Here is a 72,089-nt window from a genome sequence, read left to right on the forward strand (position 1 = left end):
ATCAAGTAGATTTCTACTGTTGAAATATGTTGTTTAGGACATGATTCTGCACAATATATGTCAAATTCAGTGTAATCCCTTCACAAGTTCAAAAGATATAGCCATTCGTTCAAAAAGTGCTTATCTCACCGAGTTGAAGCATTTTTGATTAGGAGTGGAAATAACTAATGAATTTCATCAAGCTGGTTTCTGCTGTTGAAATATGTTGTTTAGGATATGATTCTGCACAATATATGTCAAAGTCAGTGTGATCCCATTACAGGTTCAAAGGATATAGCCATTCGTTCAAAAAGGACTTATCTCACCGAGTTGAAGCATTTTTGATTAGGAGTGGAAATAACTAATGAATTTCATCAAGCTGGTTTCTGCTGTTGAAATATGTTGTTTAGGATATGATTCTGCACAATATATGTCAAAGTCAGTGTGATCCCATTACAGGTTCAAAGGATATAGCCATTCGTTCAAAAAGGACTTATCTCACCGAGTTGAGGCGTTTTTGATTAGGAGTGGAAATAACTTTTGAATTTCATCAAGCTGGTTTCTGCTGTTGAAATATGTTGTTTAGAACATGATTCTGCACAATATATGTCCAATTCAGTGTAATCCCTTCATAGGTTCAAAAGAAATCGCCAGTCATTCCAAAAGAACTTATGTCACCGAGTTGAGGCGTTTTTGATTCTGAGTGGAAATAACCAATGAATTTCATCAAGCTGGTTTCTGCTGTTGAAATATGTTGTTTAGGACAAGATTCTGCACAATATATGTCAACTTCAGTGAAATCCCATCACAGGTTCAAAAAATATAGCCATTCGTTCAAAAATTGCTTATCTCACCAAGTTGAAGAGTTTTTGATTAGTATTGGAAATAACTTTTGAATTTCATCACGCTGGTTTCTGCTCTTGAAATTTGGTGTTTAGGACATGATTCTGGACAATATATGTCAAATTCAGTGTAATACCTTCACAAGTTCAAAAGATATCGCCATTCGTTCAAAAAGTACTTATCTCACTGAGTTGAAGCGTTTTTGATTAGGAGTGGAAATAACTTTTGAATTTCATCAAGCTGGTTTCTGCTGTTGAAATATGTTCTTTAGGACATGATTCTGCACACTATATGTCAAATTCAGTGAAATCCCATCACAGGTTCAAAAGATATAGCCATTCGTTCAAAAATTGCTTATCTCACCAAGTTGAAGAGTTTTTGATTAGGAGCGGAAATAACTATTGAATTTCATCAAGCTATTTTCTGCTGTTGAAATATGTTGTTTAGGACATGATTCTGCACAATATACGTCAAATTCTTGTGAGCCCATTACAGGTTGAAAGGATATAGCCATCCGTTCAAAACGTGCTTATGAGACCGAGTTGAAGTGTTTTTGAATAGGAGTGGAAATAACTAATGGATATTATCAAGCTGGTTTCTGCTGTTGAAATATGTTGTTTATGACATAATTCTGCACAATATATGTCAAATTAAGTGTAATCCCTTCACAAGTTCAAAAGATATAGCCATTCGTTCAAAAAGTACTTATCTCACCGAGTTGAAGCGTTTTTGATTAGGAGTGGAAATAACTTTTGAATTTCGTCACGCTGGTTTCTGCTGTTGAAATATGTTGTTTAGGACATGATTCTGCAGAAAATATTTCAAATTCAGTGTAATCCAGCAACAAGATCAAAGGATATAGCCATTCTTGCAAATAATGCTTATCTCACCGAGTTGAAGCGTTTTTGTTTAGGAGTGGAAATAACTAATGAATTTCATCAAGCTGGTTACTGCTGTTGAAATATGTTTTTTGGGATATGATTCTACACAATATATGTCAAATTCAGTGTGATCCCATTAAAGGTTGAAAGGATATAGCCATTCTTTCAAAAAGGACTTATCTCACCGAGTTGAAGCGTTTTTGATTAGGAGTGGAAATAACTAATGAATTTCATCAAGCTGGTTTCTGCTGTTGAAATATGTTGTTTATGACATAATTCTGCACAATATATGTCAAATTAAGTGTAATCCCTTCACAAGTTCAAAAGATATAGCCATTCGTTCAAAAAGTACTTATATCACCGAGTTGAAGCGTTTTTGATTAGGAGTGGAAATAACTTTTGAATTTCGTCACGCTGGTTTCTGCTGTTGAAATATGTTGTTTAGGACATGATTCTGCACAATTTTTGTCAAATTCAGTGTAATCCCTTCATAGGTTCAAAAGATATCGCCAGTCGTTCAAAAAGTACTTATCTCACCGAGTTGATGCGTTTGTGGATTCGGAGTGGAAATAATCAATGAATTTCATCAAGCTGGTTTCTGCTGTTGAAATATGTTTTTAAGGATATGATTCTGCAAAATATAGGTCAAATTTAGTGTAATCACATTACAGGTTCAAAAGACATAGCCATTCGTTCAAAAACTGCTTATCTTATCGGGTTGAAGCGTTTTTGATTGAGAGTGGAAATAACTAATGGATTTAATCAAGCTGGTTTCTGCTGTTGAAATATGTTGTTTAGGACATGATTCTGCAAAACACATGTCAAATTAAGTGTAATCCAGCGATAAGATCAAAAGATATAGCCATTCATGAAAAAAGTGCTTATCTCACCGAGTTGAGACGTGTCTGATTAGGAGTGGAAATAACTAATGAATTTCATCAAGCTGGTTCCCGCTGTTGAAATATGTTGTTTAGAACAAGATTCTGCACAAAATATGTCAAATTCAGTATAATCCAGTGACAAGTTCAAAAGATATAGCCATTCGATCAAAAAGTGCTTATCTCACTGAGTTGAAGCATTTTTGATTTGGAGTGGAAATAACTAATGAATTTCATCAAGCTGGTTTCTGCTGTTGAAAATGTTGTTTAGGACAAGATTCTGCACAATATATGTCAACTTCAGTGAAATCCCATCACATGTTCAAAAAATATAGCCATTCGTTCAAAAATTGCTTATCTCACCAAGTTGAAGAGTTTTTGATTAGTATTGGAAATAACTTTTGAATTTCATCACGCTGGTTTCTGCTCTTGAAATTTGTTGTTTAGGACATGATTCTGGACAATATATTTCAAATTCAGTGTAATCCCTTCACAAGTTCAAAAGATATCGCCATTCGTTCAAAAAGTACTTATTTCACCGAGTTGAAGCGTTTTTGATTAGGAGTGGAAATAACTTTTGAATTTCATCAAGCTGGTTTCTGCTGTTGAAATATGTTCTTTAGGACATGATTCTGCACACTATATATCAAATTCAGTGAAATCCCATCACAGGTTCAAAAGATATAGCCATTCGTTCAAAAATTGCTTATCTCACCAAGTTGAAGAGTTTTTGATTAGGAGCGGAAGTAACTATTGATTTTCATCAAGCTGGTTTCTGCTGTTGAAATATGTTGTTTAGGACATGATTCTGCACAATATACGTCAAATTCTTGTGAGCCCATTACAGGTTGAAAGGATATAGCCATCCGTTCAAAACGTGCTTATGAGACCGAGTTGAAGCGTTTTTGATTAGGAGTTGAAATAACTTTTGAATTTCATCACGCTGGTTTCTGCTGTTGAAATTTGTTGTTTAGGACATGATTCTGCACAATATATGTCAAATTCAGTGTAATCCCTTCATAGGTTCAAAAGATATCGCCAGTCGTTCAAAAAGTACTTATCTCACCGAGTTGATGCGTTTTTGGATTCGGAGTGGAAATAATCAATGAATTTCATCAAGCTGGTTTCTGCTGTTGAAATATGTGTTTTAGGATATGATTCTGCACAATATATGTCAAATTCAGTGTAATCCCTTCACAAGTTCAAAACATATAGCCATTCGTTCAAAAAGTGCTTATCTCACCGAGTTGAAGCATTTTTGATTAGGAGTGGAAATAACTAATGAATTTCATCAAGCTGGTTTCTGCTGCTGAAATATGTTGTTTAGGATATGATTCTGCACAATATATGTCAAATTTAGTGAAATCCCATTACAGGTTCAAAGGATATAGCCATTCGTTCAAAAAGGACTTATCTCACCGAGTTGAAGCGTTTTTGATTAGGAGTGGAAATAACTAATGAATTTCATCAAGCTGGTTTCTGCTGTTGAAATATGTTGTTTAGGACATGATTCTGCACAATATATGCCAAATTCAGTGTAATCCCTTCACAAGTTCAAAAGACATAGCCATTCGTTCAAAAACTGCTTATCTTATCGGGTTGAAGCGTTTTTGATTGAGAGTGGAAATAACTAATGGATTTAATCAAGCTGGTTTCTGCTGTTGAAATATGTTGTTCAGGACATGATTCTGAAGAACACATGTCAAAATTCAGTGTAATCCAGCGACAAGATCAAAAGATATAGCCATTCGTGCAAAAAGTGCTTATCTCACCGAGTTGAAGCAATTTTGATTAGGAGTGGCAATAACTAATGAATTTCATCAAGTAGATTTCTACTGTTGAAATATGTTGTTTAGGACAGGATTCTGCACAATATATGTCAAATTCAGTGTAATCCCTTCACAAGTTCAAAAGATATAGCCATTCGTTCAAAAAGTGCTTATCTCACCGAGTTGAAGCATTTTTGTTTAGGAGTGGAAATAACTAATGAATTTCATCAAGCTGGTTTCTGCTGCTGAAATATGTTGTTTAGGATATGATTCTGCACAATATATGTCAAAGTCAGTGTGATCCCATTACAAGTTCAAAGGATATAGCCATTCGTTCAAAAGGGTCTTATCTCACCGAGTTGAAGCGTTTTTGATTAGGAGTGGAAATAACTAATGAATTTCATCAAGCTGGTTTCTGCTGTTGAAATATGTTGTTTAGGACATGATTCTGCACAATATATGTCAAATTCAGTGTAATCCCTTCACAAGTTCAAAAGATATAGCCATTCGTTCAAAAAGTGCTTATCTCACCGAGTTGAAGCGTTTTTGATTAGGAGTGGAAATAACTTTTGAATTTCATCAAGCTGGTTTCTGCTGTTGAAATATGTTATTTAGAACATGATTCTGCACAATTTATGTCCAATTCAGTGTAATCCCTTCATAGGTTAAAAAGAAATCGCCAGTCGTTCCAAAAGAACTTATCTCACCGAGTTGAGGCGTTTTTGATTCGGAGTGGAAATAACCAATGAATTTCATCAAGCTGGTTTCTGCTGTTGAAATATGTTGTTAGGTCAAGATTCTGCACAATATATGTCATATCCTTCTAAAGTCCAAAAGATATAGCCATTCGTTCAAAAAGTGCTTAACTCACCGAGTTGAGACGTTTCTGATTAGGAGTGGAAATAACTAATGAATTTCATCAAGCTGGTTTCTGCTGTTGAAATATGTTGTTTAGGACATGATTCTGCACAAAATATGTCAAATTCAGTATAATCCAGCGACAAGTTCAAAAGATATTGCCATTCGATCAAAAAGTGCTTATCTCACCGAGTTGAAGCATTTTTGAATCGGAGTGGAAATAACTATTGAATTTCATCAAGCTGGTTTCTGCTGTTGATATATGTTGTTTAGGACATGATTCTGCACAATATATGTCAAATTCTTGTGAGCCCATTACAGGTTGAAAGGATATAGCCATCCGTTCAAAACGTGCTTATGACACAAAGTTGAAGCGTTTTTGATTAGGAGTGGAAATAACTAATGGATATTATCAAGCTGGTTTCTGCTGTTGAAATATGTTGTTTATGACATAATTCTGCACAATATATGTCAAATTAAGTGTAATCCCTTCACAAGTTCAAAAGATATAGCCATTCGTTCAAAAAGTACTTATCTCACCGAGTTGAAGCGTTTTTGATTAGGAGTGGAAATAACTTTTGAATTTCATCACGCTGGTTTCTGCTGTTGAAATATGTTGTTTAGGACATGATTCTGCACAATATATGTCAAATTCAGTGTAATCCCTTCATAGGTTCAAAAGATATCGCCATTCGTTCAAAAAGTACTTATCTCACCGAGTTGAAGCGTTTTTGATTAGGAGTGGAAATAACTAATGAATTTCTACAAGCTGGTTTCTGCTGTTGAAATATGTTGTTTAGGACATGACTCTGCACAATATATGTCAAATTCAGTGTAATCCCTTCACAAGTTCAAAAGATATAGCCATTTGTTCAAAAAGTACTTATCTCACCGAGTTGAAGAGTTTTTGATTAGGAGTGGAAATAACTTTTGAATTTCATCAAGCTGGTATCTGCTGTTGAAATATGTTGTTTAGAACATGTTTCTGCACAATATATGTCAAATTCAGTGTAATCCCTTCATAGGTTCAAAAGATATCGCCAGTCGTTCCAAAAGAACTTATCTCACCGAGTTGAGTCGTTTTTGATTCGGAGTGGAAAAAACCAATGAATTTCATCAAGATGGTTTCTGCTGTTGAAATATGTTGTTTAGAACATGTTTTTGCACAATATATGTCAAATTCAGTGTAATCCCTTCACAAGATCAAAAGATATAGCCATTCGTGCAAAAAGTGCTTATCTCACCGAGTTGAAGCAATTTTGATTAGGAGTGGCAATAACTAATGAATTGCATCAAGTAGATTTCTACTGTTGAAATATGTTGTTTAGGACATGATTCTTCACAATATATGTCAAATTCAGTGTAATCCCTTCACAAGTTCAAAAGATATAGCCATTCGTTCAAAAAGTGCTTATCTCACCGAGTTGAAGCATTTTTGATTAGGAGTGGAAATAACTAATGAATTTCATCAAGCTGGTTTCTGCTGTTGAAATATGTTGTTTAGGATATGATTCTGCACAATATATGTCAAAGTCAGTGTGATCCCATTACAGGTTCAAAGGATATAGCCATTCGTTCAAAAAGGCCTTATCTCACCGAGTTGAAGCGTTTTTGATTAGGAGTGGAAATAACTTTTGAATTTCATCAAGCTGGTTTCTGCTGTTGAAATATGTTGCTTAGAACATGATTCTGCACAATATATGTCCAATTCAGTGTAATCCCTTCATTGGTTCAAAAGAAATCGCCAGTCATTCCAAAAGAACTTATGTCACCGAGTTGAGGCGTTTTTGATTCTGAGTGGAAATAACCAATGAATTTCATCAAGCTGGTTTCTGCTGTTGAAATATGTTGTTTAGGATATGATTTTGAACAATATATGTCAAATTTAGTGTAATCCCATCACAGGTTCAAAAAATATAGCCATTCGTTCAAAAATTGCTTATCTCACCAAGTTGAAGAGTTTTTGATTAGTATTGGAAATAACTTTTGAATTTCATCACGCTGGTTTCTGCTCTTGAAATTTGTTGTTTAGGACATGATTCTGGACAATATATGTCAAATTCAGTGTAATACCTTCACAAGTTCAAAAGATATCGCCATTCGTTCAAAAAGTACTTATCTCACTGAGTTGAAGCGTTTTTGATTAGGAGTGGAAATAACTTTTGAATTTCATCAAGCTGGTTTCTGCTGTTGAAATATGTTCTTTAGGACATGATTCTGCACACTATATGTCAAATTCAGTGAAATCCCATCACAGGTTCAAAAGATATAGCCATTCGTTAAAAAAATTGCTTATCTCACCAAGTTGAAGAGTTTTTGATTAGGAGCGGAAATAACTATTGAATTTCATCAAGCTGGTTTCTGCTGTTGAAATATGTTGTTTAGGACATGATTCTGCACAATATACGTCAAATTCTTGTGAGCCCATTACAGGTTGAAAGGATATAGCCATCCGTTCAACACGTGCTTATGAGACCGAGTTGAAGTGTTTTTGAATAGGAGTGGAAATAACTAATGGATATTATCAAGCTGGTTTCTGCTGTTGAAATATGTTGTTTATGACATAATTCTGCACAATATATGTCAAATTAAGTGTAATCCCTTCACAAGTTCAAAAGATATAGCCATTCGTTCAAAAAGTACTTATCTCACCGAGTTGAAGTGTTTTTGATTAGGAGTGGATATAACTTTTGAATTTCGTCACGCTGGTTTCTGCTGTTGAAATATGTTGTTTAGGACATGATTCTGCAGAAAATATTTCAAATTCAGTGTAATCCAGCAACAAGATCAAAGGATATAGCCATTCTTGCAAATAATGCTTATCTCACCGAGTTGAAGCGTTTTTGTTTAGGAGTGGAAATAACTAATGAATTTCATCAAGCTGGTTACTGCTGTTGAAATATGTTTTTTGGGATATGATTCTACACAATATATGTCAAATTCAGTGTGATCCCATTAAAGGTTGAAAGGATATAGCCATTCTTTCAAAAAGGACTTATCTCACCGAGTTGAAGCGTTTTTGATTAGGAGTGGAAATAACTAATGAATTTCATCAAGCTGGTTTCTGCTGTTGAAATATGTTGTTTATGACATAATTCTGCACAATATATGTCAAATTAAGTGTAATCCCTTCACAAGTTCAAAAGATATAGCCATTCGTTCAAAAAGTACTTATATCACCGAGTTGAAGCGTTTTTGATTAGGAGTGGAAATAACTTTTGAATTTCGTCACGCTGGTTTCTGCTGTTGAAATATGTTGTTTAGGACATGATTCTGCACAATTTTTGTCAAATTCAGTGTAATCCCTTCATAGGTTCAAAAGATATCGCCAGTCGTTCAAAAAGTACTTATCTCACCGAGTTGATGCGTTTGTGGATTTGGAGTGGAAATAATCAATGAATTTCATCAAGCTGGTTTCTGCTGTTGAAATATGTTTTTAAGGATATGATTCTGCACAATATAGGTCAAATTTAGTGTAATCACATTACAGGTTCAAAAGACATAGCCATTCGTTCAAAAACTGCTTATCTCACCGAGTTGAGACGTGTCTGATTAGGAGTGGAAATGACTAATGAATTTCATCAAGCTCGTTCCCGCTGTTGAAATATGTTGTTTAGAACAAGATTCTGCACAAAATATGTCAAATTCAGTATAATCCAGTGACAAGTTCAAAAGATATAGCCATTCGATCAAAAAGTGCTTATCTCACTGAGTTGAAGCATTTTTGATTTGGAGTGGAAATAACTAATGAATTTCATCAAGCTGGTTTCTGCTGTTGAAAATGTTGTTTAGGACAAGATTCTGCACAATATATGTCAACTTCAGTGAATTCCCATCACAGGTTCAAAAAATATAGCCATTCGTTCAAAAATTGCTTATCTCACCAAGTTGAAGAGTTTTTGATTAGTATTGGAAATAACTTTTGAATTTCATCACGCTGGTTTCTGCTCTTGAAATTTGTTGTTTAGGACATGATTCTGGACAATATATTTCAAATTCAGTGTAATCCCTTCACAAGTTCAAAAGATATCGCCATTCGTTCAAAAAGTACTTATCTCACCGAGTTGAAGCGTTTTTGATTAGGAGTGGAAATAACTTTTGAATTTCATCAAGCTGGTTTCTGCTGTTGAAATATGTTCTTTAGGACATGATTCTGCACACTATATATCAAATTCAGTGAAATCCCATCACAGGTTCAAAAGATATAGCCATTCGTTCAAAAATTGCTTATCTCACCAAGTTGAAGAGTTTTTGATTAGGAGCGGAAGTAACTATTGATTTTCATCAAGCTGGTTTCTGCTGTTGAAATATGTTGTTTAGGACATGATTCTGCACAATATACGTCAAATTCTTGTGAGCCCATTACAGGTTGAAAGGATATAGCCATCCGTTCAAAACGTGCTTATGAGACCGAGTTGAAGCGTTTTTGATTAGGAGTTGAAATAACTTTTGAATTTCATCACGCTGGTTTCTGCTGTTGAAATTTGTTGTTTAGGACATGATTCTGCACAATATATGTCAAATTCAGTGTAATCCCTTCATAGGTTCAAAAGATATCGCCAGTCGTTCAAAAAGTACTTATCTCACCGAGTTGATGCGTTTTTGGATTCGGAGTGGAAATAATCAATGAATTTCATCAAGCTGGTTTCTGCTGTTGAAATATGTTTTTTAGGATATGATTCTGCACAATATATGTCAAATTCAGTGTAATCCCTTCACAAGTTCAAAACATATAGCCATTCGTTCAAAAAGTGCTTATCTCACCGAGTTGAAGCATTTTTGATTAGGAGTGGAAATAACTAATGAATTTCATCAAGCTGGTTTCTGCTGCTGAAATATGTTGTTTAGGATATGATTCTGCACAATATATGTCAAATTTAGTGAAATCCCATTACAGGTTCAAAGGATATAGCCATTCGTTCAAAAAGGACTTATCTCACCGAGTTGAAGCGTTTTTGATTAGGAGTGGAAATAACTAATGAATTTCATCAAGCTGGTTTCTGCTGTTGAAATATGTTGTTTAGGACATGATTCTGCACAATATATGCCAAATTCAGTGTAATCCCTTCACAAGTTCAAAAGACATAGCCATTCGTTCAAAAACTGCTTATCTTATCGGGTTGAAGCGTTTTTGATTGAGAGTGGAAATAACTAATGGATTTAATCAAGCTGGTTTCTGCTGTTGAAATATGTTGTTCAGGACATGATTCTGAAGAACACATGTCAAAATTCAGTGTAATCCAGCGACAAGATCAAAAGATATAGCCATTCGTGCAAAAAGTGCTTATCTCACCGAGTTGAAGCAATTTTGATTAGGAGTGGCAATAACTAATGAATTTCATCAAGTAGATTTCTACTGTTGAAATATGTTGTTTAGGACAGGATTCTGCACAATATATGTCAAATTCAGTGTAATCCCTTCACAAGTTCAAAAGATATAGCCATTCGTTCAAAAAGTGCTTATCTCACCGAGTTGAAGCATTTTTGTTTAGGAGTGGAAATAACTAATGAATTTCATCAAGCTGGTTTCTGCTGCTGAAATATGTTGTTTAGGATATGATTCTGCACAATATATGTCAAAGTCAGTGTGATCCCATTACAGGTTCAAAGGATATAGCCATTCGTTCAAAAGGGACTTATCTCACCGAGTTGAAGCGTTTTTGATTAGGAGTGGAAATAACTAATGAATTTCATCAAGCTGGTTTCTGCTGTTGAAATATGTTGTTTAGGACATGATTCTGCACAATATATGTCAAATTCAGTGTAATCCCTTCACAAGTTCAAAAGATATAGCCATTCGTTCAAAAAGTGCTTATCTCACCGAGTTGAAGCGTTTTTGATTAGGAGTGGAAATAACTTTTGAATTTCATCAAGCTGGTTTCTGCTGTTGAAATATGTTGTTTAGAACATGATTCTGCACAATTTATGTCCAATTCAGTGTAATCCCTTCATAGGTTAAAAAGAAATCGCCAGTCGTTCCAAAAGAACTTATCTCACCGAGTTGAGGCGTTTTTGATTCGGAGTGGAAATAACCAATGAATTTCATCAAGCTGGTTTCTGCTGTTGAAATATGTTGTTAGGTCAAGATTCTGCACAATATATGTCATATCCTTCTAAAGTCCAAAAGATATAGCCATTCGTTCAAAAAGTGCTTAACTCACCGAGTTGAGACGTTTCTGATTAGGAGTGGAAATAACTAATGAATTTCATCAAGCTGGTTTCTGCTGTTGAAATATGTTGTTTAGGACATGATTCTGCACAAAATATGTCAAATTCAGTATAATCCAGCGACAAGTTCAAAAGATATTGCCATTCGATCAAAAAGTGCTTATCTCACCGAGTTGAAGCATTTTTGAATCGGAGTGGAAATAACTATTGAATTTCATCAAGCTGGTTTCTGCTGTTGATATATGTTGTTTAGGACATGATTCTGCACAATATATGTCAAATTCTTGTGAGCCCATTACAGGTTGAAAGGATATAGCCATTCTTGCAAATAATGCTTATCTCACCGAGTTGAAGCGTTTTTGATTAGGAGTGGAAATAACTTTTGAATTTCATCAAGCTGGTTTCTGTTGTTGAAATATGTTGTTTAGGACATGTTTCTGCACAATATATGTCAAATTCAGTGTGATCCCATTAAAGGTTCAAAGGATATAGCCATTCGTTCAAAAAGTACTTATCTCACCGAGTTGAAGCGTTTTTGATTAGGAGTGGAAATAACTAATGGATATTATCAAGCTGGTTTCTGCTGTTGAAATATGTTGTTTATGACATAATTCTGCACAATATATGTCAAATTAAGTGTAATCCCTTCACAAGTTCAAAAGATATAGCCATTCGTTCAAAAAGTACTTATCTCACCGAGTTGAAGCGTTTTTGATTAGGAGTGGAAATAACTTTTGAATTTCATCACGCTGGTTTCTGCTGTTGAAATATGTTGTTTAGGACATGATTCTGCACAATATATGTCAAATTCAGTGTAATCCCTTCATAGGTTCAAAAGATATCGCCATTCGTTCAAAAAGTACTTATCTCACCGAGTTGAAGCGTTTTTGATTAGGAGTGGAAATAACTAATGAATTTCTACAAGCTGGTTTCTGCTGTTGAAATATGTTGTTTAGGACATGATTCTGCACAATATATGTCAAATTCAGTGTAATCCCTTCACAAGTTCAAAAGATATAGCCATTTGTTCAAAAAGTACTTATCTCACCGAGTTGAAGAGTTTTTGATTAGGAGTGGAAATAACTTTTGAATTTCATCAAGCTGGTATCTGCTGTTGAAATATGTTGTTTAGAACATGTTTCTGCAAAATATATGTCAAATTCAGTGTAATCCCTTCATAGGTTCAAAAGATATCGCCAGTCGTTCCAAAAGAACTTATCTCACCGAGTTGAGTCGTTTTTGATTCGGAGTGGAAAAAACCAATGAATTTCATCAAGCTGGTTTCTGCTGTTGAAATATGTTGTTTAGAACATGTTTTTGCACAATATATGTCAAATTCAGTGTAATCCCTTCACAAGATCAAAAGATATGGCCATTCGTGCAAAAAGTGCTTATCTCACCGAGTTGAAGCAATTTTGATTAGGAGTGGCAATAACTAATGAATTGCATCAAGTAGATTTCTACTGTTGAAATATGTTGTTTAGGACATGATTCTGCACAATATATGTCAAATTTAGTGTAATCCCTTCACAAGTTCAAAAGATATAGCCATTCGTTCAAAAAGTGCTTATCTCACCGAGTTGAAGCATTTTTGATTAGGAGTGGAAATAACTAATGAATTTCATCAAGCTGGTTTCTGCTGTTGAAATATGTTGTTTAGGATATGATTCTGCACAATATATGTCAAAGTCAGTGTGATCCCATTACAGGTTCAAAGGATATAGCCATTCGTTCAAAAAGGCCTTATCTCACCGAGTTGAAGCGTTTTTGATTAGGAGTGGAAATAACTTTTGAATTTCATCAAGCTGGTTTCTGCTGTTGAAATATGTTGCTTAGAACATGATTCTGCACAATATATGTCCAATTCAGTGTAATCCCTTCATAGGTTCAAAAGAAATCGCCAGTCATTCCAAAAGAACTTATGTCACCGAGTTGAGGCGTTTTTGATTCTGAGTGGAAATAACCAATGAATTTCATCAAGCTGGTTTCTGCTGTTGAAATATGTTGTTTAGGATATGATTTTGAACAATATATGTCAAATTTAGTGTAATCACATCACAGGTTCCAAAGATATAGCCATTCGTTCAAAAAGTGCTTATCTCACCGAGTTGAAGCGTTTTTGATTAGGAGTGGAAATAACTTTTGAATTTCATCAAGCTGGTTTCTGCTGTTGAAATATGTTGCTTAGAACACTATTCTGCACAATATATGTCCAATTCAGTGTAATCCCTTCATAGGTTCAAAATAAATCGCCAGTCATTCCAAAAGAACTTATGTCACCGAGTTGAGGCGTCTTTGATTCTGAGTGGAAATAACCAATGAATTTCATCAAGCTGGTTTCTGCTGTTGAAATATGTTGTTTAGGATATGATTTTGAACAATATATGTCAAATTTAGTGTAATCACATCACAGGTTCAAAAGATATAGCCATTCGTTCAAAAACTGCTTATCTTATCGGGTTGAAGCTTTTTTGATTAGGAGTGGAAATAACTGATGGATTTCGTTAAGCTGGTTTCTGCTGTTGAAATATGTTGTTAAGGACATGATTCTGCAAAACACATGTCAAATTAAGTGTAATCCAGCGATAAGATCAAAAGATATAGCCATTCGTGAAAAAAGTGCTTATCTCACCGAGTTGAGACGTTTCTGATTAGGAGTGGAAATAACCAATGAATTTCATCAAGCTGGTTCCCGCTGTTGAAATATGCTGTTTAGAACAAGATTCTGCACAAAATATGTCAAATTCAGTATAATCCAGTGACAAGTTCAAAAGATATAGCCATTCGTTCAAAAATTGCTTATCTCACCAAGTCGAAGAGTTTTTGATTAGGAGCGGAAATAACTATTGAATTTCATCAAGCTGGTTTCTGCTGTTGAAATATGTTGTTTAGGACATGATTCTGCACAATATACGTCAAATTCTTGTGAGCCCATTACAGGTTGAAAGGATATAGACATCCGTTCAAAACGTGCTTATGAGACTGAGTTGAAGCATTTTTGATTAGGAGTGGAAATAACTAATGGATATTATCAAGCTGGTTTCTGCTGTTGAAATATGTTGTTTATGACATAATTCTGCACAATATATGTCAAATTAAGTGTAATCCCTTCACAAGTTCAAAAGATATAGCCATTCGTTCAAAAAGTACTTATCTCACCGAGTTGAAGCATTTTTGATTAGGAGTGGAAATAACTTTTGAATTTCATCAAGCTGGTTTCTGCTGTTGAAATATGTTGTTTAGGACATGATTCTGCAGAAAATATTTCAAATTCCATGTAATCCAGCAACAAGATCAAAGGATATAGCCATTCTTGCAAATAATGCTTATCTCACCGAGTTGAAGCGTTTTTGATTAGGAGTGGAAATAACTTTTGAATTTCATCAAGCTGGTTTCTGTTGTTGAAATATGTTGTTTAGGACATGTTTCTGCACAATATATGTCAAATTCAGTGTGATCCCATTAAAGGTTCAAAGGATATAGCCATTCGTTCAAAAAGGACTTATCTCACCGAGTTGAAGCGTTTTTGATTAGGAGTGGAAATAACTTTTGAATTTCATCAAGCTGGTTTCTGCTGTTGAAATATGTTGTTTAGAACATGATTCTGCACAATATATGTCCAATTCAGTGTAATCCCTTCATAGGTTCAAAAGAAATCGCCAGTCGTTCCAAAAGAACTTATCTGACCGAGTTGAGGCGTTTTTGATTCGGAGTGGAAATAACCAATGAATTTCATCAAGCTGGTTTCTGCTGTTGAAATATGTTGTTTAGGACATGATTCTGCACAATATACGTCAAATTCTTGTGAGCCCATTACAGGTTGAAAGGATATAGACATCCGTTCAAAACGTGCTTATGAGACTGAGTTGAAGCATTTTTGATTAGGAGTGGAAATAACTAATGGATAATATCAAGCTGGTTTCTGCTGTTGAAATATGTTGTTTATGACATAATTCTGCACAATATATGTCAAATTAAGTGTAATCCCTTCACAAGTTCAAAAGATATAGCCATTCGTTCAAAAAGTACTTATCTCACCGAGTTGAAGCATTTTTGATTAGGAGTGGAAATAACTTTTGAATTTCATCAAGCTGGTTTCTGCTGTTGAAATATGTTGTTTAGGACATGATTCTGCAGAAAATATTTCAAATTCAGTGTAATCCAGCAACAAGATCAAAGGATATAGCCATTCTTGCAAATAATGCTTATCTCACCGAGTTGAAGCGTTTTTGATTAGGAGTGGAAATAACTTTTGAATTTCATCAAGCTGGTTTCTGCTGTTGAAATATGTTGTTTAGAACATTTTTCTGCACACTATATGTCCAAATCAGTGTAATCCCTTCATAGGTTCAAAAGAAATCGCCAGTCGTTCCAAAAGAACTTATCTGACCGAGTTGAGGCGTTTTTGATTCGGAGTGGATATAACCAATGAATTTCATCAAGCTCGTTTCTGCTGTTGAAATATGTTTTTTAGGATATGATTCTGAACAATATATGTCAAATTTAGTGTAATCACATCACAGGTTCAAAAGATATAGCCATTCGTTCAAAAACTGCTTATCTTATCGGGTTGAAGCGTTTTTGATTAGGAGTTGAAATAACTGATGGATTTCGTCAAGCTGGTTTCTGCTGTTGAAATATGTTGTTTAGGACATGATTTTGCAAAACACATGTCAAATTAAGTGTAATCCAGCGATAAGATCAAAAGATATAGCCATTCGTGAAAAAAGTGCTTATCTCACCGAGTTGAGACGTTTCTGATTAGGAGTGGAAATAACTAATGAATTTCATCAAGCTGGTTCCCGCTGTTGAAATATGTTGTTTATGACAAGATTCTGCACAAAATATGTCAAATTCAGTATAATCCAGTGACAAGTTCAAAAGATATAGCCATTCGATCAAAAAGTGCTTATCTCACCGAGTTGAAGCATTTTTGATTCGGAGTGGAAATAACTAATGAATTTCATCAAGCTGGTTTCTGCTGTTGAAATAGGTTGTTTAGGACAAGATTCTGCACAATATATGTCAACTTCAGTGAAATCCCATCACAGGTTCAAAAAATATAGCCATTCGTTCAAAAATTGCTTATCTCACCAAGTTGAAGAGTTTTTGATTAGTATTGGAAATAACTTTTGAATTTCATCACGCTGGTTTCTGCTCTTGAAATTTGTTGTTTAGGACATGATTCTGCACACTATACGTCAAATTCAGTGAAATCCCATCACAGGTTCAAAAGATATAGCCATTCGTTCAAAAATTGCTTATCTCACCAAGTCGAAGAGTTTTTGATTAGGAGCGGAAATAACTATTGAATTTCATCAAGCTGGTTTCTGCTGTTGAAATATGTTGTTTAGGACATGATTCTGCACAATATACGTCAAATTCTTGTGAGCCCATTACAGGTTGAAAGGATATAGACATCCGTTCAAAACGTGCTTATGAGACTGAGTTGAAGCATTTTTGATTAGGAGTGGAAATAACTAATGGATATTATCAAGCTGGTTTCTGCTGTTGAAATATGTTGTTTATGACATAATTCTGCACAATATATGTCAAATTAAGTGTAATCCCTTCACAAGTTCAAAAGATATAGCCATTCGTTCAAAAAGTACTTATCTCACCGAGTTGAAGCATTTTTGATTAGGAGTGGAAATAACTTTTGAATTTCATCAAGCTGGTTTCTGCTGTTGAAATATGTTGTTTAGGACATGATTCTGCAGAAAATATTTCAAATTCCATGTAATCCAGCAACAAGATCAAAGGATATAGCCATTCTTGCAAATAATGCTTATCTCACCGAGTTGAAGCGTTTTTGATTAGGAGTGGAAATAACTTTTGAATTTCATCAAGCTGGTTTCTGTTGATGAAATATGTTGTTTAGGACATGTTTCTGCACAATATATGTCAAATTCAGTGTGATCCCATTAAAGGTTCAAAGGATATAGCCATTCTTGCAAATAATGCTTATCTCACCGAGTTGAAGCGTTTTTGATTAGGAGTGGAAATAACTTTTGAATTTCATCAAGCTGGTTTCTGCTGTTGAAATATGTTGTTTAGAACATTTTTCTGCACACTATATGTCCAAATCAGTGTAATCCCTTCATAGGTTCAAAAGAAATCGCCAGTCGTTCCAAAAGAACTTATCTGACCGAGTTGAGGCGTTTTTGATTCGGAGTGGATATAACCAATGAATTTCATCAAGCTCGTTTCTGCTGTTGAAATATGTTTTTTAGGATATGATTCTGAACAATATATGTCAAATTTAGTGTAATCACATCACAGGTTCAAAAGACATAGCCATTCGTTCAAAAACTGCTTATCTTATCGGGTTGAAGCGTTTTTGATTAGGAGTTGAATTAACTGATGGATTTCGTCAAGCTGGTTTCTGCTGTTGAAATATGTTGTTTAGGACATGATTTTGCAAAACACATGTCAAATTAAGTGTAATCCAGCGATAAGATCAAAAGATATAGCCATTCGTGAAAAAAGTGCTTATCTCACCGAGTTGAGACGTTTCTGATTAGGAGTGGAAATAACTAATGAATTTCATCAAGCTGGTTCCCGCTGTTGAAATATGTTGTTTATGACAAGATTCTGCACAAAATATGTCAAATTCAGTATAATCCAGTGACAAGTTCAAAAGATATAGCCATTCGATCAAAAAGTGCTTATCTCACCGAGTTGAAGCATTTTTGATTCGGAGTGGAAATAACTAATGAATTTCATCAAGCTGGTTTCTGCTGTTGAAATATGTTGTTTAGGACAAGATTCTGCACAATATATGTCAACTTCAGTGAAATCCCATCACAGGTTCAAAAAATATAGCCATTCGTTCAAAAATTGCTTATCTCACCAAGTTGAAGAGTTTTTGATTAGTATTGGAAATAACTTTTGAATTTCATCAAGCTGGTTTCTGCTCTTGAAATTTGTTGTTTAGGACATGATTCTGGACAATATATTTCAAATTCAGTGTAATCCCTTCACAAGTTCAAAAGATATCGCCATTCGTTCAAAAAGTACTTATGTCACCGAGTTGAAGCGTTTTTGATTAGGAGTGGAAATAACTTTTGAATTTCATCAAGCTGGTTTCTGCTGTTGAAATATGTTCTTTAGGACATGATTCTGCACAATATATGTCAAATTCAGTGAAATCCCATCACAGGTTCAAAAGATATAGCCATTCGTTCAAAAATTGCTTATCTCACCAAGTTGAAGAGTTTTTGATTAGGAGTGGAAATAACTTTTGAATTTCATCACGCTGGTTTCTACTGTTGAAATATGTTGTTTAGGACATGATTCTGCAGAACACATGTCAAATTCAGGGTAATCCAGCGACAAGATCAAAAGATATAGCCATTCGTGCAAAAAGTGCTTATCTCACCGAGTTGAAGCAATTTAAATTAGGAGTGGCAATAACTAATGAATTTCATCAAGTAGATTTCTACTGTTGAAATATGTTGTTTAGGACATGATTCTGCACAATATATGTCAAAGTCAGTGTGATCCCATTACAGGTTCAAAGTATATAGCCATTCGTTCAAAAGGGCCTTATCTCACCGAGTTGAAGCGTTTTTTAATTAGGAGTGGAAATAACTAATGAATTTCATCAAGCTGGTTTCTGCTTTTGAAATATGTTGTTTAGGATATGATTCTGCACAATATATGTCAAAGTCAGTGTGATCCCATTACAGGTTCAAAGGATATAGCCATTCGTTCAAAAAGGACTTATCTCACCGAGTTGAGGCGTTTGTGATTAGGAGTGGAAATAACTAATGAATTTCATCAAGCTGGTTTCTGCTGTTGAAATATGTTGTTTAGAACATGATTCTGCACAATATATGTCAAATTCAGTGTAATCCCTTCATAGGTTCAAAAGAAATCACCAGTCATTCCAAAAGAACTTATGTCACCGAGTTGAGGCGTTTTTGATTCTGAGTGGAAATAACCAATGAATTTCATCAAGCTGGTTTCTGCTGTTGAAATATGTTGTTTAGGATATGATTTTGAACAATATATGTCAAATTTAGTGTAATCACATCACAGGTTCAAAAGATATAGCCATTCGTTCAAAAAGTGCTTATCTCACCGAGTTGAAGCGTTTTTGATTAGGAGTGGAAATAACTGATGGATTTCGTTAAGCTGGTTTCTGCTGTTGAAATATGTTGTTAAGGACATGATTCTGCAAAACACATGTCAAATTAAGTGTAATCCAGCGATAAGATCAAAAGATATAGCCATTCGTGAAAAAAGTGCTTATCTCACCGAGTTGAGACGTTTCTGATTAGGAGTGGAAATAACAAATGAATTTCATCAAGCTGGTTCCCGCTGTTGAAATATGCTGTTTAGAACAAGATTCTGCACAAACTATGTCCAATTCAGTAAAATCCAGTAACAAGTTCAAAAGATATAGCCATTCGATCAAAAAGTGCTTATCTCACCGAGTTGAAGCATTTTTGATTCGGAGTGGAAATAACTAATGAATTTCATCAAGCTGGTTTCTGCTGTTGAAATATGTTGTTTAGGACAAGATTCTGCACAATATATGTCAACTTCAGTGAAATCCCATCACAGGTTCAAAAAATATAGCCATTCGTTCAAAAATTGCTTATCTCACCAAGTTGAAGCGTTTTTGATTAGGAGTGGAAATAACTTTTGAATTTCGACAAGCTGGTTTCTGCTGTTGAAATATGTTCTTTAGGACATGATTCTGCACAATATATGTCAAATTCAGTGTAATCCCTTCACAAGTTCAAAAGATATAGCCATTCGTTCAAAAAGTGCTTATCTCACCGAGTTGAAGCATTTTTGATTAGGAGTGGAAATAACTAATGAATTTCATCAAGCTGGTTTCTGCTGTTGAAATATGTTGTTTAGGATATGATTCTGCACAATATATGTCAAATTCAGTGTGATCCCATTACAGGTTCAAAGTATATAGCCATTCGTTCAAAAGGGCCTTATCTCACCGAGTTGAAGCGTTTTTTAATTAGGAGTGGAAATAACTAATGAATTTCATCAAGCTGGTTTCTGCTGTTGAAATATGTTGTTTAGGATATGATTCTGCAAAATATATGTCAAAGTCAGTGTGATCCCATTACAGGTTCAAAGGATATAGCCATTCGTTCAAAAAGGACTTATCTCACCGAGTTGAGGCGTTTGTGATTAGGAGTGGAAATAACTAATGAATTTCATCAAGCTGGTTTCTGCTGTTGAAATATGTTGTTTAGAACATGATTCTGCACAATATATGTCAAATTCAGTGTAATCCCTTCATAGGTTCAAAAGAAATCGCCACTCATTCCAAAAGAACTTATGTCACCGAGTTGAGGCGTTTTTGATTCTGAGTGGAAATAACCAATGAATTTCATCAAGCTGGTTTCTGCTGTTGAAATATGTTGTTTAGGATATGATTTTGAACAATATATGTCAAATTTAGTGTAATCACATCACAGGTTCAAAAGATATAGCCATTCGTTCAAAAAGTGCTTATCTCACCGAGTTGAAGCGTTTTTGATTAGGAGTGGAAATAACTTTTGAATTTCATCAAGCTGGTTTCTGCTGTTGAAATATGTTGTTTAGGACATGATTCTGCAAAATATACGACAAATTCTTGTGAGCCAATTACAGGTTGAAAGGATATAGCCATCCGTTCAAAACGTGCTTATGAGACCGAGTTGAAGCGTTTTTGATTAGGAGTGGAAATAACTAATGGATATTATCAAGCTGGTTTCTGCTGTTGAAATATGTTGTTTATGACATAATTCTGCACAATATATGTCAAATTAAGTGTAATCCCTTCACAAGTTCAAAAGATATAGCCATTCGTTCAAAAAGTACTTATCTCACCGAGTTGAAGCGTTTTTGATTAGGAGTGGAAATAACTTTTAAATTTCATCACGCTGGTTTCTGCTGTTGAAATTGTTGTTTAGGACATGATTCTGCACAATATATGTCAAATTCAGTGTAATCCCTTCATAGGTTCAAAAGATATCGCCAGTCGTTCAAAAAGTACTTATCTCACCGAGTTGATGCGTTTTTGGATTCGGAGTGGAAATAATCAATGAATTTCATCAAGCTGGTTTCTGCTGTTGAAATATGTTTTTTAGGATATGATTCTGCACAATATATGTCAAATTTAGTGTAATTAAATTACAGGTTCAAAAGACATAGCCATTCGTTCAAAAACTGCTTATCTTATCGGGTTGAAGCGTTTTTGATTGAGAGTGGAAATAACTAATGGATTTAATCAAGCTGGTTTCTGCTGTTGAAATATGTTGTTTAGGACATGATTCTGCAGAACACATGTCAAATTCAGTGTAATCCAGCGACAAGATCAAAAGATATAGCCATTCGTGCAAAAAGTGCTTATCTCACCGAGTTGAAGCAATTTTGATTAGGAGTGGCAATAACTAATGAATTTCATCAAGTAGATTTCTACTGTTGAAATATGTTGTTTAGGACATGATTCTGCACAATATATGTCAAATTCAGTGTAATCCCTTCACAAGTTCAAAAGATATCGCCATTCGTTCAAAAACTGCTTATCTCACAGAGTTGAAGCATTTTTGATTAGGAGTGGAACTAACTAATGAATTTCATCAAGCTGGTTTCTGCTGCTGAAATATGTTGTTTAGGATATGATTCTGCACAATATATGTCAAAGTCAGTGTGATCCCATTACAGGTTCAAAGGATATAGCCATTCGTTCAAAAAGGACTTATCTCACCGAGTTGAAGCGTTTTTGATTAGGAGTGGAAATAACCAATGAATTTCATCAAGCTGGTTTCTGCTGTTGAAATATGTTGTTTAGGACATGATTCTGCACAATATATGTCAAATTCAGTGTAATCCCTTCACAAGTTCAAAAGATATAGCCATTCGTTCAAAAAGTGCTTATCTCACCGAGTTGAAGCGTTTTTGATTAGGAGTGGAATAAACTTTTGAATTTCATCAAGCTGGTTTCTGCTCTTGAAATTTGTTGTTTAGGACATGATTCTGGACAATATATTTCAAATTCAGTGTAATCCCATCACAGGTTCAAAAAATATAGCCATTCGTTCAAAAATTGCTTATCTCACCAAGTTGAAGAGTTTTTGATTAGTATTGGAAATAACTTTTGAATTTCATCACGCTGGTTTCTGCTCTTGAAATTTGTTGTTTAGGACATGATTCTGGACAATATATTTCAAATTCAGTGTAATCCCTTCACAAGTTCAAAAGATATCGCCATTCGTTCAAAAAGTGCTTATCTCACCAAGTTGAAGAGTTTTTGATTAGTATTGGAAATAACTTTTGAATTTCATCACGCTGGTTTCTGCTCTTGAAATTTGTTGTTTAGGACATGATTCTGGACAATATATTTCAAATTCAGTGTAATCCCTTCACAAGTTCAAAAGATATCGCCATTCGTTCAAAAAGTGCTTATCTCACCGAGTTGAAGCGTTTTTGATTAGGAGTGGAAATAACTTTTGAATTTCATCAAGCTGGTTTCTGCTGTTGAAATATGTTGTTTAGAACATGTTTTTGCACAATATATGTCAAATTCAGTGTAATCCCTTCATAGGTTCAAAAGATATCGCCAGTCGTTCCAAAAGAACTTATCTCACCGAGTTGAAGCGTTTTTGATTAGGAGTGGAAATAACTAATGAATTTCTACAAGCTGGTTTCTGCTGTTGAAATATGTTGTTTAGGACATGATTCTGCACACTATATGTCAAATTCAGTGTAATCCCTTCACAAGTTCAAAAGATATAGCCATTTGTTCAAAAAGTACTTATATCACCGAGTTGAAGCGTTTTTGATTAGGAGTGGAAATAACTTTTGAATTTCATCAAGCTGGTTTCTGCTGTTGAAATATGTTGTTTAGAACATGTTTCTGCACAATATATGTCAAATTCAGTGTAATCCCTTCATAGGTTCAAAAGATATCGCCAGTCGTTCCAAAAGAACTTATCTCACCGAGTAGAGGCGTTTTTGATTCGGAGTGGAAATAACCAATGAATTTCATCAAGCTGGTTTCTGCTGTTGAAATATGTTTTTTAGGATATGATTCTGCACAATATATGTCAAATTTAGTGTAATCACATCAAAGGTTCAAAAGATATAGCCATTCGTTCAAAAACTGCTTATCTTATCGGGTTGAAGGGTTTTTGATTAGGAGTGGAAATAACTGATGGATTTCGTCAAGCTGGTTTCTGCTGTTGAAATATGTGTTTTAGGACATGATTCTGCAAAACACATGTCAAATTCAGTGTAATCCAGCGATAAGATCAAAAGATATAGCCATTCGTGAAAAAAGTGCTTATCTCACCGAGTTGAAGCGTTTTTGATTCGGAGTGGAAATAACTAATGAATTTCATCAAGCTGGTTTCTGCTGTTGAAATATGTTGTTTAGGACAATATTCTGCACAATATATGTCAAATTCAGTGAAATCCATCACAGGTTCAAAAACTATAGCCATTCGTTCAAAAATTACTTATCTCACCAAGTTGAAGAGTTTTTGATTAGTATTGGAAAAAACTAATGAATTTCATCAAGCTGGTTTCTGCTGTTGAAATTTGTTGTTTAGGACATGATTCTGCACAATATATGTCAAATTTAGTGAAATCCCATTACAGGTTCAAAGGATATAGCCATTCGTCCAAAAAGTACTTATGTCTCCAAGTTGAAGAGTTTTTGATTAGTATTGGAAATAACCAATGAATTACGTCAAGCTGGTTTCTGCTGTTGAAATATGTTGTTAGGTCAAGATTCTGCACAATATATGTCATATCCATCAAAAGTCCAAAAGATATAGCCATTCGTTCAAAAAGTGCTTAACTCACCGAGTTGAGACGTTTCTGATTAGGAGTGGAAATAACTAATGAATTTCATCAAGCTGGTTTCTGCTGTTGAAATATGTTGTTTAGGACATGATTCTGCACAATATATGTCAAATTCGTGTGAGCCCATAACAGGTTGAAAGGATATAGCCATTCGTTCAAAACGTGCTTATGAGACTGAGTTGAAGAGTTTTTCATTAGGAGTGCAAATAGCTAATGAATTTCATCAAGCTGGTTCCTGCTGTTGAAATATGTTGTTTAGGACATGATTCTGCACAAAATATGTCAAATTCAGTATAATCCAGCGACAAGTTCAAAAGATATTGCCATTCGATCAAAAAGTGCTTATCTCACCGAGTTGAAGCATTTTTGATTAGGAGTGGAAATAACTATTGAATTTCATCAAGCTGGTTTCTGCTGTTGAAATATGTTGTTTAGGACATGATTCTGCACAATATACGTCAAATTCTTGTGAGCCCATTACAGGTTGAAAGGATATAGCCATCCGTTCAAAACGTGCTTATGAGACAAAGTTGAAGCGTTTTTGATTAGGAGTGGAAATAACTAATGGATATTATCAAGCTGGGTTCTGCTGTTGAAATATGTTGTTTATGACATAATTCTGCACAATATATGTCAAATTAAGTGTAATCCCTTCACAAGTTCAAAAGATATAGCCATTCGTTCAAAAAGTACTTATCTCAGCGAGTTGAAGCGTTTTTGATTAGGAGTGGAAATAACTTTTGAATTTCATCACGCTGGTTTCTGCTGTTGAAATATGTTGTTTAGGACATGATTCTGCACAATATATGTCAAATTCAGTGTAATCCCTTCATAGGTTCAAAAGATATCGCCATTCGTTCAAAAAGTACTTATCTCACCGAGTTGAAGCGTTTTTGATTAGGAGTGGAAATAACTAATGAATTTCTACCTGCTGGTTTCTGCTGTTGAAATATGTTGTTTAGGACATGATTCTGCACAATATATGTCAAATTCAGTGTAATCCCTTCACAAGTTCAAAAGATATAGCCATTCGTTCAAAAAGTGCTTATCTCACCGAGTTGAAGCGTTTTTGATTAGGAGTGGAATAAACTTTTGAATTTCATCAAGCTGGTTTCTACTGTTGAAATATGTTGTTTAGGACAAGATTCTGCACAAAATATGTCAAATTCAGTATAATCCAGTGACAAGTTCAAAAGATATAGCCATTCGATCAAAAAGTGCTTATCTCACCGAGTTGAAGCATTTTTGATTCGGAGTGGAAATAACTAATGAATTTGATCAAGCTGGTTTCTGCTCTTGAAATTTGTTGTTTAGGACATGATTCTGGACAATATATTTCAAATTCAGTGTAATCCCATCACAGGTTCAAAAAATATAGCCATTCGTTCAAAAATTGCTTATCTCACCAAGTTGAAGAGTTTTTGATTAGTATTGGAAATAACTTTTGAATTTCATCACGCTGGTTTCTGCTCTTGAAATTTGTTGTTTAGGACATGTTTTTGCACAATATATGTCAAATTCAGTGTAATCCCTTCATAGGTTCAAAAGATATCGCCAGTCGTTCCAAAAGAACTTATCTCACCGAGTTGAAGCGTTTTTGATTAGGAGTGGAAATAACTAATGAATTTCATCAAGCTGGTTTCTGCTGTTGAAATATGTTGTTTAGGACATGATTCTGCACACTATATGTCAAATTCAGTGTAATCCCTTCACAAGTTCAAAAGATATAGCCATTTGTTCAAAAAGTACTTATCTCACCGAGTTGAAGCGTTTTTGATTAGGAGTGGAAATAACTTTTGAATTTCATCAAGCTGGTTTCTGCTGTTGAAATATGTTGTTTAGAACATGTTTCTGCACAATATATGTCAAATTCAGTGTAATCCCTTCATAGGTTCAAAAGAAATCGCCAGTCGTTCCAAAAGAACTTATCTGACCGAGTTGAGGCGTTTTTGATTCGGAGTGGAAATAACCAATGAATTTCATCAAGCTGGTTTCTGCTGTTGAAATATGTTGTTTAGGACATGATTCTGCACAATATACGTCAAATTCTTGTGAGCCCATTACAGGTTGAAAGGATATAGACATCCGTTCAAAACGTGCTTATGAGACTGAGTTGAAGCATTTTTGATTAGGAGTGGAAATAACTAATGGATATTATCAAGCTGGTTTCTGCTGTTGAAATATGTTGTTTATGACATAATTCTGCACAATATATGTCAAATTAAGTGTAATCCCTTCACAAGTTCAAAAGATATAGCCATTCGTTCAAAAAGTACTTATCTCACCGAGTTGAAGCATTTTTGATTAGGAGTGGAAAAAACTTTTGAATTTCATCAAGCTGGTTTCTGCTGTTGAAATATGTTGTTTAGGACATGATTCTGCAGAAAATATTTCAAATTCCATGTAATCCAGCAACAAGATCAAAGGATATAGCCATTCTTGCAAATAATGCTTATCTCACCGAGTTGAAGCGTTTTTGATTAGGAGTGGAAATAACTTTTGAATTTCATCAAGCTGGTTTTTGTTGTTGAAATATGTTGTTTAGGACATGTTTCTGCACAATATATGTCAAATTCAGTGTGATCCCATTAAAGGTTCAAAGGATATAGCCATTCGTTCAAAAAGGACTTATCTCACCGAGTTGAAGCGTTTTTGATTAGGAGTGGAAATAACTTTTGAATTTCATCAAGCTGGTTTCTGCTGTTGAAATATGTTGTTTAGAACATGATTCTGCACAATATATGTCCAATTCAGTGTAATCCCTTCATAGGTTCAAAAGAAATCGCCAGTCGTTCCAAAAGAACTTATCTGACCGAGTTGAGGCGTTTTTGATTCGGAGTGGAAATAACCAATGAATTTCATCAAGCTGGTTTCTGCTGTTGAAATATGTTGTTTAGGACATGATTCTGCACAATATACGTCAAATTCTTGTGAGCCCATTACAGGTTGAAAGGATATAGACATCCGTTCAAAACGTGCTTATGAGACTGAGTTGAAGTATTTTTGATTAGGAGTGGAAATAACTAATGGATATTATCAAGCTGGTTTCTGCTGTTGAAATATGTTGTTTATGACATAATTCTGCACAATATATGTCAAATTAAGTGTAATCCCTTCACAAGTTCAAAAGATATAGCCATCCGTTCAAAAAGTACTTATCTCACCGAGTTGAAGCATTTTTGATTAGGAGTGGAAATAACTTTTGAATTTCATCAAGCTGGTTTCTGCTGTTGAAATATGTTGTTTAGGACATGATTCTGCAGAAAATATTTCAAATTCAGTGTAATCCAGCAACAAGATCAAAGGATATAGCCATTCTTGCAAATAATGCTTATCTCACCGAGTTGAAGCGTTTTTGATTAGGAGTGGAAATAACTTTTGAATTTCATCAAGCTGGCTTCTGCTGTTGAAATATGTTGTTTAGAACATTTTTCTGCACACTATATGTCCAAATCAGTGTAATCCCTTCATAGGTTCAAAAGAAATCGCCAGTCGTTCCAAAAGAACTTATCTGACCGAGTTGAGGCGTTTTTGATTCGGAGTGGATATAACCAATGAATTTCATCAAGCTCGTTTCTGCTGTTGAAATATGTTTTTTAGGATATGATTCTGAACAATATATGTCAAATTTAGTGTAATCACATCACAGGTTCAAAAGATATAGCCATTCGTTCAAAAACTGCTTATCTTATCGGGTTGAAGTGTTTTTGATTAGGAGTTGAAATAACTGATGGATTTCGTCAAGCTGGTTTCTGCTGTTGAAATATGTTGTTTAGGACATGATTTTGCAAAACACATGTCAAATTAAGTGTAATCCAGCGATAAGATCAAAAGATATAGCCATTCGTGAAAAAAGTGCTTATCTCACCGAGTTGAGACGTTTCTGATTAGGAGTGGAAATAACTAATGAATTTCATCAAGCTGGTTCCCGCTGTTGAAATATGTTGTTTATGACAAGATTCTGCACAAAATATGTCAAATTCAGTATAATCCAGTGACAAGTTCAAAAGATATAGCCATTCGATCAAAAAGTGCTTATCTCACCGAGTTGAAGCATTTTTGATTCGGAGTGGAAATAACTTTTGAATTTCATCAAGCTGGTTTCTGCTGTTGAAATATGTTGTTTAGGACATGTTTCTGCACAATATATGTCAAATTCAGTGTGATCCCATTAAAGGTTCAAAGGATATAGCCATTCGTTCAAAAAGGACTTATCTCACCGAGTTGAAGCGTTTTTGATTAGGAGTGGAAATAACTTTTGAATTTCATCAAGCTGGTTTCTGCTGTTGAAATATGTTGTTTAGAACATGATTCTGCACAATATATGTCCAATTCAGTGTAATCCCTTCATAGGTTCAAAAGAAATCGCCAGTCGTTCCAAAAGAACTTATCTGACCGAGTTGAGGCGTTTTTGATTCGGAGTGGAAATAACCAATGAATTTCATCAAGCTGGTTTCTGCTGTTGAAATATGTTGTTTAGGACATGATTCTGCACAATATACGTCAAATTCTTGTGAGCCCATTACAGGTTGAAAGGATATAGACATCCGTTCAAAACGTGCTTATGAGACTGAGTTGAAGCATTTTTGATTAGGAGTGGAAATAACTAATGGATAATATCAAGCTGGTTTCTGCTGTTGAAATATGTTGTTTATGACATAATTCTGCACAATATATGTCAAATTAAGTGTAATCCCTTCACAAGTTCAAAAGATATAGCCATTCGTTCAAAAAGTACTTATCTCACCGAGTTGAAGCATTTTTGATTAGGAGTGGAAATAACTTTTGAATTTCATCAAGCTGGTTTCTGCTGTTGAAATATGTTGTTTAGGACATGATTCTGCAGAAAATATTTCAAATTCAGTGTAATCCAGCAACAAGATCAAAGGATATAGCCATTCTTGCAAATAATGCTTATCTCACCGAGTTGAAGCGTTTTTGATTAGGAGTGGAAATAACTTTTGAATTTCATCAAGCTGGTTTCTGCCGTTGAAATATGTTGTTTAGAACATTTTTCTGCACACTATATGTCCAAATCAGTGTAATCCCTTCATAGGTTCAAAAGAAATCGCCAGTCGTTCCAAAAGAACTTATCTGACCGAGTTGAGGCGTTTTTGATTCGGAGTGGATATAACCAATGAATTTCATCAAGCTCGTTTCTGCTGTTGAAATATGTTTTTTAGGATATGATTCTGAACAATATATGTCAAATTTAGTGTAATCACATCACAGGTTCAAAAGATATAGCCATTCGTTCAAAAACTGCTTATCTTATCGGGTTGAAGCGTTTTTGATTAGGAGTTGAAATAACTGATGGATTTCGTCAAGCTGGTTTCTGCTGTTGAAATATGTTGTTTAGGACATGATTTTGCAAAACACATGTCAAATTAAGTGTAATCCAGCGATAAGATCAAAAGATATAGCCATTCGTGAAAAAAGTGCTTATCTCACCGAGTTGAGACGTTTCTGATTAGGAGTGGAAATAACTAATGAATTTCATCAAGCTGGTTCCCGCTGTTGAAATATGTTGTTTATGACAAGATTCTGCACAAAATATGTCAAATTCAGTATAATCCAGTGACAAGTTCAAAAGATATAGCCATTCGATCAAAAAGTGCTTATCTCACCGAGTTGAAGCATTTTTGATTCGGAGTGGAAATAACTAATGAATTTCATCAAGCTGGTTTCTGCTGTTGAAATAGGTTGTTTAGGACAAGATTCTGCACAATATATGTCAACTTCAGTGAAATCCCATCACAGGTTCAAAAAATATAGCCATTCGTTCAAAAATTGCTTATCTCACCAAGTTGAAGAGTTTTTGATTAGTATTGGAAATAACTTTTGAATTTCATCACGCTGGTTTCTGCTCTTGAAATTTGTTGTTTAGGACATGATTCTGCACACTATACGTCAAATTCAGTGAAATCCCATCACAGGTTCAAAAGATATAGCCATTCGTTCAAAAATTGCTTATCTCACCAAGTCGAAGAGTTTTTGATTAGGAGCGGAAATAACTATTGAATTTCATCAAGCTGGTTTCTGCTGTTGAAATATGTTGTTTAGGACATGATTCTGCACAATATACGTCAAATTCTTGTGAGCCCATTACAGGTTGAAAGGATATAGACATCCGTTCAAAACGTGCTTATGAGACTGAGTTGAAGCATTTTTGATTAGGAGTGGAAATAACTAATGGATATTATCAAGCTGGTTTCTGCTGTTGAAATATGTTGTTTATGACATAATTCTGCACAATATATGTCAAATTAAGTGTAATCCCTTCACAAGTTCAAAAGATATAGCCATTCGTTCAAAAAGTACTTATCTCACCGAGTTGAAGCATTTTTGATTAGGAGTGGAAATAACTTTTGAATTTCATCAAGCTGGTTTCTGCTGTTGAAATATGTTGTTTAGGACATGATTCTGCAGAAAATATTTCAAATTCCATGTAATCCAGCAACAAGATCAAAGGATATAGCCATTCTTGCAAATAATGCTTATCTCACCGAGTTGAAGCGTTTTTGATTAGGAGTGGAAATAACTTTTGAATTTCATCAAGCTGGTTTCTGTTGTTGAAATATGTTGTTTAGGACATGTTTCTGCACAATATATGTCAAATTCAGTGTGATCCCATTAAAGGTTCAAAGGATATAGCCATTCGTTCAAAAAGGACTTATCTCACCGAGTTGAAGCGTTTTTGATTAGGAGTGGAAATAACTTTTGAATTTCATCAAGCTGGTTTCTGCTGTTGAAATATGTTGTTTAGAACATGATTCTGCACAATATATGTCCAATTCAGTGTAATCCCTTCATAGGTTCAAAAGAAATCGCCAGTCGTTCCAAAAGAACTTATCTGACCGAGTTGAGGCGTTTTTGATTCGGAGTGGAAATAACTTTTGAATTTCATCAAGCTGGTTTCTGCTGTTGAAATATGTTGTTTAGGACATGATTCTGCACAATATACGTCAAATTCTTGTGAGCCCATTACAGGTTGAAAGGATATAGACATCCGTTCAAAACGTGCTTATGAGACTGAGTTGAAGCATTTTTGATTAGGAGTGGAAATAACTAATGGATATTATCAAGCTGGTTTCTGCTGTTGAAATATGTTGTTTATGACATAATTCTGCACAATATATGTCAAATTAAGTGTAATCCCTTCACAAGTTCAAAAGATATAGCCATTCGTTCAAAAAGTACTTATCTCACCGAGTTGAAGCATTTTTGATTAGGAGTGGAAATAACTTTTGAATTTCATCAAGCTGGTTTCTGCTGTTGAAATATGTTGTTTAGGACATGATTCTGCAGAAAATATTTCAAATTCAGTGTAATCCAGCAACAAGATCAAAGGATATAGCCATTCTTGCAAATAATGCTTATCTCACCGAGTTGAAGCGTTTTTGATTAGGAGTGGAAATAACTTTTGAATTTCATCAAGCTGGTTTCTGCTGTTGAAATATGTTGTTTAGAACATTTTTCTGCACACTATATGTCCAAATCAGTGTAATCCCTTCATAGGTTCAAAAGAAATCGCCAGTCGTTCCAAAAGAACTTATCTGACCGAGTTGAGGCGTTTTTGATTCGGAGTGGATATAACCAATGAATTTCATCAAGCTCGTTTCTGCTGTTGAAATATGTTTTTTAGGATATGATTCTGAACAATATATGTCAAATTTAGTGTAATCACATCACAGGTTCAAAAGACATAGCCATTCGTTCAAAAACTGCTTATCTTATCGGGTTGAAGCGTTTTTGATTAGGAGTTGAAATAACTGATGGATTTCGTCAAGCTGGTTTCTGCTGTTGAAATATGTTGTTTAGGACATGATTTTGCAAAACACATGTCAAATTAAGTGTAATCCAGCGATAAGATCAAAAGATATAGCCATTCGTGAAAAAAGTGCTTATCTCACCGAGTTGAGACGTTTCTGATTAGGAGTGGAAATAACTAATGAATTTCATCAAGCTGGTTCCCGCTGTTGAAATATGTTGTTTATGACAAGATTCTGCACAAAATATGTCAAATTCAGTATAATCCAGTGACAAGTTCAAAAGATATAGCCATTCGATCAAAAAGTGCTTATCTCACCGAGTTGAAGCATTTTTGATTCGGAGTGGAAATAACTAATGAATTTCATCAAGCTGGTTTCTGCTGTTGAAATATGTTGTTTAGGACAAGATTCTGCACAATATATGTCAACTTCAGTGAAATCCCATCACAGGTTCAAAAAATATAGCCATTCGTTCAAAAATTGCTTATCTCACCAAGTTGAAGAGTTTTTGATTAGTATTGGAAATAACTTTTGAATTTCATCAAGCTGGTTTCTGCTCTTGAAATTTGTTGTTTAGGACATGATTCTGGACAATATATTTCAAATTCAGTGTAATCCCTTCACAAGTTCAAAAGATATCGCCATTCGTTCAAAAAGTACTTATGTCACCGAGTTGAAGCGTTTTTGATTAGGAGTGGAAATAACTTTTGAATTTCATCAAGCTGGTTTCTGCTGTTGAAATATGTTCTTTAGGACATGATTCTGCACAATATATGTCAAATTCAGTGAAATCCCATCACAGGTTCAAAAGATATAGCCATTCGTTCAAAAATTGCTTATCTCACCAAGTTGAAGAGTTTTTGATTAGGAGTGGAAATAACTTTTGAATTTCATCACGCTGGTTTCTACTGTTGAAATATGTTGTTTAGGACATGATTCTGCAGAACACATGTCAAATTCAGGGTAATCCAGCGACAAGATCAAAAGATATAGCCATTCGTGCAAAAAGTGCTTATCTCACCGAGTTGAAGCAATTTAAATTAGGAGTGGCAATAACTAATGAATTTCATCAAGTAGATTTCTACTGTTGAAATATGTTGTTTAGGACATGATTCTGCACAATATATGTCAAAGTCAGTGTGATCCCATTACAGGTTCAAAGTATATAGCCATTCGTTCAAAAGGGCCTTATCTCACCGAGTTGAAGCGTTTTTTAATTAGGAGTGGAAATAACTAATGAATTTCATCAAGCTGGTTTCTGCTTTTGAAATATGTTGTTTAGGATATGATTCTGCACAATATATGTCAAAGTCAGTGTGATCCCATTACAGGTTCAAAGGATATAGCCATTCGTTCAAAAAGGACTTATCTCACCGAGTTGAGGCGTTTGTGATTAGGAGTGGAAATAACTAATGAATTTCATCAAGCTGGTTTCTGCTGTTGAAATATGTTGTTTAGAACATGATTCTGCACAATATATGTCAAATTCAGTGTAATCCCTTCATAGGTTCAAAAGAAATCACCAGTCATTCCAAAAGAACTTATGTCACCGAGTTGAGGCGTTTTTGATTCTGTGTGGAAATAACCAATGAATTTCATCAAGCTGGTTTCTGCTGTTGAAATATGTTGTTTAGGATATGATTTTGAACAATATCTGTCAAATTTAGTGTAATCACATCACAGGTTCAAAAGATATAGCCATTCGTTCAAAAAGTGCTTATCTCACCGAGTTGAAGCGTTTTTGATTAGGAGTGGAAATAACTTTTGAATTTCATCAAGCTGGTTTCTGCTGTTGAAATATGTTGTTTAGGACATGATTCTGCACAATATACGTCAAATTCTTGTGAGCCCATTACAGGTTGAAAGGATATAGACATCCGTTCAAAACGTGCTTATGAGACTGAGTTGAAGCATTTTTGATTAGGAGTGGAAATAACTAATGGATATTATCAAGCTGGTTTCTGCTGTTGAAATATGTTGTTTATGACATAATTCTGCACAATATATGTCAAATTAAGTGTAATCCCTTCACAAGTTCAAAAGATATAGCCATTCGTTCAAAAAGTACTTATCTCACCGAGTTGAAGCATTTTTGATTAGGAGTGGAAATAACTTTTGAATTTCATCAAGCTGGTTTCTGCTGTTGAAATATGTTGTTTAGGACATGATTCTGCAGAAAATATTTCAAATTCCATGTAATCCAGCAACAAGATCAAAGGATATAGCCATTCTTGCAAATAATGCTTATCTCACCGAGTTGAAGCGTTTTTGATTAGGAGTGGAAATAACTTTTGAATTTCATCAAGCTGGTTTTTGTTGTTGAAATATGTTGTTTAGGACATGTTTCTGCACAATATATGTCAAATTCAGTGTGATCCCATTAAAGGTTCAAAGGATATAGCCATTCGTTCAAAAAGGACTTATCTCACCGAGTTGAAGCGTTTTTGATTAGGAGTGGAAATAACTTTTGAATTTCATCAAGCTGGTTTCTGCTGTTGAAATATGTTGTTTAGAACATGATTCTGCACAATATATGTCCAATTCAGTGTAATCCCTTCATAGGTTCAAAAGAAATCGCCAGTCGTTCCAAAAGAACTTATCTGACCGAGTTGAGGCGTTTTTGATTCGGAGTGGAAATAACCAATGAATTTCATCAAGCTGGTTTCTGCTGTTGAAATATGTTGTTTAGGACATGATTCTGCACAATATACGTCAAATTCTTGTGAGCCCATTACAGGTTGAAAGGATATAGACATCCGTTCAAAACGTGCTTATGAGACTGAGTTGAAGCATTTTTGATTAGGAGTGGAAATAACTAATGGATAATATCAAGCTGGTTTCTGCTGTTGAAATATGTTGTTTATGACATAATTCTGCACAATATATGTCAAATTAAGTGTAATCCCTTCACAAGTTCAAAAGATATAGCCATTCGTTCAAAAAGTACTTATCTCACCGAGTTGAAGCATTTTTGATTAGGAGTGGAAATAACTTTTGAATTTCATCAAGCTGGTTTCTGCTGTTGAAATATGTTGTTTAGGACATGATTCTGCAGAAAATATTTCAAATTCAGTGTAATCCAGCAACAAGATCAAAGGATATAGCCATTCTTGCAAATAATGCTTATCTCACCGAGTTGAAGCGTTTTTGATTAGGAGTGGAAATAACTTTTGAATTTCATCAAGCTGGTTTCTGCCGTTGAAATATGTTGTTTAGAACATTTTTCTGCACACTATATGTCCAAATCAGTGTAATCCCTTCATAGGTTCAAAAGAAATCGCCAGTCGTTCCAAAAGAACTTATCTGACCGAGTTGAGGCGTTTTTGATTCGGAGTGGATATAACCAATGAATTTCATCAAGCTCGTTTCTGCTGTTGAAATATGTTTTTTAGGATATGATTCTGAACAATATATGTCAAATTTAGTGTAATCACATCACAGGTTCAAAAGATATAGCCATTCGTTCAAAAACTGCTTATCTTATCGGGTTGAAGCGTTTTTGATTAGGAGTTGAAATAACTGATGGATTTCGTCAAGCTGGTTTCTGCTGTTGAAATATGTTGTTTAGGACATGATTTTGCAAAACACATGTCAAATTAAGTGTAATCCAGCGATAAGATCAAAAGATATAGCCATTCGTGAAAAAAGTGCTTATCTCACCGAGTTGAGACGTTTCTGATTAGGAGTGGAAATAACTAATGAATTTCATCAAGCTGGTTCCCGCTGTTGAAATATGTTGTTTATGACAAGATTCTGCACAAAATATGTCAAATTCAGTATAATCCAGTGACAAGTTCAAAAGATATAGCCATTCGATCAAAAAGTGCTTATCTCACCGAGTTGAAGCATTTTTGATTCGGAGTGGAAATAACTAATGAATTTCATCAAGCTGGTTTCTGCTGTTGAAATAGGTTGTTTAGGACAAGATTCTGCACAATATATGTCAACTTCAGTGAAATCCCATCACAGGTTCAAAAAATATAGCCATTCGTTAAAAAATTGCTTATCTCACCAAGTTGAAGAGTTTTTGATTAGTATTGGAAATAACTTTTGAATTTCATCACGCTGGTTTCTGCTCATGAAATTTGTTGTTTAGGACATGATTCTGCACACTATACGTCAAATTCAGTGAAATCCCATCACAGGTTCAAAAGATATAGCCATTCGTTCAAAAATTGCTTATCTCACCAAGTCGAAGAGTTTTTGATTAGGAGCGGAAATAACTATTGAATTTCATCAAGCTGGTTTCTGCTGTTGAAATATGTTGTTTAGGACATGATTCTGCACAATATACGTCAAATTCTTGTGAGCCCATTACAGGTTGAAAGGATATAGACATCCGTTCAAAACGTGCTTATGAGACTGAGTTGAAGCATTTTTGATTAGGAGTGGAAATAACTAATGGATATTATCAAGCTGGTTTCTGCTGTTGAAATATGTTGTTTATGACATAATTCTGCACAATATATGTCAAATTAAGTGTAATCCCTTCACAAGTTCAAAAGATATAGCCATTCGTTCAAAAAGTACTTATCTCACCGAGTTGAAGCATTTTTGATTAGGAGTGGAAATAACTTTTGAATTTCATCAAGCTGGTTTCTGCTGTTGAAATATGTTGTTTAGGACATGATTCTGCAGAAAATATTTCAAATTCCATGTAATCCAGCAACAAGATCAAAGGATATAGCCATTCTTGCAAATAATGCTTATCTCACCGAGTTGAAGCGTTTTTGATTAGGAGTGGAAATAACTTTTGAATTTCATCAAGCTGGTTTCTGTTGTTGAAATATGTTGTTTAGGACATGTTTCTGCACAATATATGTCAAATTCAGTGTGATCCCATTAAAGGTTCAAAGGATATAGCCATTCGTTCAAAAAGGACTTATCTCACCGAGTTGAAGCGTTTTTGATTAGGAGTGGAAATAACTTTTGAATTTCATCAAGCTGGTTTCTGCTGTTGAAATATGTTGTTTAGAACATGATTCTGCACAATATATGTCCAATTCAGTGTAATCCCTTCATAGGTTCAAAAGAAATCGCCAGTCGTTCCAAAAGAACTTATCTGACCGAGTTGAGGCGTTTTTGATTCGGAGTGGAAATAACTTTTGAATTTCATCAAGCTGGTTTCTGCTGTTGAAATATGTTGTTTAGGACATGATTCTGCACAATATACGTCAAATTCTTGTGAGCCCATTACAGGTTGAAAGGATATAGACATCCGTTCAAAACGTGCTTATGAGACTGAGTTGAAGCATTTTTGATTAGGAGTGGAAATAACTAATGGATATTATCAAGCTGGTTTCTGCTGTTGAAATATGTTGTTTATGACATAATTCTGCACAATATATGTCAAATTAAGTGTAATCCCTTCACAAGTTCAAAAGATATAGCCATTCGTTCAAAAAGTACTTATCTCACCGAGTTGAAGCATTTTTGATTAGGAGTGGAAATAACTTTTGAATTTCATCAAGCTGGTTTCTGCTGTTGAAATATGTTGTTTAGGACATGATTCTGCAGAAAATATTTCAAATTCAGTGTAATCCAGCAACAAGATCAAAGGATATAGCCATTCTTGCAAATAATGCTTATCTCACCGAGTTGAAGCGTTTTTGATTAGGAGTGGAAATAACTTTTGAATTTCATCAAGCTGGTTTCTGCTGTTGAAATATGTTGTTTAGAACATTTTTCTGCACACTATATGTCCAAATCAGTGTAATCCCTTCATAGGTTCAAAAGAAATCGCCAGTCGTTCCAAAAGAACTTATCTGACCGAGTTGAGGCGTTTTTGATTCGGAGTGGATATAACCAATGAATTTCATCAAGCTCGTTTCTGCTGTTGAAATATGTTTTTTAGGATATGATTCTGAACAATATATGTCAAATTTAGTGTAATCACATCACAGGTTCAAAAGACATAGCCATTCGTTCAAAAACTGCTTATCTTATCGGGTTGAAGCGTTTTTGATTAGGAGTTGAAATAACTGATGGATTTCGTCAAGCTGGTTTCTGCTGTTGAAATATGTTGTTTAGGACATGATTTTGCAAAACACATGTCAAATTAAGTGTAATCCAGCGATAAGATCAAAAGATATAGCCATTCGTGAAAAAAGTGCTTATCTCACCGAGTTGAGACGTTTCTGATTAGGAGTGGAAATAACTAATGAATTTCATCAAGCTGGTTCCCGCTGTTGAAATATGTTGTTTATGACAAGATTCTGCACAAAATATGTCAAATTCAGTATAATCCAGTGACAAGTTCAAAAGATATAGCCATTCGATCAAAAAGTGCTTATCTCACCGAGTTGAAGCATTTTTGATTCGGAGTGGAAATAACTAATGAATTTCATCAAGCTGGTTTCTGCTGTTGAAATATGTTGTTTAGGACAAGATTCTGCACAATATATGTCAACTTCAGTGAAATCCCATCACAGGTTCAAAAAATATAGCCATTCGTTCAAAAATTGCTTATCTCACCAAGTTGAAGAGTTTTTGATTAGTATTGGAAATAACTTTTGAATTTCATCAAGCTGGTTTCTGCTCTTGAAATTTGTTGTTTAGGACATGATTCTGGACAATATATTTCAAATTCAGTGTAATCCCTTCACAAGTTCAAAAGATATCGCCATTCGTTCAAAAAGTACTTATGTCACCGAGTTGAAGCGTTTTTGATTAGGAGTGGAAATAACTTTTGAATTTCATCAAGCTGGTTTCTGCTGTTGAAATATGTTCTTTAGGACATGATTCTGCACAATATATGTCAAATTCAGTGAAATCCCATCACAGGTTCAAAAGATATAGCCATTCGTTCAAAAATTGCTTATCTCACCAAGTTGAAGAGTTTTTGATTAGGAGTGGAAATAACTTTTGAATTTCATCACGCTGGTTTCTACTGTTGAAATATGTTGTTTAGGACATGATTCTGCAGAACACATGTCAAATTCAGGGTAATCCAGCGACAAGATCAAAAGATATAGCCATTCGTGCAAAAAGTGCTTATCTCACCGAGTTGAAGCAATTTAAATTAGGAGTGGCAATAACTAATGAATTTCATCAAGTAGATTTCTACTGTTGAAATATGTTGTTTAGGACATGATTCTGCACAATATATGTCAAAGTCAGTGTGATCCCATTACAGGTTCAAAGTATATAGCCATTCGTTCAAAAGGGCCTTATCTCACCGAGTTGAAGCGTTTTTTAATTAGGAGTGGAAATAACTAATGAATTTCATCAAGCTGGTTTCTGCTTTTGAAATATGTTGTTTAGGATATGATTCTGCACAATATATGTCAAAGTCAGTGTGATCCCATTACAGGTTCAAAGGATATAGCCATTCGTTCAAAAAGGACTTATCTCACCGAGTTGAGGCGTTTGTGATTAGGAGTGGAAATAACTAATGAATTTCATCAAGCTGGTTTCTGCTGTTGAAATATGTTGTTTAGAACATGATTCTGCACAATATATGTCAAATTCAGTGTAATCCCTTCATAGGTTCAAAAGAAATCACCAGTCATTCCAAAAGAACTTATGTCACCGAGTTGAGGCGTTTTTGATTCTGAGTGGAAATAACCAATGAATTTCATCAAGCTGGTTTCTGCTGTTGAAATATGTTGTTTAGGATATGATTTTGAACAATATATGTCAAATTTAGTGTAATCACATCACAGGTTCAAAAGATATAGCCATTCGTTCAAAAAGTGCTTATCTCACCGAGTTGAAGCGTTTTTGATTAGGAGTGGAAATAACTTTTGAATTTCATCAAGCTGGTTTCTGATGTTGAAATATGTTGTTTAGAACATGATTCTGCACAATATATGTCCAATTCAGTTCAATCCCTTCATAGGTTCAAAAGAAATCGCCAGTCATTCCAAAAGAACTTATGTCACCGAGTTGAGGCGTTTTTGATTCTGAGTGGAAATAACCAATGAATTTCATCAAGCTGGTTTCTGCTGTTGAAATATGTTGTTTAGGATATGATTTTGAACAATATATGTCAAATTTAGTGTGATCACATCACAGGTTCAAAAGATATAGCCATTCGTTAAAAAACTGCTTATCTTACCGGGTTGAAGCGTTTTTGATTAGGAGTGGAAATAACTGATGGATTTCGTTAAGCTGGTTTCTGCTGTTGAAATATGTTGTTAAGGACATGATTCTGCAAAACACATGTCAAATTAAGTGTAATCCAGCGATAAGATCAAAAGATATAGCCATTCGTGAAAAAAGTGCTTATCTCACCGAGTTGAGACGTTTCTGATTAGGAGTGGAAATAACAAATGAATTTCATCAAGCTGGTTCCCGCTGTTGAAATATGCTGTTTAGAACAAGATTCTGCACAAACTATGTCCAATTCAGTAAAATCCAGTAACAAGTTCAAAAGATATAGCCATTCGATCAAAAAGTGCTTATCTCACCGAGTTGAAGCATTTTTGATTCGGAGTGGAAATAACTAATGAATTTCATCAAGCTGGTTTCTGCTGTTGAAATATGTTGTTTAGGACAAGATTCTGCACAATATATGTCAACTTCAGTGAAATCCCATCACAGGTTCAAAAAATATAGCCATTCGTTCAAAAAGTGCTTATCTCACCGAGTTGAAGCATTTTTGATTAGGAGTGGAAATAACTAATGAATTTCATCAAGCTGGTTTCTGCTGTTGAAATATGTTGTTTAGGATATGATTCTGCACAATATATGTCAAATTCAGTGTGATCCCATTACAGGTTCAAAGTATATAGCCATTCGTTCAAAAGGGCCTTATCTCACCGAGTTGAAGCATTTTTTAATTAGGAGTGGAAATAACTAATGAATTTCATCAAGCTGGTTTCTGCTGTTGAAATATGTTGTTTAGGATATGATTCTGCAAAATATATGTCAAAGTCAGTGTGATCCCATTACAGGTTCAAAGGATATAGCCATTCGTTCAAAAAGGACTTATCTCACCGAGTTGAGGCGTTTGTGATTAGGAGTGGAAATAACTAATGAATTTCATCAAGCTGGTTTCTGCTGTTGAAATATGTTGTTTAGAACATGATTCTGCACAATATATGTCAAATTCAGTGTAATCCCTTCATAGGTTCAAAAGAAATCGCCAGTCATTCCAAAAGAACTTATGTCACCGAGTTGAGGCGTTTTTGATTCTGAGTGGAAATAACCAATGAATTTCATCAAGCTGGTTTCTGCTGTTGAAATATGTTGTTTAGGATATGATTTTGAACAATATATGTCAAATTTAGTGTAATCACATCACAGGTTCAAAAGATATAGCCATTCGTTCAAAAAGTGCTTATCTCACCGAGTTGAAGCGTTTTTGATTAGGAGTGGAAATAACTTTTGAATTTCATCAAGCTGGTTTCTGCTGTTGAAATATGTTGTTTAGGACATGATTCTGCAAAATATACGACAAATTCTTGTGAGCCCATTACAGGTTGAAAGGATATAGCCATCCGTTCAAAACGTGCTTATGAGACCGAGTTGAAGCGTTTTTGATTAGGAGTGGAAATAACTAATGGATATTATCAAGCTGGTTTCTGCTGTTGAAATATGTTGTTTATGACATAATTCTGCACAATATATGTCAAATTAAGTGTAATCCCTTCACAAGTTCAAAAGATATAGCCATTCGTTCAAAAAGTACTTATCTCACCGAGTTGAAGCGTTTTTGATTAGGAGTGGAAATAACTTTTGAATTTCATCACGCTGGTTTCTGCTGTTGAAATATGTTGTTTAGGACATGATTCTGCACAATATATGTCAAATTCAGTGTAATCCCTTCATAGGTTCAAAAGATATCGCCAGTCGTTCAAAAAGTACTTATCTCACCGAGTTGATGCATTTTTGGATTCGGAGTGGAAATAATCAATGAATTTCATCAAGCTGGTTTCTGCTGTTGAAATATGTTTTTTAGGATATGATTCTGCACAATATATGTCAAATTTAGTGTAATTAAATTACAGGTTCAAAAGACATAGCCATTCGTTCAAAAACTGCTTATCTTATCGGGTTGAAGCGTTTTTGATTGAGAGTGGAAATAACTAATGGATTTAATCAAGCTGGTTTCTGCTGTTGAAATATGTTGTTTAGGACATGATTCTGCAGAACACATGTCAAATTCAGTGTAATCCAGCGACAAGATCAAAAGATATAGCCATTCGTGCAAAAAGTGCTTATCTCACCGAGTTGAAGCAATTTTGATTAGGAGTGGCAATAACTAATGAATTTCATCAAGTAGATTTCTACTGTTGAAATATGTTGTTTAGGACATGATTCTGCACAATATATGTCAAATTCAGTGTAATCCCTTCACAAGTTCAAAAGATATCGCCATTCGTTCAAAAACTGCTTATCTCACAGAGTTGAAGCATTTTTGATTAGGAGTGGAAATAACTAATGAATTTCATCAAGCTGGTTTCTGCTGCTGAAATATGTTGTTTAGGATATGATTCTGCACAATATATGTCAAAGTCAGTGTGATCCCATTACAGGTTCAAAGGATATAGCCATTCGTTCAAAAAGGACTTATCTCACCGAGTTGAAGCGTTTTTGATTAGGAGTGGAAATAACTAATGAATTTCATCAAGCTGGTTTCTGCTGTTGAAATATGTTGTTTAGGACATGATTCTGCACAATATATGTCAAATTCAGTGTAATCCCTTCACAAGTTCAAAAGATATAGCCATTCGTTCAAAAAGTGCTTATCTCACCGAGTTGAAGCGTTTTTGATTAGGAGTGGAATAAACTTTTGAATTTCATCAAGCTGGTTTCTACTGTTGAAATATGTTGTTTAGAACATGATTCTGCACAATTTATGTCCAATTCAGTGTAATCCCTTCATAGGTTAAAAAGAAATCGCCAGTCGTTCCAAAAGAACTTATCTCACCGAGTTGAGGCGTTTTTGATTCTGAGTGGAAATAACCAATGAATTTCATCAAGCTGGTTTCTGCTGTTGAAATATGTTGTTTAGGACAAGATTCTGCACAAAATATGTCAAATTCAGTATAATCCAGTGACAAGTTCAAAAGATATAGCCATTCGATCAAAAAGTGCTTATCTCACCGAGTTGAAGCATTTTTGATTCGGAGTGGAAATAACTAATGAATTTCATCAAGCTGGTTTCTGCTCTTGAAATTTGTTGTTTAGGACATGATTCTGGACAATATATTTCAAATTCAGTGTAATCCCATCACAGGTTCAAAAAATATAGCCATTCGTTCAAAAATTGCTTATCTCACCAAGTTGAAGAGTTTTTGATTAGTATTGGAAATAACTTTTGAATTTCATCACGCTGGTTTCTGCTCTTGAAATTTGTTGTTTAGGACATGATTCTGGACAATATATTTCAAATTCAGTGTAATCCCTTCACAAGTTCAAAAGATATCGCCATTCGTTCAAAAAGTGCTTATCTCACCAAGTTGAAGAGTTTTTGATTAGTATTGGAAATAACTTTTGAATTTCATCACGCTGGTTTCTGCTCTTGAAATTTGTTGTTTAGGACATGATTCTGGACAATATATTTCAAATTCAGTGTAATCCCTTCACAAGTTCAAAAGATATCGCCATTCGTTCAAAAAGTGCTTATCTCACCGAGTTGAAGCGTTTTTGATTAGGAGTGGAAATAACTTTTGAATTTCATCAAGCTGGTTTCTGCTGTTGAAATATGTTGTTTAGAACATGTTTTTGCACAATATATGTCAAATTCAGTGTAATCCCTTCATAGGTTCAAAAGATATCGCCAGTCGTTCCAAAAGAACTTATCTCACCGAGTTGAAGCGTTTTTGATTAGGAGTGGAAATAACTAATGAATTTCTACAAGCTGGTTTCTGCTGTTGAAATATGTTGTTTAGGACATGATTCTGCACACTATATGTCAAATTCAGTGTAATCCCTTCACAAGTTCAAAAGATATAGCCATTTGTTCAAAAAGTACTTATATCACCGAGTTGAAGCGTTTTTGATTAGGAGTGGAAATAACTTTTGAATTTCATCAAGCTGGTTTCTGCTGTTGAAATATGTTGTTTAGAACATGTTTCTGCACAATATATGTCAAATTCAGTGTAATCCCTTCATAGGTTCAAAAGATATCGCCAGTCGTTCCAAAAGAACTTATCTCACCGAGTTGAGGCGTTTTTGATTCGGAGTGGAAATAACCAATGAATTTCATCAAGCTGGTTTCTGCTGTTGAAATATGTTTTTTAGGATATGATTCTGCACAATATATGTCAAATTTAGTGTAATCACATCAAAGGTTCAAAAGATATAGCCATTCGTTCAAAAACTGCTTATCTTGTCGGGTAGAAGGGTTTTTGATTAGGAGTGGAAATAACTGATGGATTTCGTCAAGCTGGTTTCTGCTGTTGAAATATGTTGTTTAGGACATGATTCTGCAAAACACATGTCAAATTCAGTGTAATCCAGCGATAAGATCAAAAGATATAGCCATTCGTGAAAAAAGTGCTTATCTCACCGAGTTGAAGCGTTTTTGATTCGGAGTGGAAATAACTAATGAATTTCATCAAGCTGGTTTCTGCTGTTGAAATATGTTGTTTAGGACAATATTCTGCACAATATATGTCAAATTCAGTGAAATCCATCACAGGTTCAAAAACTATAGCCATTCGTTCAAAAATTACTTATCTCACCAAGTTGAAGAGTTTTTGATTAGTATTGGAAAAAACTAATGAATTTCATCAAGCTGGTTTCTGCTGTTGAAATTTGTTGTTTAGGACATGATTCTGCACAATATATGTCAAATTTAGTGAAATCCCATTACAGGTTCAAAGGATATAGCCATTCGTCCAAAAAGTACTTATGTCTCCAAGTTGAAGAGTTTTTGATTAGTATTGGAAATAACCAATGAATTACGTCAAGCTGGTTTCTGCTGTTGAAATATGTTGTTAGGTCAAGATTCTGCACAATATATGTCATATCCATCAAAAGTCCAAAAGATATAGCCATTCGTTCAAAAAGTGCTTAACTCACCGAGTTGAGACGTTTCTGATTAGGAGTGGAAATAACTAATGAATTTCATCAAGCTGGTTTCTGCTGTTGAAATATGTTGTTTAGGACATGATTCTGCACAATATATGTCAAATTCGTGTGAGCCCATAACAGGTTGAAAGGATATAGCCATTCGTTCAAAACGTGCTTATGAGACTGAGTTGAAGAGTTTTTCATTAGGAGTGCAAATAGCTAATGAATTTCATCAAGCTGGTTCCTGCTGTTGAAATATGTTGTTTAGGACATGATTCTGCACAAAATATGTCAAATTCAGTATAATCCAGCGACAAGTTCAAAAGATATTGCCATTCGATCAAAAAGTGCTTATCTCACCGAGTTGAAGCATTTTTGATTAGGAGTGGAAATAACTATTGAATTTCATCAAGCTGGTTTCTGCTGTTGAAATATGTTGTTTAGGACATGATTCTGCACAATATACGTCAAATTCTTGTGAGCCCATTACAGGTTGAAAGGATATAGCCATCCGTTCAAAACGTGCTTATGAGACAAAGTTGAAGCGTTTTTGATTAGGAGTGGAAATAACTAATGGATATTATCAAGCTGGGTTCTGCTGTTGAAATATGTTGTTTATGACATAATTCTGCACAATATATGTCAAATTAAGTGTAATCCCTTCACAAGTTCAAAAGATATAGCCATTCGTTCAAAAAGTACTTATCTCAGCGAGTTGAAGCGTTTTTGATTAGGAGTGGAAATAACTTTTGAATTTCATCACGCTGGTTTCTGCTGTTGAAATATGTTGTTTAGGACATGATTCTGCACAATATATGTCAAATTCAGTGTAATCCCTTCATAGGTTCAAAATATATCGCCATTCGTTCAAAAAGTACTTATCTCACCGAGTTGAAGCGTTTTTGATTAGGAGTGGAAATAACTAATGAATTTCTACAAGCTGGTTTCTGCTGTTGAAATATGTTGTTTAGGACATGATTCTGCACAATATATGTCAAATTCAGTGTAATCCCTTCACAAGTTCAAAAGATATAGCCATTCGTTCAAAAAGTGCTTATCTCACCGAGTTGAAGCGTTTTTGATTAGGAGTGGAATAAACTTTTGAATTTCATCAAGCTGGTTTCTACTGTTGAAATATGTTGTTTAGGACAAGATTCTGCACAAAATATGTCAAATTCAGTATAATCCAGTGACAAGTTCAAAAGATATAGCCATTCGATCAAAAAGTGCTTATCTCACCGAGTTGAAGCATTTTTGATTCGGAGTGGAAATAACTAATGAATTTGATCAAGCTGGTTTCTGCTCTTGAAATTTGTTGTTTAGGACATGATTCTGGACAATATATTTCAAATTCAGTGTAATCCCATCACAGGTTCAAAAAATATAGCCATTCGTTCAAAAATTGCTTATCTCACCAAGTTGAAGAGTTTTTGATTAGTATTGGAAATAACTTTTGAATTTCATCACGCTGGTTTCTGCTCTTGAAATTTGTTGTTTAGGACATGTTTTTGCACAATATATGTCAAATTCAGTGTAATCCCTTCATAGGTTCAAAAGATATCGCCAGTCGTTCCAAAAGAACTTATCTCACCGAGTTGAAGCGTTTTTGATTAGGAGTGGAAATAACTATTGAATTTCATCAAGCTGGTTTCTGCTGTTGAAATATGTTGTTTAGGACATGATTCTGCACACTATATGTCAAATTCAGTGTAATCCCTTCACAAGTTCAAAAGATATAGCCATTTGTTCAAAAAGTACTTATCTCACCGAGTTGAAGCGTTTTTGATTAGGAGTGGAAATAACTTTTGAATTTCATCAAGCTGGTTTCTGCTGTTGAAATATGTTGTTTAGAACATGTTTCTGCACAATATATGTCAAATTCAGTGTAATCCCTTCATAGGTTCAAAAGATATCGCCAGTCGTTCCAAAAGAACTTATCTCACCGAGTTGAGGCGTTTTTGATTCGGAGTGGAAATAACCAATGAATTTCATCAAGCTGGTTTCTGCTGTTGAAATATGTTTTTTAGGATATGATTCTGCACAATATATGTCAAATTTAGTGTAATCACATCACAGGTTCAAAAGATATAGCCATTCGTTCAAAAACTGCTTATCTTATCGGGTTGAAGGGTTTTTGATTAGGAGTGGAAATAACTGATGGATTTCGTCAAGCTGGTTTCTGCTGTTGAAATATGTTGTTTAGGACATGATTCTGCAAAACACATGTCAAATTCAGTGTAATCCAGCGATAAGATCAAAAGATATAGCCATTCGTGAAAAAAGTGCTTATCTCACCGAGTTGAAGCGTTTTTGATTCGGAGTGGAAATAACTAATGAATTTCATCAAGCTGGTTTCTGCTATTGAAATTTGTTGTTTAGGACATGATTCTGCACAATATATGTCAAATTTAGTGAAATCCCATTACAGGTTCAAAGGATATAGCCATTCGTCCAAAAAGTACTTATGTCACCAAGTTGAAGAGTTTTTGATTAGTATTGGAAATAACCAATGAATTACGTCAAGCTGGTTTCTGCTGTTGAAATATGTTGTTAGGTCAAGATTCTGCACAATATATGTCATATCCATCAAAAGTCCAAAAGATATAGCCATTCGTTCAAAAAGTGCTTAACTCACCGAGTTGAGACGTTTCTGATTAGGAGTGGAAATAACTAATGAATTTCATCAAGCTGGTTTCTGCTGTTGAAATATGTTGTTTAGGACATGATTCTGCACAATATATGTCAAATTCGTGTGAGCCCATAACAGGTTGAAAGGATATAGCCATTCGTTCAAAAATTGCTTAGGAGACTGAGTTGAAGAGTTTTTCATTAGGAGTGCAAATAGCTAATGAATTTCATCAAGCTGGTTCCTGCTGTTGAAATATGTTGTTTAGGACATGATTCTGCACAAAATATGTCAAATTCAGTATAATCCAGCGACAAGTTCAAAAGATATTGCCATTCGATCAAAAAGTGCTTATCTCACCGAGTTGAAGCATTTTTGATTAGGAGTGGAAATAACTATTGAATTTCATCAAGCTGGTTTCTGCTGTTGAAATATGTTGTTTAGGACATGATTCTGCACAATATACGTCAAATTCTTGTGAGCCCATTACAGGTTGAAAGGATATAGCCATCCGTTCAAAACGTGCTTATGAGACAAAGTTGAAGCGTTTTTGATTAGGAGTGGAAATAACTAATGGATATTATCAAGCTGGTTTCTGCTGTTGAAATATGTTGTATAGAACATGTTTCTGCACAATATATGTCAAATTCAGTGTAATCCCTTCATAGGTTCAAAAGATATCGCCAGTCGTTCCAAAAGAACTTATCTCACCGAGTTGAGGCGTTTTTGATCCGGAGTGGAAATAACCAATGAATTTCATCAAGCTGGTTTCTGCTGTTGAAATATGTTGTTTAGGACATGATTCTGCACAATATATGTCAAATTCAATGTAATCCCTTCACAAGTTCAAAAGATATAGCCATTTGTTCAAAAAGTACTTATCTCTCCGAGTTGAAGCGTTTTTGATTAGGAGTGGAAATAACTTTTGAATTTCATCAAGCTGGTTTCTGCTGTTGAAATATGTTGTATAGAACATGTTTCTGCACAATATATGTCAAATTCAGTGTAATCCCTTCATAGGTTCAAAAGATATCGCCAGTCGTTCCAAAAGAACTTATCTCACCGAGTTGAGGCGTTTTTGATTCGGAGTGGAAATAACCAATGAATTTCATCAAGCTGGTTTCTGCTGTTGAAATATGTTGTTTAGGACATAATTCTGCAAAACACATGTCAAATTCAGTGTAATCCAGCGATAAGATCAAAAGATATAGCCATTCGTGAAAAAAGTGCTTATCTCACCGAGTTGAAGCGTTTTTGATTCGGAGTGGAAATAACTAATGAATTTCATCAAGCTGGTTTCTGCTGTTGAAATATGTTGTTTAGGACAAGATTCTGCACAATATATGTCAAATTCAGTGAAATCCATCACAGGTTCAAAAAATATAGCCATTCGTTCAAAAATTGCTTATCTCACCAAGTTGAAGAGTTTTTGATTAGTATTGGAAATAACTAATGAATTTCATCAAGCTGGTTTCTGCTGTTGAAATATGTTGTTTAGGATATGATTCTGCAAAATATATGTCAAACTCAGTGTGATCCCTTCACATGTTCAAAAGATATAGCCATTCGTTCAAAAAGTACTTATCTTACCGATTTGAAGCGTTTTTGATTAGGAGTGGAAATAACTAATGAATTTCATCAAGCTGGTTTCTGCTGTTGAAATATATTTTTTAGGACATGATTCTGCACAATATATGTCAAATTCAGTGCAATCCCTTCACAAGTTCAAAAGATATAGCCATTTGTTCAAAAAGTGCTTATCTCACCGAGTTGAAGCGTTTTTGATTAGGAGAGGAAATAACTTTTGAATTTCATTACGCTCGTTTCTGCTGTTGAAATATGTTGTTTAGGACATGATTCTGCACAATATATGTCAAAGTCAGTGTGATCCCATTACAGGTTCAAAGGATATAGCCATTCGTTCAAAAAGGACTTATCTCACCGAGTTGAAGCGTTTTTGATTAGGAGTGGAAATAACTAATGAATTTCATCAAACTGGTTTCTGCTGTTGAAATATGTTGTTTAGGACATGATTCTGCACAATATATTTCCCATTCAGTGTAATCCCTTCACAAGTTCAAAAGATATAGCCATTCCTTCAAAAAGTACTTTCTCACCGAGTTGAAGCGTTTTTGATTAGGAGTGGAAATAACTTTTGAATTTCATCAAGCTGGTTTCTGCTGTTGAAATATATTGTTTAGGACATGATTCTGCACAATATATGTCAAATTCAGTGTAATCCCTTCATAGGTTCAAAAGATATCGCCATTCGTTCAAAAAGTACTTATCTCACCGAGTTGAAGCGTTTTTGGATTCGGAGTGGAAACAATCAATGAATTTCATCAAGCTGGTTTCTGCTCTTGAAATATCTTTTTTAGGATATGATTCTGCACAATATATGTCAAATTTAGTGTAATCACATCACAGGTTCAAAAGACATAGCCATTCGTTCAAAAACTGTTTATCTTATCGGGTTGAAGCGTGTTTAATTGAGAGTGGAAATAACTAATGGATTTAATCAAGCTGGTTTCTGCTGTTGAAATATGTTGTTTAGGACATGATTCTGCACAACACATGTCAAATTCAGTGTAATCCAGCGACAAGATCAAAAGATATAGCCATTCGTGCAAAAAGTGCTTATCTCACCGAGTTGAAGCAATTATGATTAGGAGTGGCAATAACTAATGAATTTCATCAAGTAGATTTCTACTGTTGAAATATGTTGTTTAGGACATGACTCTGCACAATATATGTCAAATTCAGTGTAATCCCTTCACAAGTTCAAAAGATATAGCCATTTGTTCCAAAAGAACTTATCTCACCGAGTTGAAGCGTTTTTGATTAGGAGTGGAAATAACTAATGAATTTCATCAAGCTGGTTTCTGCTGTTGAAATATGTTGTTTAGGACATGATTCTGCACAATATATGTCAAATTCAGTGTAATCCCTTCACAAGTTCAAAAGATATAGCCATTTGTTCAAAAAGTACTTATCTCACCGAGTTGAAGCGTTTTTGATTAGGAGTTGAAATAACTTTTGAATTTCATCAAGCTGGTTTCTGCTGTTGAAATATGTTGTTTAGAACATGTTTCTGCACAATATATGTCAAATTCAGTGTAATCCCTTCATAGGTTCAAAAGATATCGCCAGTCGTTCCAAAAGAACTTATCTCACCGAGTTGAGGCGTTTGTGATTCGGAGTGGAAATAACAAATGAATTTATTAAAGCTGGTTTCTGCTGTTGAAATATGTTTTTTAAGATATGATTCTGCACAATATATGTCAAATTTAGTGTAATCACATCACATGTTCAAAAGATATAGCCATTCGTTCAAAAACTGCTTATCTTATCGGGTTGAAGCGTTTTTGATTAGGAGTGGAAATAACTTTTGAATTTCGTCAAGCTGGTTTCTGCTGTTGAAATATGTTGTTTAGGAAATGATTCTGCAAAACACATGTCAAATTCAGTGTAATCCAGCGATAAGATCAAAAGATATAGCCATTCGTGAAAAAAGTGCTTATCTCACCGAGTTGAAGCGTTTTTGATTCGGAGTGGAAATAACTAATGAATTTCATCAAGCTGGTTTCTGCTGTTGAAATATGTTTTTTAAGATAAGATTCTGCACAATATATGTCAAATTCAGTTAAATCCATCACAGGTTCAAAAACTATAGCCATTCTTTCAAAAATTGCTTATCTCACCAAGTTGAAGAGTTTTTGATTAGTATTGGAAGTAACTAATGAATTTCATCAAGCTCGTTTCTGCTGTTGAAATTTGTTGTTTAGGACATGATTCTGGACAATATATGTCAAATTCAGTGTAATCCCTTCACAGGTTCAAAAGATATAGCCATTCGTTCAAAAAGTACTTATCTCACCGGGTTGAAGCGTTTTTGATTAGGAGTGGAAATAACTTTTGAATTTCATCAAGCTGGTTTCTGCTGTTGAAATATGTTGTTTAGGATATGATTCTGCACAATATATGTCAAATTTAGTGAAATCCCATTACAGGTTCAAAGGATATAGCCATTCGTCCAAAAAGTACTTATGTCACCAAGTTGAAGAGTTTTTGATTAGTTTTGGAAATAACCAATGAATTATGTCAAGCTGGTTTCTGCTGTTGAAATATGTTGTTAGGTCAAGATTTTGCACAATATATGTCAAATTCAGTGTAATCCCTTCACAAGTTCAAAAGATATAGCCATTTGTTCAAAAGGTACTTATCTCACCGAGTTGAAGCAAATTTGATTAGGAGTGGAAATAACTTTTGAATTTCATCAAGCTGGTTTCTGCTGTTGAAATATGTTGTATAGAACATGTTTCTGCACAATATATGTCAAATTCAGTGTAATCCCTTCATAGGTTCAAAAGATATCGCCAGTCGTTCCAAAAGAACTTATCTCACCGAGTAGAGGCGTTTTTGATTCGGAGTGGAAATAACCAATGAATTTCATCAAGCTGGTTTCTGCTGTTGAAATATGTTGTTTAGGACATGATTCTGCAAAACACATGTCAAATTCAGTGTAATCCAGCGATAAGATCAAAAGATATAGCCATTCGTGAAAAAAGTGCTTATCTCACCGAGTTGAAGCGTTTTTGATTCGGAGTGGAAATAACTAATGAATTTCATCAAGCTGGTTTCTGCTGTTGAAATATGTTGTTTAGGACAAGATTATGCACAATATATGTCATATTCAGTGAAATCCTTCACAGGTTCAAAAAATATAGCCATTCGTTCAAAAATTGCTTATCTCACCGAGTTGAAGCGTTTTTGATTAGGAGTGGAAATAACTTTTGAATTTCATCAAGCTGGTTTCTGCTGTTGAAATATGTTGTTTAGAACATGATTCTGCACAATATATGTCCAATTCAGTGTAATCCCTTCATAGGTTCAAAAGAAATCGCCAGTCGTTCCAAAAGAACTTATCTGACCGAGTTGAGGCGTTTTTGATTCGGAGTGGAAATAACCAATGAATTTCATCAAGCTGGTTTCTGCTGTTGAAATATGTTGTTTAGGACATGATTCTGCACAATATACGTCAAATTCTTGTGAGCCCATTACAGGTTGAAAGGATATAGACATCCGTTCAAAACGTGCTTATGAGACTGAGTTGAAGCATTTTTGATTAGGAGTGGAAATAACTAATGGATAATATCAAGCTGGTTTCTGCTGTTGAAATATGTTGTTTATGACATAATTCTGCACAATATATGTCAAATTAAGTGTAATCCCTTCACAAGTTCAAAAGATATAGCCATTCGTTCAAAAAGTACTTATCTCACCGAGTTGAAGCATTTTTGATTAGGAGTGGAAATAACTTTTGAATTTCATCAAGCTGGTTTCTGCTGTTGAAATATGTTGTTTAGGACATGATTCTGCAGAAAATATTTCAAATTCAGTGTAATCCAGCAACAAGATCAAAGGATATAGCCATTCTTGCAAATAATGCTTATCTCACCGAGTTGAAGCGTTTTTGATTAGGAGTGGAAATAACTTTTGAATTTCATCAAGCTGGTTTCTGCCGTTGAAATATGTTGTTTAGAACATTTTTCTGCACACTATATGTCCAAATCAGTGTAATCCCTTCATAGGTTCAAAAGAAATCGCCAGTCGTTCCAAAAGAACTTATCTGACCGAGTTGAGGCGTTTTTGATTCGGAGTGGATATAACCAATGAATTTCATCAAGCTCGTTTCTGCTGTTGAAATATGTTTTTTAGGATATGATTCTGAACAATATATGTCAAATTTAGTGTAATCACATCACAGGTTCAAAAGATATAGCCATTCGTTCAAAAACTGCTTATCTTATCGGGTTGAAGCGTTTTTGATTAGGAGTTGAAATAACTGATGGATTTCGTCAAGCTGGTTTCTGCTGTTGAAATATGTTGTTTAGGACATGATTTTGCAAAACACATGTCAAATTAAGTGTAATCCAGCGATAAGATCAAAAGATATAGCCATTCGTGAAAAAAGTGCTTATCTCACCGAGTTGAGACGTTTCTGATTAGGAGTGGAAATAACTAATGAATTTCATCAAGCTGGTTCCCGCTGTTGAAATATGTTGTTTATGACAAGATTCTGCACAAAATATGTCAAATTCAGTATAATCCAGTGACAAGTTCAAAAGATATAGCCATTCGATCAAAAAGTGCTTATCTCACCGAGTTGAAGCATTTTTGATTCGGAGTGGAAATAACTAATGAATTTCATCAAGCTGGTTTCTGCTGTTGAAATAGGTTGTTTAGGACAAGATTCTGCACAATATATGTCAACTTCAGTGAAATCCCATCACAGGTTCAAAAAATATAGCCATTCGTTAAAAAATTGCTTATCTCACCAAGTTGAAGAGTTTTTGATTAGTATTGGAAATAACTTTTGAATTTCATCACGCTGGTTTCTGCTCATGAAATTTGTTGTTTAGGACATGATTCTGCACACTATACGTCAAATTCAGTGAAATCCCATCACAGGTTCAAAAGATATAGCCATTCGTTCAAAAATTGCTTATCTCACCAAGTCGAAGAGTTTTTGATTAGGAGCGGAAATAACTATTGAATTTCATCAAGCTGGTTTCTGCTGTTGAAATATGTTGTTTAGGACATGATTCTGCACAATATACGTCAAATTCTTGTGAGCCCATTACAGGTTGAAAGGATATAGACATCCGTTCAAAACGTGCTTATGAGACTGAGTTGAAGCATTTTTGATTAGGAGTGGAAATAACTAATGGATATTATCAAGCTGGTTTCTGCTGTTGAAATATGTTGTTTATGACATAATTCTGCACAATATATGTCAAATTAAGTGTAATCCCTTCACAAGTTCAAAAGATATAGCCATTCGTTCAAAAAGTACTTATCTCACCGAGTTGAAGCATTTTTGATTAGGAGTGGAAATAACTTTTGAATTTCATCAAGCTGGTTTCTGCTGTTGAAATATGTTGTTTAGGACATGATTCTGCAGAAAATATTTCAAATTCCATGTAATCCAGCAACAAGATCAAAGGATATAGCCATTCTTGCAAATAATGCTTATCTCACCGAGTTGAAGCGTTTTTGATTAGGAGTGGAAATAACTTTTGAATTTCATCAAGCTGGTTTCTGTTGTTGAAATATGTTGTTTAGGACATGTTTCTGCACAATATATGTCAAATTCAGTGTGATCCCATTAAAGGTTCAAAGGATATAGCCATTCGTTCAAAAAGGACTTATCTCACCGAGTTGAAGCGTTTTTGATTAGGAGTGGAAATAACTTTTGAATTTCATCAAGCTGGTTTCTGCTGTTGAAATATGTTGTTTAGAACATGATTCTGCACAATATATGTCCAATTCAGTGTAATCCCTTCATAGGTTCAAAAGAAATCGCCAGTCGTTCCAAAAGAACTTATCTGACCGAGTTGAGGCGTTTTTGATTCGGAGTGGAAATAACTTTTGAATTTCATCAAGCTGGTTTCTGCTGTTGAAATATGTTGTTTAGGACATGATTCTGCACAATATACGTCAAATTCTTGTGAGCCCATTACAGGTTGAAAGGATATAGACATCCGTTCAAAACGTGCTTATGAGACTGAGTTGAAGCATTTTTGATTAGGAGTGGAAATAACTAATGGATATTATCAAGCTGGTTTCTGCTGTTGAAATATGTTGTTTATGACATAATTCTGCACAATATATGTCAAATTAAGTGTAATCCCTTCACAAGTTCAAAAGATATAGCCATTCGTTCAAAAAGTACTTATCTCACCGAGTTGAAGCATTTTTGATTAGGAGTGGAAATAACTTTTGAATTTCATCAAGCTGGTTTCTGCTGTTGAAATATGTTGTTTAGGACATGATTCTGCAGAAAATATTTCAAATTCAGTGTAATCCAGCAACAAGATCAAAGGATATAGCCATTCTTGCAAATAATGCTTATCTCACCGAGTTGAAGCGTTTTTGATTAGGAGTGGAAATAACTTTTGAATTTCATCAAGCTGGTTTCTGCTGTTGAAATATGTTGTTTAGAACATTTTTCTGCACACTATATGTCCAAATCAGTGTAATCCCTTCATAGGTTCAAAAGAAATCGCCAGTCGTTCCAAAAGAACTTATCTGACCGAGTTGAGGCGTTTTTGATTCGGAGTGGATATAACCAATGAATTTCATCAAGCTCGTTTCTGCTGTTGAAATATGTTTTTTAGGATATGATTCTGAACAATATATGTCAAATTTAGTGTAATCACATCACAGGTTCAAAAGACATAGCCATTCGTTCAAAAACTGCTTATCTTATCGGGTTGAAGCGTTTTTGATTAGGAGTTGAAATAACTGATGGATTTCGTCAAGCTGGTTTCTGCTGTTGAAATATGTTGTTTAGGACATGATTTTGCAAAACACATGTCAAATTAAGTGTAATCCAGCGATAAGATCAAAAGATATAGCCATTCGTGAAAAAAGTGCTTATCTCACCGAGTTGAGACGTTTCTGATTAGGAGTGGAAATAACTAATGAATTTCATCAAGCTGGTTCCCGCTGTTGAAATATGTTGTTTATGACAAGATTCTGCACAAAATATGTCAAATTCAGTATAATCCAGTGACAAGTTCAAAAGATATAGCCATTCGATCAAAAAGTGCTTATCTCACCGAGTTGAAGCATTTTTGATTCGGAGTGGAAATAACTAATGAATTTCATCAAGCTGGTTTCTGCTGTTGAAATATGTTGTTTAGGACAAGATTCTGCACAATATATGTCAACTTCAGTGAAATCCCATCACAGGTTCAAAAAATATAGCCATTCGTTCAAAAATTGCTTATCTCACCAAGTTGAAGAGTTTTTGATTAGTATTGGAAATAACTTTTGAATTTCATCAAGCTGGTTTCTGCTCTTGAAATTTGTTGTTTAGGACATGATTCTGGACAATATATTTCAAATTCAGTGTAATCCCTTCACAAGTTCAAAAGATATCGCCATTCGTTCAAAAAGTACTTATGTCACCGAGTTGAAGCGTTTTTGATTAGGAGTGGAAATAACTTTTGAATTTCATCAAGCTGGTTTCTGCTGTTGAAATATGTTCTTTAGGACATGATTCTGCACAATATATGTCAAATTCAGTGAAATCCCATCACAGGTTCAAAAGATATAGCCATTCGTTCAAAAATTGCTTATCTCACCAAGTTGAAGAGTTTTTGATTAGGAGTGGAAATAACTTTTGAATTTCATCACGCTGGTTTCTACTGTTGAAATATGTTGTTTAGGACATGATTCTGCAGAACACATGTCAAATTCAGGGTAATCCAGCGACAAGATCAAAAGATATAGCCATTCGTGCAAAAAGTGCTTATCTCACCGAGTTGAAGCAATTTAAATTAGGAGTGGCAATAACTAATGAATTTCATCAAGTAGATTTCTACTGTTGAAATATGTTGTTTAGGACATGATTCTGCACAATATATGTCAAAGTCAGTGTGATCCCATTACAGGTTCAAAGTATATAGCCATTCGTTCAAAAGGGCCTTATCTCACCGAGTTGAAGCGTTTTTTAATTAGGAGTGGAAATAACTAATGAATTTCATCAAGCTGGTTTCTGCTTTTGAAATATGTTGTTTAGGATATGATTCTGCACAATATATGTCAAAGTCAGTGTGATCCCATTACAGGTTCAAAGGATATAGCCATTCGTTCAAAAAGGACTTATCTCACCGAGTTGAGGCGTTTGTGATTAGGAGTGGAAATAACTAATGAATTTCATCAAGCTGGTTTCTGCTGTTGAAATATGTTGTTTAGAACATGATTCTGCACAATATATGTCAAATTCAGTGTAATCCCTTCATAGGTTCAAAAGAAATCACCAGTCATTCCAAAAGAACTTATGTCACCGAGTTGAGGCGTTTTTGATTCTGAGTGGAAATAACCAATGAATTTCATCAAGCTGGTTTCTGCTGTTGAAATATGTTGTTTAGGATATGATTTTGAACAATATATGTCAAATTTAGTGTAATCACATCACAGGTTCAAAAGATATAGCCATTCGTTCAAAAAGTGCTTATCTCACCGAGTTGAAGCGTTTTTGATTAGGAGTGGAAATAACTTTTGAATTTCATCAAGCTGGTTTCTGATGTTGAAATATGTTGTTTAGAACATGATTCTGCACAATATATGTCCAATTCAGTTCAATCCCTTCATAGGTTCAAAAGAAATCGCCAGTCATTCCAAAAGAACTTATGTCACCGAGTTGAGGCGTTTTTGATTCTGAGTGGAAATAACCAATGAATTTCATCAAGCTGGTTTCTGCTGTTGAAATATGTTGTTTAGGATATGATTTTGAACAATATATGTCAAATTTAGTGTGATCACATCACAGGTTCAAAAGATATAGCCATTCGTTAAAAAACTGCTTATCTTACCGGGTTGAAGCGTTTTTGATTAGGAGTGGAAATAACTGATGGATTTCGTTAAGCTGGTTTCTGCTGTTGAAATATGTTGTTAAGGACATGATTCTGCAAAACACATGTCAAATTAAGTGTAATCCAGCGATAAGATCAAAAGATATAGCCATTCGTGAAAAAAGTGCTTATCTCACCGAGTTGAGACGTTTCTGATTAGGAGTGGAAATAACAAATGAATTTCATCAAGCTGGTTCCCGCTGTTGAAATATGCTGTTTAGAACAAGATTCTGCACAAACTATGTCCAATTCAGTAAAATCCAGTAACAAGTTCAAAAGATATAGCCATTCGATCAAAAAGTGCTTATCTCACCGAGTTGAAGCATTTTTGATTCGGAGTGGAAATAACTAATGAATTTCATCAAGCTGGTTTCTGCTGTTGAAATATGTTGTTTAGGACAAGATTCTGCACAATATATGTCAACTTCAGTGAAATCCCATCACAGGTTCAAAAAATATAGCCATTCGTTCAAAAAGTGCTTATCTCACCGAGTTGAAGCATTTTTGATTAGGAGTGGAAATAACTAATGAATTTCATCAAGCTGGTTTCTGCTGTTGAAATATGTTGTTTAGGATATGATTCTGCACAATATATGTCAAATTCAGTGTGATCCCATTACAGGTTCAAAGTATATAGCCATTCGTTCAAAAGGGCCTTATCTCACCGAGTTGAAGCATTTTTTAATTAGGAGTGGAAATAACTAATGAATTTCATCAAGCTGGTTTCTGCTGTTGAAATATGTTGTTTAGGATATGATTCTGCAAAATATATGTCAAAGTCAGTGTGATCCCATTACAGGTTCAAAGGATATAGCCATTCGTTCAAAAAGGACTTATCTCACCGAGTTGAGGCGTTTGTGATTAGGAGTGGAAATAACTAATGAATTTCATCAAGCTGGTTTCTGCTGTTGAAATATGTTGTTTAGAACATGATTCTGCACAATATATGTCAAATTCAGTGTAATCCCTTCATAGGTTCAAAAGAAATCGCCAGTCATTCCAAAAGAACTTATGTCACCGAGTTGAGGCGTTTTTGATTCTGAGTGGAAATAACCAATGAATTTCATCAAGCTGGTTTCTGCTGTTGAAATATGTTGTTTAGGATATGATTTTGAACAATATATGTCAAATTTAGTGTAATCACATCACAGGTTCAAAAGATATAGCCATTCGTTCAAAAAGTGCTTATCTCACCGAGTTGAAGCGTTTTTGATTAGGAGTGGAAATAACTTTTGAATTTCATCAAGCTGGTTTCTGCTGTTGAAATATGTTGTTTAGGACATGATTCTGCAAAATATACGACAAATTCTTGTGAGCCCATTACAGGTTGAAAGGATATAGCCATCCGTTCAAAACGTGCTTATGAGACCGAGTTGAAGCGTTTTTGATTAGGAGTGGAAATAACTAATGGATATTATCAAGCTGGTTTCTGCTGTTGAAATATGTTGTTTATGACATAATTCTGCACAATATATGTCAAATTAAGTGTAATCCCTTCACAAGTTCAAAAGATATAGCCATTCGTTCAAAAAGTACTTATCTCACCGAGTTGAAGCGTTTTTGATTAGGAGTGGAAATAACTTTTGAATTTCATCACGCTGGTTTCTGCTGTTGAAATATGTTGTTTAGGACATGATTCTGCACAATATATGTCAAATTCAGTGTAATCCCTTCATAGGTTCAAAAGATATCGCCAGTCGTTCAAAAAGTACTTATCTCACCGAGTTGATGCATTTTTGGATTCGGAGTGGAAATAATCAATGAATTTCATCAAGCTGGTTTCTGCTGTTGAAATATGTTTTTTAGGATATGATTCTGCACAATATATGTCAAATTTAGTGTAATTAAATTACAGGTTCAAAAGACATAGCCATTCGTTCAAAAACTGCTTATCTTATCGGGTTGAAGCGTTTTTGATTGAGAGTGGAAATAACTAATGGATTTAATCAAGCTGGTTTCTGCTGTTGAAATATGTTGTTTAGGACATGATTCTGCAGAACACATGTCAAATTCAGTGTAATCCAGCGACAAGATCAAAAGATATAGCCATTCGTGCAAAAAGTGCTTATCTCACCGAGTTGAAGCAATTTTGATTAGGAGTGGCAATAACTAATGAATTTCATCAAGTAGATTTCTACTGTTGAAATATGTTGTTTAGGACATGATTCTGCACAATATATGTCAAATTCAGTGTAATCCCTTCACAAGTTCAAAAGATATCGCCATTCGTTCAAAAACTGCTTATCTCACAGAGTTGAAGCATTTTTGATTAGGAGTGGAAATAACTAATGAATTTCATCAAGCTGGTTTCTGCTGCTGAAATATGTTGTTTAGGATATGATTCTGCACAATATATGTCAAAGTCAGTGTGATCCCATTACAGGTTCAAAGGATATAGCCATTCGTTCAAAAAGGACTTATCTCACCGAGTTGAAGCGTTTTTGATTAGGAGTGGAAATAACTAATGAATTTCATCAAGCTGGTTTCTGCTGTTGAAATATGTTGTTTAGGACATGATTCTGCACAATATATGTCAAATTCAGTGTAATCCCTTCACAAGTTCAAAAGATATAGCCATTCGTTCAAAAAGTGCTTATCTCACCGAGTTGAAGCGTTTTTGATTAGGAGTGGAATAAACTTTTGAATTTCATCAAGCTGGTTTCTACTGTTGAAATATGTTGTTTAGAACATGATTCTGCACAATTTATGTCCAATTCAGTGTAATCCCTTCATAGGTTAAAAAGAAATCGCCAGTCGTTCCAAAAGAACTTATCTCACCGAGTTGAGGCGTTTTTGATTCTGAGTGGAAATAACCAATGAATTTCATCAAGCTGGTTTCTGCTGTTGAAATATGTTGTTTAGGACAAGATTCTGCACAAAATATGTCAAATTCAGTATAATCCAGTGACAAGTTCAAAAGATATAGCCATTCGATCAAAAAGTGCTTATCTCACCGAGTTGAAGCATTTTTGATTCGGAGTGGAAATAACTAATGAATTTCATCAAGCTGGTTTCTGCTCTTGAAATTTGTTGTTTAGGACATGATTCTGGACAATATATTTCAAATTCAGTGTAATCCCATCACAGGTTCAAAAAATATAGCCATTCGTTCAAAAATTGCTTATCTCACCAAGTTGAAGAGTTTTTGATTAGTATTGGAAATAACTTTTGAATTTCATCACGCTGGTTTCTGCTCTTGAAATTTGTTGTTTAGGACATGATTCTGGACAATATATTTCAAATTCAGTGTAATCCCTTCACAAGTTCAAAAGATATCGCCATTCGTTCAAAAAGTGCTTATCTCACCAAGTTGAAGAGTTTTTGATTAGTATTGGAAATAACTTTTGAATTTCATCACGCTGGTTTCTGCTCTTGAAATTTGTTGTTTAGGACATGATTCTGGACAATATATTTCAAATTCAGTGTAATCCCTTCACAAGTTCAAAAGATATCGCCATTCGTTCAAAAAGTGCTTATCTCACCGAGTTGAAGCGTTTTTGATTAGGAGTGGAAATAACTTTTGAATTTCATCAAGCTGGTTTCTGCTGTTGAAATATGTTGTTTAGAACATGTTTTTGCACAATATATGTCAAATTCAGTGTAATCCCTTCATAGGTTCAAAAGATATCGCCAGTCGTTCCAAAAGAACTTATCTCACCGAGTTGAAGCGTTTTTGATTAGGAGTGGAAATAACTAATGAATTTCTACAAGCTGGTTTCTGCTGTTGAAATATGTTGTTTAGGACATGATTCTGCACACTATATGTCAAATTCAGTGTAATCCCTTCACAAGTTCAAAAGATATAGCCATTTGTTCAAAAAGTACTTATATCACCGAGTTGAAGCGTTTTTGATTAGGAGTGGAAATAACTTTTGAATTTCATCAAGCTGGTTTCTGCTGTTGAAATATGTTGTTTAGAACATGTTTCTGCACAATATATGTCAAATTCAGTGTAATCCCTTCATAGGTTCAAAAGATATCGCCAGTCGTTCCAAAAGAACTTATCTCACCGAGTTGAGGCGTTTTTGATTCGGAGTGGAAATAACCAATGAATTTCATCAAGCTGGTTTCTGCTGTTGAAATATGTTTTTTAGGATATGATTCTGCACAATATATGTCAAATTTAGTGTAATCACATCAAAGGTTCAAAAGATATAGCCATTCGTTCAAAAACTGCTTATCTTGTCGGGTAGAAGGGTTTTTGATTAGGAGTGGAAATAACTGATGGATTTCGTCAAGCTGGTTTCTGCTGTTGAAATATGTTGTTTAGGACATGATTCTGCAAAACACATGTCAAATTCAGTGTAATCCAGCGATAAGATCAAAAGATATAGCCATTCGTGAAAAAAGTGCTTATCTCACCGAGTTGAAGCGTTTTTGATTCGGAGTGGAAATAACTAATGAATTTCATCAAGCTGGTTTCTGCTGTTGAAATATGTTGTTTAGGACAATATTCTGCACAATATATGTCAAATTCAGTGAAATCCATCACAGGTTCAAAAACTATAGCCATTCGTTCAAAAATTACTTATCTCACCAAGTTGAAGAGTTTTTGATTAGTATTGGAAAAAACTAATGAATTTCATCAAGCTGGTTTCTGCTGTTGAAATTTGTTGTTTAGGACATGATTCTGCACAATATATGTCAAATTTAGTGAAATCCCATTACAGGTTCAAAGGATATAGCCATTCGTCCAAAAAGTACTTATGTCTCCAAGTTGAAGAGTTTTTGATTAGTATTGGAAATAACCAATGAATTACGTCAAGCTGGTTTCTGCTGTTGAAATATGTTGTTAGGTCAAGATTCTGCACAATATATGTCATATCCATCAAAAGTCCAAAAGATATAGCCATTCGTTCAAAAAGTGCTTAACTCACCGAGTTGAGACGTTTCTGATTAGGAGTGGAAATAACTAATGAATTTCATCAAGCTGGTTTCTGCTGTTGAAATATGTTGTTTAGGACATGATTCTGCACAATATATGTCAAATTCGTGTGAGCCCATAACAGGTTGAAAGGATATAGCCATTCGTTCAAAACGTGCTTATGAGACTGAGTTGAAGAGTTTTTCATTAGGAGTGCAAATAGCTAATGAATTTCATCAAGCTGGTTCCTGCTGTTGAAATATGTTGTTTAGGACATGATTCTGCACAAAATATGTCAAATTCAGTATAATCCAGCGACAAGTTCAAAAGATATTGCCATTCGATCAAAAAGTGCTTATCTCACCGAGTTGAAGCATTTTTGATTAGGAGTGGAAATAACTATTGAATTTCATCAAGCTGGTTTCTGCTGTTGAAATATGTTGTTTAGGACATGATTCTGCACAATATACGTCAAATTCTTGTGAGCCCATTACAGGTTGAAAGGATATAGCCATCCGTTCAAAACGTGCTTATGAGACAAAGTTGAAGCGTTTTTGATTAGGAGTGGAAATAACTAATGGATATTATCAAGCTGGGTTCTGCTGTTGAAATATGTTGTTTATGACATAATTCTGCACAATATATGTCAAATTAAGTGTAATCCCTTCACAAGTTCAAAAGATATAGCCATTCGTTCAAAAAGTACTTATCTCAGCGAGTTGAAGCGTTTTTGATTAGGAGTGGAAATAACTTTTGAATTTCATCACGCTGGTTTCTGCTGTTGAAATATGTTGTTTAGGACATGATTCTGCACAATATATGTCAAATTCAGTGTAATCCCTTCATAGGTTCAAAATATATCGCCATTCGTTCAAAAAGTACTTATCTCACCGAGTTGAAGCGTTTTTGATTAGGAGTGGAAATAACTAATGAATTTCTACAAGCTGGTTTCTGCTGTTGAAATATGTTGTTTAGGACATGATTCTGCACAATATATGTCAAATTCAGTGTAATCCCTTCACAAGTTCAAAAGATATAGCCATTCGTTCAAAAAGTGCTTATCTCACCGAGTTGAAGCGTTTTTGATTAGGAGTGGAATAAACTTTTGAATTTCATCAAGCTGGTTTCTACTGTTGAAATATGTTGTTTAGGACAAGATTCTGCACAAAATATGTCAAATTCAGTATAATCCAGTGACAAGTTCAAAAGATATAGCCATTCGATCAAAAAGTGCTTATCTCACCGAGTTGAAGCATTTTTGATTCGGAGTGGAAATAACTAATGAATTTGATCAAGCTGGTTTCTGCTCTTGAAATTTGTTGTTTAGGACATGATTCTGGACAATATATTTCAAATTCAGTGTAATCCCATCACAGGTTCAAAAAATATAGCCATTCGTTCAAAAATTGCTTATCTCACCAAGTTGAAGAGTTTTTGATTAGTATTGGAAATAACTTTTGAATTTCATCACGCTGGTTTCTGCTCTTGAAATTTGTTGTTTAGGACATGTTTTTGCACAATATATGTCAAATTCAGTGTAATCCCTTCATAGGTTCAAAAGATATCGCCAGTCGTTCCAAAAGAACTTATCTCACCGAGTTGAAGCGTTTTTGATTAGGAGTGGAAATAACTATTGAATTTCATCAAGCTGGTTTCTGCTGTTGAAATATGTTGTTTAGGACATGATTCTGCACACTATATGTCAAATTCAGTGTAATCCCTTCACAAGTTCAAAAGATATAGCCATTTGTTCAAAAAGTACTTATCTCACCGAGTTGAAGCGTTTTTGATTAGGAGTGGAAATAACTTTTGAATTTCATCAAGCTGGTTTCTGCTGTTGAAATATGTTGTTTAGAACATGTTTCTGCACAATATATGTCAAATTCAGTGTAATCCCTTCATAGGTTCAAAAGATATCGCCAGTCGTTCCAAAAGAACTTATCTCACCGAGTTGAGGCGTTTTTGATTCGGAGTGGAAATAACCAATGAATTTCATCAAGCTGGTTTCTGCTGTTGAAATATGTTTTTTAGGATATGATTCTGCACAATATATGTCAAATTTAGTGTAATCACATCACAGGTTCAAAAGATATAGCCATTCGTTCAAAAACTGCTTATCTTATCGGGTTGAAGGGTTTTTGATTAGGAGTGGAAATAACTGATGGATTTCGTCAAGCTGGTTTCTGCTGTTGAAATATGTTGTTTAGGACATGATTCTGCAAAACACATGTCAAATTCAGTGTAATCCAGCGATAAGATCAAAAGATATAGCCATTCGTGAAAAAAGTGCTTATCTCACCGAGTTGAAGCGTTTTTGATTCGGAGTGGAAATAACTAATGAATTTCATCAAGCTGGTTTCTGCTATTGAAATTTGTTGTTTAGGACATGATTCTGCACAATATATGTCAAATTTAGTGAAATCCCATTACAGGTTCAAAGGATATAGCCATTCGTCCAAAAAGTACTTATGTCACCAAGTTGAAGAGTTTTTGATTAGTATTGGAAATAACCAATGAATTACGTCAAGCTGGTTTCTGCTGTTGAAATATGTTGTTAGGTCAAGATTCTGCACAATATATGTCATATCCATCAAAAGTCCAAAAGATATAGCCATTCGTTCAAAAAGTGCTTAACTCACCGAGTTGAGACGTTTCTGATTAGGAGTGGAAATAACTAATGAATTTCATCAAGCTGGTTTCTGCTGTTGAAATATGTTGTTTAGGACATGATTCTGCACAATATATGTCAAATTCGTGTGAGCCCATAACAGGTTGAAAGGATATAGCCATTCGTTCAAAAATTGCTTAGGAGACTGAGTTGAAGAGTTTTTCATTAGGAGTGCAAATAGCTAATGAATTTCATCAAGCTGGTTCCTGCTGTTGAAATATGTTGTTTAGGACATGATTCTGCACAAAATATGTCAAATTCAGTATAATCCAGCGACAAGTTCAAAAGATATTGCCATTCGATCAAAAAGTGCTTATCTCACCGAGTTGAAGCATTTTTGATTAGGAGTGGAAATAACTATTGAATTTCATCAAGCTGGTTTCTGCTGTTGAAATATGTTGTTTAGGACATGATTCTGCACAATATACGTCAAATTCTTGTGAGCCCATTACAGGTTGAAAGGATATAGCCATCCGTTCAAAACGTGCTTATGAGACAAAGTTGAAGCGTTTTTGATTAGGAGTGGAAATAACTAATGGATATTATCAAGCTGGTTTCTGCTGTTGAAATATGTTGTATAGAACATGTTTCTGCACAATATATGTCAAATTCAGTGTAATCCCTTCATAGGTTCAAAAGATATCGCCAGTCGTTCCAAAAGAACTTATCTCACCGAGTTGAGGCGTTTTTGATCCGGAGTGGAAATAACCAATGAATTTCATCAAGCTGGTTTCTGCTGTTGAAATATGTTGTTTAGGACATGATTCTGCACAATATATGTCAAATTCAATGTAATCCCTTCACAAGTTCAAAAGATATAGCCATTTGTTCAAAAAGTACTTATCTCTCCGAGTTGAAGCGTTTTTGATTAGGAGTGGAAATAACTTTTGAATTTCATCAAGCTGGTTTCTGCTGTTGAAATATGTTGTATAGAACATGTTTCTGCACAATATATGTCAAATTCAGTGTAATCCCTTCATGGGTTCAAAAGATATCGCCAGTCGTTCCAAAAGAACTTATCTCACCGAGTTGAGGCGTTTTTGATTCGGAGTGGAAATAACCAATGAATTTCATCAAGCTGGTTTCTGCTGTTGAAATATGTTGTTTAGGACATAATTCTGCAAAACACATGTCAAATTCAGTGTAATCCAGCGATAAGATCAAAAGATATAGCCATTCGTGAAAAAAGTGCTTATCTCACCGAGTTGAAGCGTTTTTGATTCGGAGTGGAAATAACTAATGAATTTCATCAAGCTGGTTTCTGCTGTTGAAATATGTTGTTTAGGACAAGATTCTGCACAATATATGTCAAATTCAGTGAAATCCATCACAGGTTCAAAAAATATAGCCATTCGTTCAAAAATTGCTTATCTCACCAAGTTGAAGAGTTTTTGATTAGTATTGGAAATAACTAATGAATTTCATCAAGCTGGTTTCTGCTGTTGAAATATGTTGTTTAGGATATGATTCTGCAAAATATATGTCAAACTCAGTGTGATCCCTTCACATGTTCAAAAGATATAGCCATTCGTTCAAAAAGTACTTATCTTACCGATTTGAAGCGTTTTTGATTAGGAGTGGAAATAACTAATGAATTTCATCAAGCTGGTTTCTGCTGTTGAAATATATTTTTTAGGACATGATTCTGCACAATATATGTCAAATTCAGTGCAATCCCTTCACAAGTTCAAAAGATATAGCCATTTGTTCAAAAAGTGCTTATCTCACCGAGTTGAAGCGTTTTTGATTAGGAGAGGAAATAACTTTTGAATTTCATTACGCTCGTTTCTGCTGTTGAAATATGTTGTTTAGGACATGATTCTGCACAATATATGTCAAAGTCAGTGTGATCCCATTACAGGTTCAAAGGATATAGCCATTCGTTCAAAAAGGACTTATCTCACCGAGTTGAAGCGTTTTTGATTAGGAGTGGAAATAACTAATGAATTTCATCAAACTGGTTTCTGCTGTTGAAATATGTTGTTTAGGACATGATTCTGCACAATATATTTCCCATTCAGTGTAATCCCTTCACAAGTTCAAAAGATATAGCCATTCCTTCAAAAAGTACTTTCTCACCGAGTTGAAGCGTTTTTGATTAGGAGTGGAAATAACTTTTGAATTTCATCAAGCTGGTTTCTGCTGTTGAAATATATTGTTTAGGACATGATTCTGCACAATATATGTCAAATTCAGTGTAATCCCTTCATAGGTTCAAAAGATATCGCCATTCGTTCAAAAAGTACTTATCTCACCGAGTTGAAGCGTTTTTGGATTCGGAGTGGAAACAATCAATGAATTTCATCAAGCTGGTTTCTGCTCTTGAAATATCTTTTTTAGGATATGATTCTGCACAATATATGTCAAATTTAGTGTAATCACATCACAGGTTCAAAAGACATAGCCATTCGTTCAAAAACTGTTTATCTTATCGGGTTGAAGCGTGTTTAATTGAGAGTGGAAATAACTAATGGATTTAATCAAGCTGGTTTCTGCTGTTGAAATATGTTGTTTAGGACATGATTCTGCACAACACATGTCAAATTCAGTGTAATCCAGCGACAAGATCAAAAGATATAGCCATTCGTGCAAAAAGTGCTTATCTCACCGAGTTGAAGCAATTATGATTAGGAGTGGCAATAACTAATGAATTTCATCAAGTAGATTTCTACTGTTGAAATATGTTGTTTAGGACATGACTCTGCACAATATATGTCAAATTCAGTGTAATCCCTTCACAAGTTCAAAAGATATAGCCATTTGTTCCAAAAGAACTTATCTCACCGAGTTGAAGCGTTTTTGATTAGGAGTGGAAATAACTAATGAATTTCATCAAGCTGGTTTCTGCTGTTGAAATATGTTGTTTAGGACATGATTCTGCACAATATATGTCAAATTCAGTGTAATCCCTTCACAAGTTCAAAAGATATAGCCATTTGTTCAAAAAGTACTTATCTCACCGAGTTGAAGCGTTTTTGATTAGGAGTTGAAATAACTTTTGAATTTCATCAAGCTGGTTTCTGCTGTTGAAATATGTTGTTTAGAACATGTTTCTGCACAATATATGTCAAATTCAGTGTAATCCCTTCATAGGTTCAAAAGATATCGCCAGTCGTTCCAAAAGAACTTATCTCACCGAGTTGAGGCGTTTGTGATTCGGAGTGGAAATAACAAATGAATTTATTAAAGCTGGTTTCTGCTGTTGAAATATGTTTTTTAAGATATGATTCTGCACAATATATGTCAAATTTAGTGTAATCACATCACATGTTCAAAAGATATAGCCATTCGTTCAAAAACTGCTTATCTTATCGGGTTGAAGCGTTTTTGATTAGGAGTGGAAATAACTTTTGAATTTCGTCAAGCTGGTTTCTGCTGTTGAAATATGTTGTTTAGGAAATGATTCTGCAAAACACATGTCAAATTCAGTGTAATCCAGCGATAAGATCAAAAGATATAGCCATTCGTGAAAAAAGTGCTTATCTCACCGAGTTGAAGCGTTTTTGATTCGGAGTGGAAATAACTAATGAATTTCATCAAGCTGGTTTCTGCTGTTGAAATATGTTTTTTAAGATAAGATTCTGCACAATATATGTCAAATTCAGTTAAATCCATCACAGGTTCAAAAACTATAGCCATTCTTTCAAAAATTGCTTATCTCACCAAGTTGAAGAGTTTTTGATTAGTATTGGAAGTAACTAATGAATTTCATCAAGCTCGTTTCTGCTGTTGAAATTTGTTGTTTAGGACATGATTCTGGACAATATATGTCAAATTCAGTGTAATCCCTTCACAGGTTCAAAAGATATAGCCATTCGTTCAAAAAGTACTTATCTCACCGGGTTGAAGCGTTTTTGATTAGGAGTGGAAATAACTTTTGAATTTCATCAAGCTGGTTTCTGCTGTTGAAATATGTTGTTTAGGATATGATTCTGCACAATATATGTCAAATTTAGTGAAATCCCATTACAGGTTCAAAGGATATAGCCATTCGTCCAAAAAGTACTTATGTCACCAAGTTGAAGAGTTTTTGATTAGTTTTGGAAATAACCAATGAATTATGTCAAGCTGGTTTCTGCTGTTGAAATATGTTGTTAGGTCAAGATTTTGCACAATATATGTCAAATTCAGTGTAATCCCTTCACAAGTTCAAAAGATATAGCCATTTGTTCAAAAGGTACTTATCTCACCGAGTTGAAGCAAATTTGATTAGGAGTGGAAATAACTTTTGAATTTCATCAAGCTGGTTTCTGCTGTTGAAATATGTTGTATAGAACATGTTTCTGCACAATATATGTCAAATTCAGTGTAATCCCTTCATAGGTTCAAAAGATATCGCCAGTCGTTCCAAAAGAACTTATCTCACCGAGTAGAGGCGTTTTTGATTCGGAGTGGAAATAACCAATGAATTTCATCAAGCTGGTTTCTGCTGTTGAAATATGTTGTTTAGGACATGATTCTGCAAAACACATGTCAAATTCAGTGTAATCCAGCGATAAGATCAAAAGATATAGCCATTCGTGAAAAAAGTGCTTATCTCACCGAGTTGAAGCGTTTTTGATTCGGAGTGGAAATAACTAATGAATTTCATCAAGCTGGTTTCTGCTGTTGAAATATGTTGTTTAGGACAAGATTATGCACAATATATGTCATATTCAGTGAAATCCTTCACAGGTTCAAAAAATATAGCCATTCGTTCAAAAATTGCTTATCTCACCAAGTTGAAGAGTTTTTGATTAGTTTTGGAAATAACTAATGAATTTCATCAAGCTGGTTTCTGCTGTTGAAATATGTTGTTTAGGATATGATTCTGCAAAATATATGTCAAACTCAGTGTGATCCCTTCACATGTTCAAAAGATATAGCCATTCGTTCAAAAAGTACTTATCTTACCGATTTGAAGCGTTTTTGATTAGGAGTGGAAATAACTAATGAATTTCATCAAGCTGGTTTCTGCTGTTGAAATATATTTTTTAGGACATGATTCTGCACAATATATTTCCCATTCAGTGTAATCCCTTCACAAGTTCAAAAGATATAGCCATTCCTTCAAAAAGTACTTTCTCACCGAGTTGAAGCGTTTTTGATTAGGAGTGGAAATAACTTTTGAATTTCATCAAGCTGGTTTCTGCTGTTGAAATATGTTGTTTAGAACATATTTCTGCACAATATATGTAAATTCAGTGTAATCCCTTCTCATGTTCAAAAGATATCGCCATTCGTTCAAAAAGTACTTATCTCACCGAGTTGAAGCGTTTTTGATTAGGAGTTAAAATAACTTTTGAATTTCATCAAGCTGGTTTCTGCTGTTGAAATATGTTGTTTAGGACATGATTCTGCACAATATATGTAAAAAAACAGTGAAATCCCATCTCAAGTTCAAAAGATATAGCCATTCGTTCAAAAATTGCTTATCTCACCAAGTTGAAGAGTTTTTGATTAGGAGCGGAAATAACTAATGAATTTCATCAAGCTGGTTTCTGCTGTTGAAATAAGTTGTTTAGGACATGATTCTGCACAATATATGTCAAATTCTTGTGAGCCCATTACAGGTTGAAAGGATATAGCCATCCGTTCAAAACGTGCTTATGAGACCGAGTTGAAGCGTTTTTGATTAGGAGTGGAAATAACTAATGGATATTATCAAGCTGGTTTCTGCTGTTGAAATATGTTGTTTAGGACATAATTCTGCACAATATATGTCAAATTAAGTGTAATCCCTTCACAAGTTCAAAAGATATAGCCATTCGTTCAAAAAGTACTTATCTCACCAAGTTGAAGCGTTTTTGATTAGGAGTGGAAATGACTAATGAATTTCATCACGCTGGTTTCTGCTGTTGAAATATGTTGTTTAGGACATGATTCTGCACAATATAATTCAAATTCAGTGTAATCCCTTCATAGGTTCAAAAGATATCGCCATTCGTTCAAAAAGTACTTATCTCACCGAGTTGAAGCGTTTTTGGATTCGGAGTGGAAATAATCAATGAATTTCATCAAGCTGGTTTCTGCTCTTGAAATATCTTTTTTAGGATATGATTCTGCACAATATATGTCAAATTTAGTGTAATCACATCACAGGTTCAAAAGACATAGCCATTCGTTCAAAAACTGCTTATCTTATCGGGTTGAAGCGTGTTTAATTGAGAGTGGAAATTACTAATGGATTTAATCAAGCTGGTTTCTGCTGTTGAAATATGTTGTTTAGGACATGATTCTGCACAACACATGTCAAATTCAGTGTAATCCAGCGACAAGATCAAAAGATATAGCCATTCGTGCAAAAAGTGCTTATCTCACCGAGTTGAAGCAATTATGATTAGGAGTGGCAATAACTAATGAATTTCATCAAGTAGATTTCTACTGTCGAAATATGTTGTTTAGGACATGATTCTGCACAATATATGTCAAATTAAGTGTAATCCCTTCACAAGTTCAAAAGATATAGCCATTTGTTCCAAAAGAACTTATCTCACCGAGTTGAAGCGTTTTTGATTAGGAGTGGAAATAACTAATGAATTTCATCAAGCTGGTTTCTGCTGTTGAAATATGTTGTTAAGGACATGAT

Source organism: Fistularia commersonii, unplaced genomic scaffold (genome assembly GCF_037954325.1).
Source record: "Fistularia commersonii isolate RoL2024-O1a breed Wild unplaced genomic scaffold, RoL_Fcom_v1.0 HiC_scaffold_38, whole genome shotgun sequence".
Classification (NCBI taxonomy): domain Eukaryota; kingdom Metazoa; phylum Chordata; class Actinopteri; order Syngnathiformes; family Fistulariidae; genus Fistularia; species Fistularia commersonii.